At 28.0% G+C, this 64511-nt stretch overlaps 8 protein-coding genes across 13 annotated transcripts in view; 6 read left to right on the top strand and 2 right to left on the bottom strand.

Annotated features, from left to right (window-relative positions):
- The window catches only part of LOC101506803 (uncharacterized), a 7359-nt gene extending 4473 nt beyond the window's left edge, over window positions 1–2886 (top strand). The window contains exons 7-8 of the mRNA XM_073363689.1: window positions 31–1122; window positions 1226–2886. Coding sequence (XP_073219790.1) covers window positions 31–1122; window positions 1226–2886 — 2753 coding nt within the window. The remainder of the gene's footprint in view (window positions 1–30; window positions 1123–1225) is intronic.
- A 5564-nt stretch (window positions 2887–8450) lies between these two features.
- Window positions 8451–10361, top strand: LOC101501958 (malate dehydrogenase, cytoplasmic-like). Its single transcript, XM_012718533.3, has 7 exons — window positions 8451–8651; window positions 8822–8980; window positions 9062–9237; window positions 9306–9583; window positions 9678–9813; window positions 9906–10017; window positions 10095–10361. Exons 1-7 carry the CDS (start codon window positions 8492–8494, stop codon window positions 10184–10186), a joined length of 1113 nt encoding a protein of 370 aa, XP_012573987.1. The 5' UTR covers window positions 8451–8491; the 3' UTR covers window positions 10187–10361.
- An 884-nt stretch (window positions 10362–11245) lies between these two features.
- Window positions 11246–15539, top strand: LOC101502291 (3-hydroxyisobutyryl-CoA hydrolase-like protein 1, mitochondrial). Its single transcript, XM_004510055.4, has 12 exons — window positions 11246–11486; window positions 11565–11778; window positions 11951–12030; window positions 12159–12242; window positions 12868–12952; window positions 13807–13892; window positions 13989–14110; window positions 14382–14442; window positions 14575–14673; window positions 14788–14889; window positions 14971–15012; window positions 15151–15539. Exons 1-12 carry the CDS (start codon window positions 11382–11384, stop codon window positions 15268–15270), a joined length of 1200 nt encoding a protein of 399 aa, XP_004510112.1. The 5' UTR covers window positions 11246–11381; the 3' UTR covers window positions 15271–15539.
- Window positions 15540–25750: 10211 nt separating this feature from the next.
- On the top strand, window positions 25751–29232 carry LOC140921013 (WAT1-related protein At4g30420-like). Its single transcript, XM_073370678.1, has 6 exons — window positions 25751–25945; window positions 26042–26110; window positions 26848–26964; window positions 27056–27293; window positions 28447–28605; window positions 28685–29232. Exons 1-6 carry the CDS (start codon window positions 25761–25763, stop codon window positions 28844–28846), a joined length of 930 nt encoding a protein of 309 aa, XP_073226779.1. The 5' UTR covers window positions 25751–25760; the 3' UTR covers window positions 28847–29232.
- Window positions 29233–30222: 990 nt separating this feature from the next.
- Window positions 30223–33632, top strand: LOC101507140 (WAT1-related protein At4g30420-like). Of its 2 annotated transcripts, XM_004510068.3 has the most exons (7): window positions 30223–30451; window positions 30552–30623; window positions 32227–32343; window positions 32424–32667; window positions 32763–32921; window positions 33013–33164; window positions 33278–33630. In XM_004510068.3, exons 1-7 carry the CDS (start codon window positions 30267–30269, stop codon window positions 33471–33473), a joined length of 1125 nt encoding a protein of 374 aa, XP_004510125.3. In that variant the 5' UTR covers window positions 30223–30266; the 3' UTR covers window positions 33474–33630. The 2 variants fall into 2 exon arrangements, with proteins under 2 accessions (XP_004510125.3, XP_073220083.1); XM_073363982.1 differs by lacking the exon at window positions 32227–32343 and having other exon boundaries at window positions 33278–33632.
- A 2836-nt stretch (window positions 33633–36468) lies between these two features.
- On the top strand, window positions 36469–42327 carry LOC101502605 (uncharacterized). Of its 5 annotated transcripts, none has more exons than XM_027336932.2 (9): window positions 36469–36640; window positions 36768–36830; window positions 37259–37403; window positions 38258–38537; window positions 40452–40580; window positions 40657–40706; window positions 40896–40993; window positions 41105–41392; window positions 41650–42327. In XM_027336932.2, exons 2-9 carry the CDS (start codon window positions 36780–36782, stop codon window positions 42130–42132), a joined length of 1524 nt encoding a protein of 507 aa, XP_027192733.1. In that variant the 5' UTR covers window positions 36469–36640; window positions 36768–36779; the 3' UTR covers window positions 42133–42327. The 5 variants fall into 5 exon arrangements, with proteins under 5 accessions (XP_027192733.1, XP_027192734.1, XP_027192735.1 ...); XM_027336933.2 differs by having other exon boundaries at window positions 36470–36640; window positions 37265–37403; window positions 38255–38537; XM_027336934.2 differs by having other exon boundaries at window positions 36470–36651; window positions 37265–37403; window positions 38255–38537.
- Window positions 42328–47337: 5010 nt separating this feature from the next.
- LOC101502924 (ethylene-responsive transcription factor ERF039) lies at window positions 47338–48185 on the bottom strand. The gene has a single exon (XM_004510056.4). It carries the CDS (start codon window positions 48091–48093, stop codon window positions 47461–47463), a length of 633 nt encoding a protein of 210 aa, XP_004510113.1. The 5' UTR covers window positions 48094–48185; the 3' UTR covers window positions 47338–47460.
- A 5578-nt stretch (window positions 48186–53763) lies between these two features.
- LOC101503256 (dnaJ protein homolog 2-like) lies at window positions 53764–57805 on the bottom strand. The gene is made up of 8 exons (XM_004510057.4): window positions 57652–57805; window positions 56848–57008; window positions 56144–56309; window positions 55905–56046; window positions 54952–55085; window positions 54728–54870; window positions 54381–54579; window positions 53764–54286 (listed from the first exon to the last, which is right to left on the bottom strand). The coding sequence occupies exons 2-8, from the start codon at window positions 56995–56997 to the stop codon at window positions 53955–53957; spliced, it is 1266 nt and encodes a 421-aa protein (XP_004510114.1). The 5' UTR covers window positions 56998–57008; window positions 57652–57805; the 3' UTR covers window positions 53764–53954.
- Window positions 57806–64511: the final 6706 nt, after the last annotated feature.

The raw sequence follows: 64511 nt of genomic DNA, 5'->3' as shown, positions 1-64511 counted from the left end.
GTAATGACATCGACAAGTTCATTTCAGCAGAACTACCTGATTGTAATTTATATCCAAAACTTGCAAATGTTGTTTCAAGTTTCATGCTACATGGTCCATGTGGATCTTCCAATCCAAAATCTCCGTGCATGAAAGATGGCAAGTGCTCAAAGTATTTTCCAAAGGATTACCAATCTTCAACTATAGTTGACGATGAAGGTTATCCAAAGTACAAGCGACGAGATACTGGTTTGTCCGTTTTGAAAAAAGGAATCAGTTTGGACAATAGGTTTGTAGTTCCATACAATCCACATTTGTTGATGAAATATCAAGCACATGTCAATGTTGAGTATTGCAACAAGGGAAACTCAATAAAGTATTTGTTTAAGTATGTTAATAAAGGACCAGATAGAGCCACAATAGAGATTTCAAACCGAACAGAAAATGGCCAGGTACTTGATGAGATAAAACAATACTATGAGTGCAGGTATTTGGCCCCGTGTGAGGCTGTTTGGAGAACTTTTGAGTATGACATCCATCAAAGGTGGCCTCCTGTTATAAGGCTTTCATTTCACCTTGAAAATGAGCAATCTGTAATGTATTCAGAAAATTATTCAATTCAATCTGTTGTGGCGCGTAATGAAGAACTTGACACAATGTTTTTGGCTTGGTTTGAGGCAAACAAAAAGTATCCTGAAGGAAGAGAATTGACTTATGCTGAATTTCCTACAAGGTTTGTTTATATAAAAAATAGCAAAACATGGCAGCCCAGAAAGCAAGGTAATTCAATTGGAAGACTTACTTATATTCCCCCAGGAGGTGGGGATGTTTATTTTTTGAGACTCCTATTGACAATACAAAAAGGGTGCACAAGTTACAATGATATTAAGAGAGTGGATGGCACAACACATAAAACCTTTAAGGAAGCGTGTTTTGCACTTGGGTTGCTGCAAGATGACAATGAATTTGTGTATGCTATTACTGAAGCAAGTCAGTTGGCCTCTGGACATCAATTGAGGAGATTATTTGTTATATTATTGTTCATGAATTCAATGACAAATCCTTTTGTTGTTTGGGAAGCTACATGGAAACTTTTATGTGATGGAATTTTATACGAAAAAAGGAAAATGTTAAACAACCCAGGTATGCAATTAAATATTAAATACTATATATATTAATTTTGTGTTATTATTATTAATATTTTACAACACTAACTATATGATTAAAATCATTCTCTTTGATTCAGGCCTTCAAATAAGTGACGATGAGTTAAAAAATATTTGTTTGGTTGAGTTGGACAAACTACTTTTCATGAGTGGTAAATCTCTTAAAAGTTTTAAGACCATGCCATGCCCTACCCATTCAAATATGAATCAATTTGAAAATAGGTTCTTGGCTGATGAATTAAACTATGACAAAGATGAGTTAGCTGCAACCCACATCTCATTATTGTCATCCTTAACCGCAGAACAAAGGTCAGTGTATGATCAAATTATTGCTTCTGTGATGACTAATTCGGGAGGGTTTTACTTCTTATATGGATATGGAGGCACAGGAAAAACATTTATCTGGAGAACTTTATCAGCTGCATTGAGATCCCAAGGTTCAATTGTTTTAAATATTGCCTCCAGTGGGATTGCAGCTTTATTATTACCTGGAGGAAAAACAGCTCATTCCGCATTAAAGATTCCTTTGGTTACAACCGAAACATCTACATGTGACATCAAACAACGCACTGATAGAGCTAATCTTATCATACATTCTAAGCTTATTATATGGGATGAAGCTCCAATGCTAAATAAATTATGTGCTGAAGCTGTAGATCGTACTTTTAGAGATATCATGAGGACTGTAGATGAGGCTAACCTACATAAACCATTTGGTGGGAAGGTAGTTGTTTTTGGAGGTGATTTTAGACAAATATTACCTGTTGTTAGAAAAGGTTGTAGGCATGATATAGTGGCAGCTTCAATAAACTCATCTGAATTATGGAAATACTGCAAGGTTTTGACATTATCAAGAAACATGCGTTTAACATCTGCAGAACCCAATGCATATACTAATGACATTAAAGATTTTGCAGATTGGATGCTTGATATTGGAAACGGTAAACATGACTCAAATGAGTTAGGGGAGAGTATTATTAATATTCCTGAAGACTTATTGGTAACAAATTCCCAAAATCCTCTATTATCTCTGTTTGAATTGACATATCCACTGCTTTTACAGAACATAAACAATTTGAAATACTATGAAGAGAGGGCAATACTTGCTCCGACTCATGATACTGTAGATATCGTTAATGATTATATTTTATCATTAATTCCAGAAGAGGAAAAGGAATACATTAGTTCAGACTCAACTGTCCTTTCTGATGAAAATTGTGCTGTGCAGGGAGATTGGTTCACACCAGAATTTTTGAATGACATGAAATGTTCTGGAATTCCAAATCACCGATTAAGATTAAAGATTGGTGTTCCAGTCATGCTTTTGAGGAACATTGATCAAGCTAATGGACTATGTAATGGAACAAGGTTGCTCATAAATGAATTGTGTACAAATATTATTGGAGCAACTGTGATCACGGGAAAAAACATCGGTGATAAGATTTATATACCAAGGATGAATTTGGTTCCATCTGATCCAGCTTTCCCATTTAAATTCCAGAGAAGACAATTTCCATTGTCGTTGTGTTTTGCAATGACCATAAATAAGAGTCAAGGTCAATCTCTTTCTCAAGTTGGTTTGTATTTAAAGCGACCTGAATTTACTCATGGTCAATTCTATGTGGCTATTTCACGAGTAAAGTCTAGGGAAGGATTGAAGATTGTTATTTTAGATGAAGAAGGAAAACTATGTACCGATACCAAAAATGTTGTGTACAAAGAAATTTTCAATAATTTGTAAACATGTATACGACATTCTTTTTACGGTTATATTTGTTTATTGTAAGTTATTTTTTGTATGGAATTGAATTGATGATAAAATTCATATTATATCTTTAATGTCAATGTCAATAAAATTATGTCTTTAATGTCAATGTTAATTCAAATTTTTATATTATATAACTTTATTATAACAATATATTTATCAATATAGTAATTTGTATCCGTGCGACGCACGGGTTACTCACTAGTTTTAAAACAAGCAGTAGTAATACTGTAACATAATATAGGATAAGCCTCACCAATGAATTTGAGTCAATCTAAAGTTTAAATTAATTCACCTAAAGTGCAGCCAAAAAAAGAAGAAAACAAGATCAAATTAAAGGAAAAGGTTGAGTAAGTTGGTTTCCCTTTTGCCATTATACACAACTTCCCCTTTGCAATATTATATATTACGTCAATCATATTAATTCATTTCCAATCAACTTTCAACTTTTAATTTGTACTACCAATTTTAATGTTTGCTTGTCCATTTCTATACTTATAACTATTTATGATTAGTTATGAATATGCAAATAATTTTACATAATTAATAGTTGATATTACTTAATTTAAAGTTGTTAAATTCTAACCAGATTTTGGATGTCAAATCAGGGTAATTAATTGGTTTAGTTTAGGTTCAGACTTTCTGGTAATATTAATTAATTCTTTTAAATATACTAATTAAATTAATTAATGTGAGAGGGATATATACAAGTAAAATATTAATGGTTACTAAGTGAGGTTAATTAAAAGTATACTAGTTGGTTAAAATGGTGGAGCCAGAGTTAAGTGGTACTTTATAAACGTTTATGTGGAAAGTAGTTATAAAAGGAACCTTCCGTGGGCTGAATCACACGTTTCATCTTACAATATTGTTTGATCTCTTTGAGAAGACAGAAAATGACCCTTAACACAATGTGTGTAGTCTTGGTGTTGGACATAGATACTGTATTTAATTTTACATTCATATGGTAAGAAAATATATAACAGCTTCGACAAAAGGCTGGTAATCAGTAATCTTATTGATGTTAGGGAAAAGTATGTCTCACCTGAATTTTGTTTGCCAAATCTCTTTTAATAGAAACAATTCCTATTTTTTCACATCAATTTTCCTATTTTATCTTTTTTTCTTGCTGTTTTTCTTATTATTAAAACATTGAATTATAGATAAAATAAATTGTGTCTTTAATATTATTGTTAGGTGTTAAAAATGTTAAAATTATATACGTTTTAATATAAAAAGTGTTTTTTTTTTTTTGTTACGAACCAACAATTAACAAAACTCACCAATGCCAAAGTGTTAATTTTTTATATGATAAAAAAAAAATGCTCTTCATATTTGACGAACAAGGATGTTACAACACATATATGGGTCAAAAGTGAACTTTAATAGAAGACCTTTTAAAGTTTATAAAAATATATAACTTTTGTAGAATTACTAATTTTTTTTATCAAAAAATGTTTTTTAGACACTTAAAATACAAAATGATGTATTAAAATAATATAATTGATTCTATATAATATTTATTTTTAATTGATTTAATATTTATTGAGACAATATTAATTTTAAATAAAATTTTATTAATTTAAGTTATGAAAATATTAGAATCTGATGTATTTTTATTAAGTTTTATTTTTGAGACCTTTTTATTAAACAAATTTTTGTTGTTTAGAGGCATAAATGAATTGCTTTAGTCGCTTTATCCTTAGACCAACCTTGTTGATGAAAAAAAGGGGAGATAGACAAATGTAAACCTATTGTATTTCTTAGAAAGAAGTTGAACGACAACTATGAGAGAAGAACAATTAAAAAGAGAATAAATAAAAAATATATAAAAATTAACAAAAATAATTTATATATTTAATATCTTAATATTTTATGTAAAATATGGTGTCGATTTTTTTTTTAATCTAAATCATTAGTTTATTATTTCTATTGGACTATATTCACATGGAGTCTCCAAAATTACCACCAACGAATCTATTGATCACTCTCATATTTCTCAAGGAACCTATTTTTCCATATTAGTTAAAGCCTATATTACAAGGATTTATAATCAAATTTAACATTTTCGTCTTGCAATTGAAAAACTTTTAGTTAATTTATTTGAGCCATTCATTTTTAATATAATAGTATATCTTACGATGAGAGGACATTAAAGCAGCAGTGCATGATTGATTAACTTTTAACCATTTGCATGTTAGAAGGCTTAGCTATGAAAGTGCATGTAATTTTGGAAATGATCAAATGGGTGTATGGACGAAAGAGCATGAGAGTCCAAAATGAGTAGGGCAGTGGCAGCTGAAGAGAAGGAGAGAAAAATAATTCCAATGAAGAAAAGGCTGACATAGATGTTGACTTTCTATCTATATGATACTATGTCGATATGTGCATTTTTATATCAAATATTTTACACTATTTTGCTTTTTGAGTGAAAAGTTACTTTGGGTTTAAACAAAAGGTTGGGCTGAAACTTCATTACATTTACATGTCAGCCCAATGTGAAACCAAACATAAACTAACTCAGACTTGTTTTTTAATAGTCAACATGTGCTTGCTGCCAGTTCCTCTTTTTCATTTTTTTAATGAGTAAAAAGTAAATTTTTCAAAAACATAGATAAACTAACAAATAATTAGAAGAGTGAAAATTTCTTAGAGGTGTAAGAGAGAACATTGAGGAATGTCTTGATAACTCTTTTTTGTACATTTTAAAAATATAGCTAAATCATGTGACTTAATTTAATATTACAATTTAACATAATTTCACTTAAAATTATATCTTCATTTAATATGATTTTATCTATTAATTTCAATAATATGTGTCTCCGTCTTGATGAATCATTTGCAATCCATACACTACTTTTAAAATATCTTACTTATACTAATTTTTAATAGTAATATATTCAGACTAAAATAATATTGTGTTTTATTTATTATTTATCTGTAAAATATATTTGTAACTATTTTTACAAAAGATAACATTGAAAAAAATAATAAATAATATATTACTGTTATAAAGTTAATAAGTAATTTGATATAGAAAATGTTTTAAATGGGACAAATAATATAACGCGAGTAATTTATATATATAAAAGAAAACTTATATACAAATTTTAGAGTATGAAATTTATTTAATAGTAAATATATTATTACTTCCCGCAAGTTAAAATTTATATCCACCACTTATCATAAATATGTCCTTATATATTCGTTTTTATTAAAATCGTTATCAATTAATTTTCCAGTAGAAAAAAAATCATTATTAACTAACTTTGTATTTTATTTTTTTAGTTCATGACATCTCTTTTTCTTTTTTCTTTCCTTTTTATCTCTCTTTCCAATCTCATTACCACAGATGACATACACACAATCATTTTGACATAATAGGAAAAATCAATTGCACCGTAAAACATCATCTGCTTGATTGGTGATGAGTAGTCTTTCCATCAAGTGTTGGAATTATTCCAACACTATTTCCCCTACCTACATAGCTTGCTTTCAGGAAACATCTATCTTCGTTGAGAGTTCCATTATTTAAATTGCAATTTCTTCTAGACTTCAAGATTAGCAGTTTAATTAAATACCTATAGACTAAATGTTTATTGTGTTTGTTATATAAATGTTTATATATTAATTATTTTTATAATAATAAATAAAACAAACTCAAATTATTTTTATATTAACTATAAATTTTTTTATATGCTATTACAAACAATCTCATAAATATTTATGTCAGTAAATAATCTAAAATTAGTTAATTTAAATCGATCCAATATACATTAATAAATTTTAAAAATTAAAGAATAATTTATTTTTATAGAAACTAAAACTATTTATCTAATAATTTTGTAAAAATTAAGTTCTATTTTTTATAAAGATAAAAAACAAAATGATGATATTTTATAAAAAAAACTACCTTATTTAACCATTCTTTTTATTTTTTGAAAGTTTGTTATTGTTTGGTAGATTCCTTTTTAAAATATTTTTAGATGTTTTGAAAATAAAAAGTTGGCCCTATAAAACACCTATGATGGGTCGCATTCCATGGTAGACTTGTAAAGCTTAGTCCACTTGATCATCTCTACCTCTCTTACGAAAATTTTACTCTATATAATCTCTGTAAATATATTTTTATTTTACATTTTAATAAAAAATTATTTTTACTTTAATATTTAACTAACAAAAAAAATTATCATTAAAAAAAATTAAAAACAAATAGGTACATAATTTTTTCTTTTTTAAAAAACACAAATTGTTAAAGTGTATATCAAAAAACTTAATTTAAGATTTCCGATACATAAATATATTTTTAAAATTTAACTTTAAAAAAATTTAAACTCTAAATAATTTGAAATATATTTGTGTTCCAAAAAAAATTTAATTTTAATTTTAATTTTATTCGAGATACAGCCATTTAAAAAAAAAAAATTAACCGAAAAACTTATCAAAAAGTTTTTCACAAAAAAAAAATTACAAACAGAAAATTCTCACATATTGTACCGACAAATATATTTTAAGTTTTTTGAATCACAAAAGTTTTAAAAAATTTAAACTACAAATTTTTGGAACACTTATATGTTTCGAAAAATTTAAATTAAGATTTTGGGTACATATTTGTGTTTTGAAATATTCAAATTTCAAGTTTTTCAAAACACAATAAAAATGATGGAATGAAACAATTGTTTCATATTTTTGTGTTAATAAAATTGGTAGTTTATGTAAAATATGGAATAAGAGTATAATTGTTAGGTATAAAGTAAAATTATCCTCTTTTTCTCGCATTCCATAGTAAGCCTTCAAAACCTGCCCATTTTCATCTCTATCTTTCTTCCCCTTCTCCTATAATCGATCAATTACAAATGTACTATCCTCTTCTAAAATATAAAAATAAAAATAAAAATAATAGTAAAAAAATTAAATTTTATACCTCAATAATCTGAGATGGAGAGAGTATAGTTTTAAAAATTAAATATGTTATCAATAATTAAGACTTTTTTTCTTTTCGAAAAACACAAATTCTCAATAGATATTTTATTTACTAGTTTATCAGACTAGTTAGTTGGTTAAATTTAATTTGGTAGTTGGTTAGACTCAGTTAAGTAGTTGGTTAAGTTTGAAATGTGCTTTATAAATAGATATATTTATATTTTTTCAATCATCAATATATAATATTTTAATACATATATATCGCGTTCATTGTTTTATATTTTTTTAATCATTAATTAAAAATTTGTTAAGAATTTTTTTTATCAAATTTTCAAACTTACTTTTTAATATAAAATTCATTTTAAACAACATGATCATGTTATTTCTAACGAAAATATCGTGTGGTTTTATAGTTTATTAGCATGTTAATTTATTCGGTGACAAAATTTCACAAAAGTTGTTTTCTTTTTTGTCAAGTTACATGCGATTCTATCGTTCTTGCATTTCGTGCAACCTTGGTTGTGGTATATGCTTGCTTTGCTAAAGAGTAATGTGCATGCATGGATTCTTTAATTTCAAATTGATGTTAAAAAGTGCTTCTATAAGAAGATGGTGAAGTAGGTATTTTCCTTTGGATCCTAATTAACAAAGAGTGAACATGGAAATAACTGCTTGGGAAATTATGGACCATACGCTCCTTAAAAAAATTCTTCTTGTTTTATTTTGTACATTTTTGTTTTGGAAGATCATTAGATACATGTGTGGTCTTCTCAAAGTTGACAAGGAACCAGTCACAGTATTAGTCACCGGTGCTGCAGGCATGATTCATTTTTTTAATACATTTTTTGTATTCTTAGCTGAATTTTGTCTAACCTTATGAAATAGTATTGTGTTTTATATATATTTTGGGATATTAAAATTTGATTGAAGTATTAGAATTAAAGTTGAGTGACATGTGCATTTGAATTTTGATTTGATTGAATAACAGGACAAATTGGTTATGCTCTTGTTCCAATGATTGCAAGAGGGTTGATGCTAGGTTCAAATCAGCCTGTAATTTTGCATATGCTTGATATTGAACCAGCAGCAGAGTCCCTTAAAGGGGTGAAGATGGAACTGATTGATGCTGCTTTCCCACTTCTTAGAGGCATGTTTTTTAAAGTTAATGTTGAATTAAGCACGACATGATTTTCTTTAATAAATAAATGTGCATGTAAATGCAATATAGGTGTTGTTGCTACTACGGATGTTGTTGAAGCTTGTAAGGATGTAAACATTGCTGTTATGCTTGGTGGATTCCCAAGAAAGGAAGGAATGGAAAGAAAAGATGTAATGTCTAAAAATGTTTCAATTTACAAGGCTCAAGCTTCAGCTCTAGAGGAGCATGCTGCAGCAGATTGTAAAGTAAGAAACATTTAAAATCTTGATGAAAATAATTGGCACTCAAATAATGATATTATTTGTGAATGTAGGTGCTAGTGGTTGCAAATCCAGCAAACACAAATGCTCTAATATTGAAAGAATTTGCTCCTTCAATCCCTGAGAAAAATATCACATGTCTTACTAGACTTGATCATAATAGAGCATTAGGCCAAATCTCTGAGAAGCTAAATGTTCATGTTAGTGATGTTAAAAATGTCATCATATGGGGAAATCACTCTTCAACTCAATATCCAGACGTCAACCACGCAGTTGTCACAACAAGTAACGGCCACAAGCCTGTCAGAGAATTAGTTGCGGATGATAACTGGTACATGTTAGATAATGTTATTATATTCTCTTCTTCCTCTTTTCATTGTTAAATCACGGTTGAGTTGTGATACATGATGGACCTGTGTTATTAGGCTAAATACCGAGTTCATCACAACAGTTCAGGAGCGTGGGGGTGCCATTATCAAAGCGAGGAAATTGTCTAGTGCATTATCAGCAGCAAGTGCTGCTTGTGATCATATACGTGATTGGGTTTTAGGTACACCTAAGGTTGGTTTTTCTTTTATATATATTTCAACTACAATTTCACTTATGCTTTGTGCTATGAATACATTTATTTAATTGAATTTGTTGTATTTCAGGGAACATGGGTATCAATGGGAGTGTATTCTGATGGGTGTTATGGTATCCAATCTGGTCTCATTTATTCTTTTCCTGTTACTTGTGACAAAGGAGAATGGAATATTGTACAAGGTACTTTGTTTTATTCTTAATACAAGTACTTATGGACAAAAATAAAAATAAAAATATACTATTTGATACTTTGCCAGGTTTGAAGATTGATGAATTCTCAAGGGAAAAGATGGACAAAACGGCCCAAGAGCTCATTCAAGAGAAAAAATTGGCTATGTCATGCCTTTAATTGTCTACCCACTTTTACTTTCAATCCCTTTGCACATTAATTTGGTTGTTGGAACCAAAAAAGGAGACTTTCTTGAACCTAAATAACTGTGGCGTGGGGTACAATTTCAATATTAAAATTGTAATCATATTATTATTATTATTTTAATTGTATGTTTATGCAAAACTATTGTTCATGTATTGCTTCACTTTTAAGGTCGTTTGGGAGGAATATTATGTTCTTTATGAATTTAAACAAAAATGTGAAAAAGAGTTAGTTGTATGGAGGGAGACAAGATAAATTTTAATCAATTGGGGATGAGAGGAGATAATCTATATCCTTTTAATTAAATTTATATTTAATTTAATGGAAGTGAGATTTTAAATGGTTTATAAGTAATTTTGTTCTTATTCTCTTCATTTTTAAATCCTCTAATACGAAGGAGAAACAAAAAGAATTTTTGCTCATCTTTTTAAAAACATCCATCTAAACAAATATTATTTAAAATATTTTCTTTTTTCTCTATGCTTCGTTTCCTTTCCATGATACATAGGTATGGTATCACTACCGGATAATTAAACGAGTATGAAATATGATATTTAAAAAAATATGAAAATACAAATACTTCATTAAAAAACATGATTTTTTTATATGATTTAATTAAAAGAGTTACATTGTTCAATTCATAATACAAAATCACAAAAGTTTAAAAAATTATAAATTATATTCGATTACATCAATAAACAAATCCACGTACACACATAATACTTTACTAATATATAAAAAATGATGAAAAACATTACACCTATGAGTAGGTTACAAAGATCAGTACTAGATAAATACTTTATATGAGTAGTTCACTATTTTAACAGGATCCATACTTGATACTTTCCTTTCAACCAAAAGAATTATTAGGGTTTCAATGAAATGTTATGTTACAATGAGAGAAATTGATATATGTAGAAGTAAGGTTTTAAACTAATAATCTAGCCTTAATAGAATTGTAATAAGTTGTGGTAAAATGATGTGTGAATGTAGTAGAAAAAGAGGGAGCTTGTTAGTTGAATAAAAAAAGACATTATATTATATGAATTAAATTAAAAGCGACGTGTGTTGTGTAAAAATGAAAGAGGTATACGCAAATGCAATAGAGAGTGAAGCGGAGGAAAGCAGCAGAAGATTGGATCGATTGATAGATTGAATTCAGTTATTATTGATGATGATGATGATGGCGATGCAATGCAGAAGAAGAACAGCGACTTGGTTGCTACATCATCAGCTTAGCCGAACCCTTTCTCTCTCCTCCGTGGATCACGATTACGTCATTCTTCTATTCTATTCTATTCTATTCAATTCAATTCTATTCAATTCAATTCAATATCTCACACCCTCTTCACAGGTTTTGGTTGAAGGTAATGGATACTCAAGAATGTCCCTTCTCAACAGACCCTCCTCCCTCAATGCCATCAACACTCACATGGCTGCTAGACTTCATCAACTTTACACAAGTTGGGAGCATAACCCTCATATCGGTTTTCTCATGCTCAAGGGCACTGGCCGCTCTTTCGCTGCTGGTGGAGATATTGTCGCTCTTTACCGTTTTCTAAACAAAGGTCAAACCTTTTCCTTTTCCAAATTCGACCGGAGGTTGCATCCATAGATTAGGTTTCCGATTATTGTACCAATATGGTTTTAGCTCTTTTCTTCCGTCTATTTTAAATTTGTCATTTTCTGCTACATTTTTTTTATACAGTTCTGTTAATTTTTCCCTTTCAATTTATGCAGGGAACATAGAAGCCTGTAAAGAATTTTTTAGAACAATTTATAGTTTTATATACCTGCTAGGTACATATTTGAAGCCACATGTGAGTATAGTAGTTGGAGGCTTGTCAATTACTTGTGCTCATTTTATTAGACATATAAGTTTGATATACTCATTTCTGCTGTTTTCTATGAAAAATAATTTATACTTGTGAGTGGTATGTTTGTGCAGGTAGCTCTTCTGAATGGCATTACCATGGGTGGTGGGGCAGGAATTTCTATCCCTGGGACATTCAGAGTTGCAACAGACAAAACTGTATGTAGTATCAAACTTTATATATATGTACACACTAATCCTCTTGCTCATTATTCATCTATTTGCCATTGGGGGATTGTTATTTGTAAGTTAGGACATGGGATTTGTGATTTGGGAATATGTTAATGGGCCTTACATTGTGGCGCAAAATGCTTAAACCGACGTTACTTTTAGTACAATGGAAGCTTATATTATTGGCATTCACTTTGCCTTGCCGATGTAGGACTTTAGGATATATAGCTTATCACTAAGCAAATGCTATTGGTAGTTTATCCAAGGATAAATGTACAGTGCATATCAAAGTATTTGTTTGCATAATTGCATTGATTGTGAAAACTTCATGGTTTTGGTCTTAAAAGTTTAGCATTCTATTTCAGTGTGTAGAACTTTACTTGCCTTCATAAAGATGATTTATCCTTTCTGCACTATATTTAAATGGTGGATTAGCTCTGGTATTATATCAAATCATAAATGGGAAGTGGTGGAACAAACAATTAGTAAATTAGAGTTTGGAATTCTGTCCTCTCCTACTTTAACAAGTTTGTCTTCATTTTGGGATGATATGAATTTTAACACTTGGTTGCATATGCCGAGTTCATTATAACTACTAATCACTAATTTGCAGGTTTTTGCTACACCTGAAGTTCTTATTGGATTCCATCCTGATGCTGGAGCATCTTTTTACCTTTCACATCTACCTGGTCATATAGGTATTGTTATGTGTATACACTGTACATGCCTTGTCTTCTGCTTTAAGTTGAAGTTTCAATGCCTCTGCTTGGGAGATTTTATATAACTCATTTTAACAGAGATAGTCTTGAAGATATTTAATATTGTACTTGTGTCTGTGCACTTGGAGGGGATAGTAGCAAGTTTTGACAATTTTATATGGCCAAGTTGTTAGAAATTAGTCTTTGGTGCATTTTTCTGGAGCATATGCACACATCTTTAACAGGGTCTCACTTGGCCTTGAACTTTCTTTTAGGTAGAGCTAGATAAGGTTGTTTTCGGTCATCTTCGAAATGCAAAGGGATTGAACAGTCTTGCTACATTCCTAGGTTTTTTTTATTTTTTTTTGTTCATGAGGATACCTTATCCTTCCCATGTTCTAATTTTCTTCTTCGCGTTATACTTATTTTTTCTATACAAAATTTGGGTATAATCAAGGGTGGCTTAAGGTCAGTGTTAGTTATGGTGGAGTCTTGTTTGCTACTTAACATAGCTTGGAATAGTTGTGCAATAACCTGGTCCATCTTCAAATTTTCGTTTATGCCTCCCCTCTTTCTCTCTCATACACATTTTATAAGTTCTTAGAATTATTCAAATCCTAAACAATAATGAAATAAACAGTCATTCTTTGAACTGTTATTCTTACTTCCAAGAGTTAAAATGTTATGCACCAAATATAATTGAATAATGAAGGATTGGTTAAATAGGTTAATCCTCTTATCTTTAACATAAATGATTGATGGGAAATTCATGGGGGTTAAGGACTAGTCACCAATTGAATATATGATTGATGAACTTCCTCTTTCTTTGTTTCATTGGTTGTTATTGTATGCAGGAGAGTACTTGGCTCTGACAGGGGAAAAGCTCAACGGAGTAGAGATGGTTGCCTGTGGACTTGCTACACACTATTCACTAATTGCAGTTTAGTTTTGTTAAGCCTTTTTCTTCTTCTTTTTTTTCAATTGTAATAGACTATTCTTGCTATATGGTATTCAAATCCTTTGTTTTGTCCTGTAGAGGCTTCCACTAATTGAAGAACAGCTGAAGAAATTGGTTACGGATGACCCATCTGTCATAGAAGCCACTTTAGAACAGTATGGTGATCTTGTACACCCAGACAGCAGTAGTGTACTACAAAGGTTTGGTTTGTCTTCTCTTTCATTTTCTATGAGGGGAGTCTTCACCTTTCTTGGATAGGAAAAACAATACAAAGAACAAAGAAAATATGAATGAGAGAGAAGGGTAATAGATTAAAAAATCCAGTATCTCAAAGAGGCTTTCATTCCATCTTCAAATCAAAACAAAGCAACCCCATTAAAAGGGACCACTATTAGAAAAGTATGGTTGGTTACTTCTCTTATATGTTGACTTACAATATAAGATAGCACTTCTACTTTTCATTTTTTTCAGGCTTGAAATTCTAGATAAATGCTTTTGCCATGACACAGTTGAAGAGATTGTTGATGCATTGGTAAGATTTGCATTTCTCTGCATGTGCTTCTGTTTACAATCCAAGTCTGGCACGGCTTACTAGCTGTGTCTAAGTGATGTGGATGAATATTTACCTTTTTTTTTATTCTTATCATTTTTAAATTTTCACTAGGAAGCTGCAGCAAGTGAAACAAAAGATGCATGGTGCATTTCTACCCTAAATAGACTTAAAGAAGCTTCTCCATTGAGCTTGAAGGTTTCCTTGAGATCTGTGAGTTCCTTTTGCTTGTCTAATGTCTACACACTTTGATTGGATTCCTGTTTTCTTTCTCTTCTTTTCTTAGAACAATCTGGTTCTATAATGTAATCCATCTAATCTGCACAGATTCGAGAAGGTAGATTTCAGACCCTTGATCAGTGCTTGTTGCGTGAGTACCGTATGACTTTACAAGGAATATCTAAACATATATCTGGTGACTTCTGTGAGGTATAAACATTGTGAATTTCTGGAAACTTAAACAAACATCTTGTGTCTTTCTCAACATAAGCTGATTTGAATTCCTTTTAGGGAGTGAGGGCGCGTGTGGTGGACAAAGACATGTCACCAAAGGTACCATTTTGTTGAATTACAGTTTTTTAAAGATTTGAAATTCATTGGCTTAAACAATTTCTTGTTTACAAACTAATTTTCTTCCTATTTATATTAAAATCCAAATTCCTACTCTGGTTGTCAATTAAATATATGCAGTGGGATCCTCCAACCTTGGAAAAGGTGTCTCAAGATATGGTGGATCAGTACTTCTTACCTCTTAGTGAATTTGAACCTGATTTAGAGCTTCCCACAAAGTCCCGTGAAGCGTTTTTGTAGCTTACCTTTCTACGGAAGTGTTTATAGAATTGGACAAACACCATTGATATATTTTGTAGAACAAAGATCAAAGCATGAAGTTGTTAACAATATCATGGACATGGTAGCTAGTGGATTACCACATGTAGATTGTACCAGAGCTGGGTTGTGAAACAGCTTTAGTCTTTGTTTAGCATAGATGAACGTCTCCATCTTATTCTGGCCTGCATATATTAACTATTCATATGACATTCATAAAACAAATAAATTTATTGAAGATAAAATTTGGATGAAAATGTATGGCGTTGATTCTGGAATACCATCAGTACAGACGCATCCAATGCATTTTTTTTTTTGCTTATATATAATCCAAGCTGTTTAGACCCTTATGAGAGGATATAATGTAGTCTCTTTATTGCCTTTTTTTTTTCATTCACAATTCTCGATTTTGAAACATTGATTAAGAGGAATTAAGTTACTTGCCATTTGGACCAACAATTGTTTCTAAGCCAATGATATTTTTGCTACACATAAGTGTTTTTTTATAAAAAAAATCGAGTATCTTTCATGCATAATTGCGAAGACTATTCACTCGAGTTGTATGATATCTAAATGGATGGTAAATCCTCTCTAAGAGTTTTAATGCTGTTGCATGTGTAAGTTGCATAGATTTATTTAATTAATTTGACAAGCAGCATGGATAGGATTGCACATATATAATTGCTTTAATTTGACATATTAACATGGTATAATAAACCATATGGTCTTCATCTTCAAAAGTGGTTTTTCTGAATATTTAATACCATACCCCAACAAGTATGCATCTATCCCACATTTTCCTCAAACCATTGCTTTTACCCTTTTAAATTTTTTTATATATTTTTAAGTTATAACTCAACTGATAAATATTGATATTGTTAAGTTAGATGTCTCGGGTTCAAATTCAATACGTACAGTTGTGCATTAATTATGTAGTATTTACCATTGGTAAACTCAAATTGAATTTGCTTGTTATCCAACAAACTTAGTTTGTTTTTTGGAATACATTTAGACTTTTGGAGTTCGTGGATTTTCAATTTCTTTTTTTTAAAAAAGTTCAGGAACAACTCTGTATTTTTGGAGGATGGGGTATAATTTTAAGGGTAGGAGTAAATTTTTTTCATTTTTTCTTTGGTAGAACAAAAGCAATTTAAAATTGACATTAAAAAATTGAAGTGACCCTTTTATAGCAAAAAAACGTAGTTAAGTAATCAACTAAGCTAATGGACCACATAATAATTTCTGCAGACGTTTTAATAAATCGCTCTACATAAGATAGAAAGTTGCTCACCCCCCTCGGTTTACCTAATTTACTCCTTATAGAATTATAGCTTCCGATTTGGTAAATTTTCGTAAGTGTAATCCAGTAACTTAAAGTTCCTAGATTTATCAGATCCGGTAGACATCAATACATAATTTGTCAGCCTTCTTATCAAACAATTATTCTTCAACACGCAACCTCAAATCATTCACTTACTTTTACGTTTTTGAAGTTTAAAAATCACATTCTTCAATTCATTGGTATCATGAACTCTATTTTTCTTTATTGCAAAAGTAATGTAGCTTTAAAACATTCACAATTGTTATTTTGGTTTATATTTTTTTTTTTGAAGTTATGTAATGACTAGTACCAAATTCTAGGATCTAGTAGGTAATTTTTTAAAAAAACTTCATACTATCAGAGTCACGCATCCGGTAACTTGTTTTTAAGAAATGTAACACTACATGATTCACGCATCATGTAGATGTTAATGCAGTCCATAATAAGTTATTTTCTGCATAATTGAGTTTTAATTTGTGTTTAATGTTTGTAGTTAGTTATGGTTGAGTCTGAAGTTGAATCCAAATATTCGCCGACATCTAATTTGAAACTTGAGGCGGTAGCTGAACCAAAACTTGAGCCTGCAACTAAAGAAATATCAGAGCCCGTGCACGATTTGAAATCAAAGGAAGCAAGTGATTTGAAACTGGATATTGCAGAGAATGGTTATTGACATTGATGTTGGGATAAATTTTATTACTGATGATAAATATAGTTGCCAAGATGATTTGATTGTTTGGGTTCGTTGTTAGGCAACTTAGTTAGGGATTTTCAGTGGTAATTACAAAATCTAATCATATGGTTTTGATAGAAGAAAACAAGTTTTTATATTGGTGTGCAAAAGAGTTGGTGTGTATTAAGAAACCAATAAGAAGTTGAAACGCGAAAACACACTATCTAGCAAATGTGAATGTTCCTTCATGCTGTGTGGTTATTTCCTGACAACTAAAGAATGAAATCTTAGTGTTGTGTCAGGATCACACAACCATGAGATGGATAAAAAATTAGAAGTTCATCTCGTTGTTGGTCATTCAAATGAGGAAGAGAAGGAACCTGTTGGTGTGATGACAAGGAATATCTTTCCACCAAAAAATATTCTTATGACTTTGAAAGACAAAAGACATGAAAGTGTGACTACAATGAAGCAAATGTATAATGCACGTAAAAGTCCGGAATCAGAAATGCAACATTTTTTGAAATGCTTGGATGATTACAAATATGGATACAAATATAGAACGATTGATAAGTCTGAAACTGAAATTTAAGATATTTTTTGGACTCATCCTAAATCAGTTAAGTTGTTTTAACACTTTTTTGACTATGTTGCTGATGGATTTGAAAATTAGAGTGAAAAGAAAAAAGAGCGTTATGTTCTATAGGTTAGTAGCTACTATATGGATGAATCCGGTAACTTAAGTTATAGGATGCATAATTCAAGTAATTTATCGAACAGAATCCTGCAATCTGGAAAGAGGAAATTTGAATTTTTTATGGGGGGTTGGCAAACTTAGGGGCATAGTCATCTGGTTCACAATTCTCTTGGGTACGTGGTACGTGGTACGCGGTACGGGTTCGGGTACGCGGTACTCTTGTGTTAAGGCCAATAATCTTCAAAGTATTCGGTATGTGGGAGTATACATAATTGGTACGCTGTTTCGGTTTGTGGTACGTTTTAATATACAAATCGGTATGTTAAAATAAAAAAAAAAAATAAAAAAGTATTGGTCTTAACTCAAGAGTGAGAGTACCTGTTTCCGTAAAAAAAAATATTGACAGCACTAGTTTCTATACCGTTCTTAATAATGACAAAAAATACAAGTTTACAAATTTTTTTTTTTAAAAAAAAAACCTAGAAGAATTTGTGATATTAATTTTAGATTGGTTGTTTCTAAATTACTAGAAATTGAGTTATCTATATAAATAAACTATTCTAAATACAAAAATAATTATTTTTGTGTTTATACCATATGATTGTTTTTAAAATACTAAAAATTGAGTTATTTATATAAATACGACAATTCTAAGTATAAGAATAATTGTATTTGTGCTTTTAGCACATTGGTTGATGAGTAACTATCCTTAGGGGATAAAGAATTCTCAATTGGATAGTATGAATAAGCTAATGCTGGTGCCGAAAACAATGGCCGAGTGGTTAGTATTCTCTAACTCTTTCATATGTTTTTGTAAACATTGTAAGGTAATGGTTTTTACTTCTTTCAATTAAAGTTTCTAGGTTGTCCCAACATATCATTATTTTTTGTTTCTTTCAATTATCATTTTTGTACCGACAAAGTTAGATCTAGTCAAAGAGATTAGTCTCCTACAAGTGACGAACCACAACTACAATGATTGTTAAAAAAACATTCCACTGTCAAATGGTTCCAATAAAATGATTTTCTGCAATAGAAGGAGACATTCATCTAAGAATAACTGATTTTTTAAATTATAAAATATTGGGATGAGTTGTTTGAGAAAACATTTTGTTTGAAATTTGTATTACAAAATCTAACTATTACTTTATTTATTTATTTTTATTGTTAAAACTATTACTTAATTTCTACTAATATGTGGACTCTAGAGGAAAGTAATATGATTTCGAAAATAATTAGATCAAATTATCAAGTGGTGTTGAATGGAATCCGGCGTACGATATATTTCCTATATAATAAATAGCGCAAGTAACCTATATCAAACGCATATATGTTTTTACTCATAAAAATATATATAGATCGTTTTAGATAATGATGTAAATATATTTTCATATAAATTATTTTATTACTTTTATATTACCATTTGGAAATTAGAAATAAACAATTTTAATATTATTCTAATAAATGTTCAAAAAAATATATAGTATTTAAGAATGATATATTGAGAATATGTTATACGAATTCATGTGAATTTTAAATAAAAAATCCTTCTCCATTTTTCTAAAAAAATTATGTGAAATTTATTAAAGTTGTGTAAATCTCTAATTTAATCAATCCTTCAAATGTGATGCTCTTCTCTCCTACAGGATGCAAACTTGAGTGATTAAATTCAATACTTATTGTCAAAACTTTTGCGAGATTAAATTCAAAGTTTACTCTACTTAATTATAACATGTGGGTGGTAATTTTTTTTTTAAAATCAGGTAATGGGTGATACATTTGAGAATGATGTTTACTGTTCAAAATCATGGGAGTACAGTTCATATATTAATATGTATATGTATATTAAATTATATTATTTGGATTTGTACACCATCGATCTGGTTGTCGGTAAATTATTTTAATTCTTTGATTTTAATCACGATTATTTAAAAAAAATAAAAAAATAGATAAGTGTGATTTGTTAATAGTATAATTTTTTTTATACTAACATCGTATATAAAAATCCATCTTTTTTATAATGATCAAAGTGAAATTTTCGCAATTAATAAATTTTTTGGATCACCAAATAAAAAATTTAGCAAAAGCTATGATTAAATAAAGTAACTAAATTAAAACAAGTCAATAAAACACGTTGTTTTTACAAATTAAAGAAGGTTTTAATTAGGTGTGAATTGACTTCAAAATGTATTATCAAAATATACACGCACAACCTGTGATATTAAAACAATTTTCAGATTGTTTTTATTAGTGAGAAGCTGATGATGACACTCATGTTTTGACAAAAGTGTTTATCTTTTGTGCTCCTTGTAATGATTTTCATTACCCACGGAATATATATGAACATTGCGAGAAAATAAAATGAGTTAACTTATTTTGAGTAAAAAAAATGTATGACATTAATTGTTGATTGTCCTTAATTATTTCTACCTTTCATAACTATGATATATCATTCGTGTAAAGAAAGGTAATGCGTTCTGTTTAAGACTTTAAATTTTATAATAAATTATTTTATTAATTAAATAAAATTTTAAATAATTAATTTGATGTTAAAATTAATTTAAAATATATGTTGATAAATTAAGTGATTAATTTTGTTATATGAGTGTTTCCTATGATGTGCTAGTTTATATATATTAGATTACATGAATAATATAAATAATAAATATTATATTTTATTATTTTATATATTTTTCTAAAAATAATAGTATTTTAATAAAATATGTTAAAGAGTAAAATTTTAGACGATTTTTCGTGTATGTGCGCATGAGTAATTAATGTGATATTTTCATGTGTGTTTGACTGATGTTAAGTGTGTACATAGTTATATTTTAATTATTTAAAATTATTTTCTATTTTTAGTTATTAATTTTATAAATAATTATCTTGAGATAGTAGTAATATTGTATTTGATTTCTTTGATTTTTATATATTTGCTATGACATTGTGATTTTATATATCTTTATTATGATTTAATTAATATAAAGGGTTGATGATATATTTATTTATTTTATAATTTCAAATATTTTCTAATGATGGTAGTAATTTAATTTGAGTATTTGAAAAAATAAGTATAATTATAGTGATTATTTTAAATATGAGAGTTCTGATTATTAATGTATTTTAAAAAAATAATTATTTTATTTCATAAAATATTATTTTTGAAATACTAATAATATTTTAGAAATTAAATCATGTTTAAAAAAATATTAATAAAAAAAGTTAGTTTTAGTAATTGTTGGTTTTATTTTAAAAAAAAAAAAATGAATAAAATGTACTTTAAAAAATTAATTGAAAAGAATAGAAAATTGTGAGAAAGAGAGAGGACGAGACACGCTTCATAGCAGGAGCAGGAGCAGCAACTCCCCATTCAGAAAAAAGGAACAAAATTGATATCGGTCATGTTTTGGAATTTTTTTTTCGTTTTCATTCAAATTTCAGTAAGTTGTTTCACTTATCTAGTTAGTCACTTAAATACACTTTCTAATATTTTTAAACTTCTCAATTTTCTTCTAATATACCCGACTACTCTGTTTATGAGATTTCTTATTTTGCACCGTTTTTTTTTTACCGTAAGTTCGATTTGAGTGAAATCAACGCCAAAATGACGGTGTAAACAAAGACTATATTGTCCACTATTATTTTCCAATTTGGAATAAGTTTATTCGACTCAATTTTGAAACTGACCATTCTAGGGTGTGTTATCTTAATTTGTTTGTGACGTTTACCCATAAACTGTTGAGTTAAATCGATTGAAGAATAAAGAGTCAAAGAACAAAGACTTTTGCTTGTAGACTTGTATTCGCGTGTGAAAGCGTTGAAATTAAGTAAAGGGTGAGACAACATTTGAACTCATGAATATTATATATTGGGAGATGAACAGGAAAACCCAATTTTCCAACGATTCATTCAAAGCTCGCTACGTACGGCAGTAGCCCTTTGAGTGATAAATTAATTAATGTGAAATAGAAATATTTGTAAGGTGTTGATTGATATGATTTCTATAAATGTGTGGCATTTGATATTATTATGATATTCAGTGTCGAATGAATTTTATGTGTATGTTGGATTAGATGAGTTTATGTGACGTGATAATAAAAGATGGATGCATTGTGATCATTTTATGTGATGATGATGATGATGATGTATTATGACTAATAATTGTGATGTTATAAATTTATTACAAGTTTATGTGATAATATGATATATGATTATTGATAGTGATGTTATAAATTTGCGATGCATTTATGTGATGATGATGATAATGATAATGATATATGATTAACGATAGTGATGTTATAAATTTGTAATGAAAATATTGAAGTAAAAGTAACCTCATAGGTGATTCCAATTTGTGCTCTAGATCACGGTCTTAATGGAGTATCATAGGTCAACAAAAGGAGAAAATAGGTGTTGAAATTTTTTAATGTGGAGATTATTTTATCATCATATAGGTAGTGTCTGACAAGTCTAGTGATTTTGGGAAAGTACAACTAAAAGGGTCTGATCGTTGTGGTCTACTTTTGAGCCTTAAGGCAAGATTGTTAGATATTGAAGGTATTCGAGTGGGGAATTTTTAGGTGACTTGGAGATAATACTCTAAATGTTGAGACCTACCATGCAACACACGTTTACCTCGACTATCGCGTATATGTGTCTCAAGTTGAGTTTAGGGAATATATGAGGACATGACCAATTTGAATTGTCCGTCCACTCTGGTGGTAGCATGATATCAAACCTCATAACCAAGTACTTTAGAGTTAGAATAGCATCACATTGTGAAGTAAAGTCTAAGCTCATGCATAACATTGCATTTCTTTGTGATTCTTTCGTTGTGATTAATGTGTTTTAAAAGTAATAATAGTTTCTCTTATATGATTTGATGCATATCATAATGAGATAATTATTTTACTTGAGTGACTTTGAAGTTATAATATGGTACTTTTGCTTGAACATTTTGATATATCGTAATGTGATTATGATAGATCTATTATGATTGTTTGCGTGTTCTTCATACTTATATTATACTATCAATATGATTTCAAAACTCACATCTTTCGTTGTTTGTGTTTGACTAAGTTAGTCATACGTTTGCAAAATCATAGTTATTACATGTTAATGAGTCTTGAAGATCAAGTTTAGTAGAAACTCTGCTATGATATGTGATATCAAGAATAAGAGTTGTAATTTATATTTTACTTTTATTTATTTAATTAGAAACGACTTTTTGTATGAAAACCTTATAAGTACTAGTAAGTTTTGTGAATTAAATTGAAAAATGTGATATCCTAAATAACTTGTAAAAGTTTATTTTCTCTATAAATTTTTTTTTATCTATCTGTTGCAAAAGTTTTATAAAATATAGCATACATTATTATATATTATTGATATTTAAGGTGTCACACTTTAGTCCTAAATCATATGGGAGATTTAAAAAATAATAATACCAATAAAGAAATCATACGTTTGAAATGCATTTGTGACATTTCTATGTAAATAAGCTATTTGTTTGATATTAAATTTACATAGTAATTTATTATGAATTGTTATAATATTAATAATTTGATTCACTCACTTTATTAACTAATTACTTTTGGGACATTGAAATGCATTCATGTTCATTTAAAATAATATATTTGTTAGAAAATATTTGTGACATTTTGTGTAAATCTATATCATGGGAGAATATCAATTTACTACTGAAGTAACTCTTGTTCAAATATAATTTTCTATATATATAACTAAATAATCATTCAACCACTCATCTCTCATATGATTACACATTCAATTCTTCACAAAATTCACGTCAGAGACATTTTATAACAATGGCAGTTGACACAAGTAAAATCAAAGCTAACTTCAAAAGTAAATATATCATTAGATACAAAATATATTCTAATTTTCACTAATATTTTAAAAAGATAAATTATCGTATTTAACTTTGAAAATTGATCAAATAAAAGCTTCAAGTTGGCTTTCAAACTCCATTAATTGAACCAAAGAAAATTATGATGGATAAATTTTTTTCAAACGAATAATTCCTTATCAAATGTAAAAAAATAATATCTTGTATATAAACTTGCGCTAAAGAAGCAACTTAGTAATTGTTAAGGTCTTGAAGATGTATATCAATCACCTGATAAAATAACTCAACTTAAAAAAATATGTAAATTTTAAACTATGTTCTATCTTGGTTTTTGCAAAATAACGATGCTTCATTTAATAAAGTATGTCAACATCATATCTCATATTTTACATTCTTTCTTTGCACGCGCTAACTAATGATATGGAATTTACTATATTTTGATCACTTTTTTTTGTAATGTTTGACAAGACTCGTTAGTAATTGTCAATATATTTTACGTCACATTTTAATTAAAAATAAATTAAAAAAATTGCATATATTTCAATAAATGTCAATCTTCAATTTATTACTTTTATATTAAGCCATTTTGCTAAATAAATTCATGAATATCAATAAATAAAATATACAAAAATATCTCTATGGTTCTATACAGAAATTTAATATTTACAAAAAGTTATTAAATAAAATAATTGTAAAAAATGTTATTCGTGAAATAAGTTCATCCTCGTATATGTTCCGCAGGGGGAAATATTTTAATGGTATTAAACACTTCAGTATCTTTTATTTTAATTATAATTAAAATTATTTGATTCATAAGTCATATTCTTTAATATTACACTGAGTAACATATATACTCTACTTCAATTATAGTTAAAATTATTTAACTTTACATTTAATAAAAAAGCTTTAGTATATTATTTATTTTTTTTATCAATAAAATGTAGAATAAGAGGATGGTGCCTCAGTCCAATTCATATTCTTGATCTCATGATAAAATATTTTTGTCACTATTATAAGCAAAAATTAATTTCTTTTGACTCATTGAATATTATTATTTTCAATACACTTTTCATTTAATTCAAAACATTTACTTACTTTTGACTCATTTAATATTATTATTTTCAATACACTCTACATTTAATCCAAAATATTTACCGTTGATAGTTAAATATTTGACATTAAAAATAAACAATTTAATAAATTTAAATTTTGTTTTATAAGAAATTCAAAAATTAATTAAACATAACTACATTTGTTATTACTTGTAAAAGTAGGTTTTTTTTTTTAATTTATAATAGTGATTGGAGGGACTATATGTGTATTCTCACCTATATTAATTTCGGAGTATTTTGAGAAGGTTTAATTGATATTTTGGTCCTTTAATTTTCACTAATTCTTAGAATTGGTCCCCTTATTTTAATATCCGACAATATCGGCTCCTTCTTCAAAAAAATTAATTAAAAATTATGATTTAACATATCTTTAATCAATTTTATTATGTAAAAGCATCTAGATAGATTAATTATTTATATGTTATTAATATAATTACAAAAACGAATCATTTTTGAAATCGAAATTAAAATTTTTGGAGTGAATATTTATATGTTATGAATATTAATCAGTCAATATCGTTGTATCATATGACGCGTTGTTTAAAATATATCACATCATCATTTTTTAATTGAAATACTTTAAGAATACACTAAAATAGTTGAATTTTAAAATAGAAAAATTAATTCAAATAATTGATAAAATCAGAGGAAACAAATTTGCAATTAAGCCTTTTGAGAATGATATCATTAAATATAAATTTACTAATATTTAAAAGTATCAAATGTCAGCACAATTTTCTTATATATATGTTTCCCCATCTCTTCATTTATAACATATAAACAACGTGTATTTGTAAAACAAAATGGGAGGTTTAGACATAGAGTACTGCATGTCAATAATGACTATGGTGTTTATACAAATTATATATGCAGGTATGAGTCTTGGAAGTAGAGTTGTTTTTTTGCAGGGTATGAGTCCAAGAGTATTTGTAGTCTACCGTCATGCTTTTGCAACTATTCTTCTTGCTCCCATTGCTTATTTTTCAGGGTACTTAATTTGCTACCTATAACTACAATTATTTCTTAATTGTTGTCATGTATATTAATTAATTAATTGATTGATTGTTTCTTTCTTTTTTGACAGGAGAAGCTCTGGCTCATATACCTTAAATTTAAGGAGTTTTTCCTTGATATTTTTTAACTCAATAATTGGGTTTGTTTCCATTCTCTCTATCAATACATATAAATGCATATTTACAATCATGTAAACTACAAAATTCGTTTGAAGTAAGTTTTATAATTAACCTTTAATATTTTGTCATATGTAATACTTGTTGTAGTAATATATATTGATAACAACGCTAGAGTAGAGATTAATTAAACATATACTATTAAATTAATTATAAATTTAGTCTCTTTATTTTTATCAATTCATGAAATCGATCCATCTATTTTTTTAAAATTTGATAGTCTTGGTTACTCATTCTAAGTTTTTAACTAAAATTATGATGTTGTGACATGTTTTAAATAATGTTATATATGATACGATGATTTACAATGATTAACATCCATGAAATTGCACTAAAAATCTTTAAAAACTTAACTTTAAACTTCAAAAATATTTCATTTTTATAATTTAATTAATGACATATAAATAGTTAATGCATATGATAATTATATATCACAAAATCATATACATAATCATTTAAAATATGTTAAATTGTTATTTTTTTTTTAATTTAAAAATTAGAAAAATGATCAAAATTATCGATTTTTAAAATATAAGAACTAATTTCTTAAATTAATAAAAATAGAAAAATCAAAACTTAAATTAAGTATATAATATTAATTTTTATTTGATGTAGCTAGTAGAAGAAATAAAATATCTGATAAGATTGATTAATCTTTTCACTCTTAATTTTATGTTGTTGCTATTGGGATATGTTGCAGCGTTACGTTGAGTCAGAATTTATATTTTGAGGGCCTATACCTAACATCAGCTTCAATTGCAAGTGCCATGTCCAATCTTATTCCAGCAGTCACATTTTTAATAACAGCTTTTATAGGGTAGTTACTAATATCTAAAGTCAACAAGTTTTTGTTACTCAATCATTTATTTCAAATTGAATTTGAATATATAATTAATTATATATTACAGAATGGAGAGAGTGAATATTAAAAGTTTGAGAAGTATAGCCAAAATAATTGGGACAATAATATGTGTAAGTGGAGCAGTGTGTATAGCATTGTTGAAGGGTCCAAAGCTACTCAATTCAGAAAATCTTCATTCAAAATCAATCATAGGCACAACTTCCGGAAGTGATGAGAATTGGCTGCTTGGATGTATGTTTCTCATTGGAAATAGTGTATTTTGGTCAATTTGGATCATTTTGCAGGTATTTGATATTATGTCAATATGCATCACTTCAGTTTCTTTTTTTCCTCTTTAAATAGTGTAACCATGTGTTTTTATTATGATTTTTTTTAAATGAAGAAATATTATATTAATAAATAATAAAATAATAAATTATATTAATAAAATCAAATAATATATATTAAATAAAAAAATAATTTAATGCGGTTAAGTAAATATATTAAAAAAAAATATCTAACATCTGTAACTAAATTCGTTTAGAACGAGTTGAGGTTCGATCTTCATTTTGGTGACAACTTCAATTGGTTCAATTATGACATTCTAATTGTAGAATTGAGAGACATTTAAGTGGGTATGGTTAATTAAAATTTGATTTTTTTTTCATGTAAAGTATTTTTTTCCCTTCATATTTATTGGATTTTGTTTAATTTTTTTAGTTTCTTTTTATTAGGCGGAGAAAAAGGGGAAAATAGGAGAGAGTTGTTAACAAAATATGACGAAGTTGTTAATTTATTTGCAATAGATTACAAAATTAGAAGAAATTGTTAAAATATTATAACACATTATTTTCTTAAGCATATCTACTCAACCGCTCTAACTTTAATGTAATTTTATTTAATGTATTTTTTTGATTTTATTAATATAATTTAGTTTTTTATTTTATTTTTATTAATTTAACATTTTTTCTTTTGTTAAAAAATTAAGTGTAATCACATCTCCAACTTGCAAAAAGTTTTTTTTCTTCAAGATATAGTGTAAAACTACCCTAGTATGAATACTTATGTATAACTTAGTTCTATAGCAAAATTAGAATCAAATCATATTAATATGAGCTATTTTCATAAATTATTTTGGAGAATTGTTGTAACTAATAAGGTGAAAATAGTTAACAAATATGTTGTAAGTTGTGTTGTAGTAAGTTTTCTCTAACAATCTCAGATATATTAGTGTTAATTAATAGATAAGTTGATTGAAACAAATTTGTTGTCAAAAAAATAAAAGCATATTAAATTACTATTGAGTGTTGGAATAACTTATTCATATTATCAAGGGTTGGACTTGTTGCTCGTGTGTATAAAAATTCACTATTTAAGAAAAACAATCTTTGAAGGTATATTTGAGTCTAATTAGTCTTAGATATAATCTTACCACCCTTTAATTTATATCTTCCTCAGGTTCCAGTATATGCAAGTCATCCTAATTACATATCAGTTTCAGCTTGGACATGTTTCTTGTCAACAATACATTCATCATTAGTGACATTATTCTTGGAGCCAGACCTAAATGCATGGAAGATCAATTCTATATTTCAATTTAGTTGCACTTTATATTCAGTATGTGAATTAATTTCCATGATGATAAATAAAATATAAAAATACTTGTACATATAGTAGTAATTAATATATTTTGCAGGGAATTATGGGATCTGGTTTAGTATTATGTCTCCAAGCATGGTGCATTAAAAACAGAGGACCTCTCTTCTCTGCAATGTTTAATCCCCTCTTCACATTGATTGTTACTATTTTTGCTGCCCTGTTACTTCATGAGGAAATATACATTGGAAAGTACTACTAATTAATATTTAACTACTTATAATGAAGATTATGGACATATATAACTAATTAATTAAATTATTATTTTGCTTTATGTGTGTCAGCTTGATAGGTGCAATTGGAGTCATCATTGGCTTGTATGTGGTGCTTTGGGGTAAAGCTCAAGATGTAGTTAGTGGAAAATATAAGATAGATCCAAAATCAATGGTTAATGAGACAGAGGAAGTGAGATTGTCTATAAATCAATCTCGTGAAAAATCACATTGTAAAAATGATTTACAAGAACATCTTTTAGCTTGAATCTACTTTACACTATTAATATTAAATAAAAAGAATTTGTGTTAGAAGAGAAATGCTATTAGTATAACAAAAAAGTGTGGAATATAAAGGATATTGATTTTGCATCTATTAATTTTGCACCGTAAATGACCTTTGAAAAATACTAATATTGTTTCTTAATTTGATGTCTGGTTGTCGCCCTCTGTCGTATTAAGTCATCATCTCCCATCGTTTACTACATTTTATATAAATAATCAAACTACAAATTGTTACAAAATGGACATAAACAGTTATAAATCCCACAAGGATTCACATGGGATTTCTCCATTCACACCAATACTAACAATGTGTATTGATTCCGAATCACGTGAGAGATAAACGAAACTTTAGTTAATATTAATGCACACGCTCACATTATCTCGAATCTTATAAAAATAAAATGTGCATTCTCGCCTACATTATTTAGGACTACTTTTAAAAATAATTATAAAATATAATGAAAATATTAAAATTTACTTATTTTTAAAATATTTTTTTAAAAAAATATATCTCACAATTTAAAGTTACGCGAAAATAACATATTAGTCTTTTTTTAATAACAAATTAATCATTTATCTTTCTTTTGGTGTCAAGTTCGTCTTTTGTATTGGTAAATGTTTACATGAATTATCCTAATCTCAAACCAATAAATTAAAACTCAAACTTCTCTCAATTTTTTCAACTAACATCTATAATTCTGAATGGATTATGATTGCAATAATCATAAGAACATAATTTATCAATCAAATTATAGAAAAATAATTAAATAAATATTTTCTAAAGGAGATACATTTTAAGATTCTTGAAATTAAACACAAAATTATCTCAATCTATGTCGTGAAATCATATGAAATTTATTACCATTGTTATTTTTACGATTAATAACAAAACTCACATTACCATTTTAAATATCTCAAATTAAAAATGATTGAAATGACATTAGAATTAAAAATATTTTAACATTATAATTTTTCAAACATAATGGACTACCTTAAACATAATGACGTAATCTACATATTTTTTTATATATATTAAAAACTTGAGAAAGTGAACATGTATATAATAAGCTTCTTCCTTCTCTTCATACTTAACATCAGCATCCTGTTTTTGGAAATTAAGCAAAGATGGGAAGTATAGACATAGAGTACTACCTACCAATAATGGTTATGGTGTTGATAGAGTTTACATATGCAGGTGTGAATCTTGGCACAAGAATTGCTCTTTTGCAGGGTATGAGTCCAAGAGTATTTGTAGTCTACCGTCATGCTTTTGCAACTATTCTTCTTGCTCCCATTGCTTATTTTTCAGGGTATATATTTTGTTATACTATTCATTAATTATTACTCTATCCTACCCTCTCATGTCAAGTGTATTAATTAATCAATTATTGTTTATTTCTTTTTTGACAGGAGATCAAACTCTGCCTCGTGCTCCTTAAATTTAAAGAGTTCTTGCTTGATATTCTTCACCTCACTAATTGGGTTTGTTTTTGTTATTACTTATTTGAAATTGGATAATTCTAAAACCACGTTGAATTGATACGTAGAAATTTAGAACTGCTATAACTATAGAAAAATGTATAATATATTTAGAAGTGTGCATTAATTAAGAAGTTCTTAAAAATGTGTCTAAAATTATCTATTTGTACATATAAACATCATCTTGTATGTGATATTAAGCAACGTGCGAATTGTGAGTTTTTCTCTTATAAATATTTTCGTTTCTCTTACAAAGTGGTATCTAAAATTTGATTGTTAGAGTTGAGAAATAACGACTTGTGACTACACTACTTTCCTCTACTTAAAAAAGAAAAATATGAAAAATGATGTCTTTGCATGAAAGTGATGACTTAAGCCTTAAGTCCCGAGTTCGATTCTACGGAAAGTAATTCTTGCTAATTTTCAATTCTAGAAAAGGAGATGAGAAAACCGTGAATAACAGTGTCGGTCAGAGGAGTTGGGTTGTTACACTCTCAACATACTACCGAATTAGCTAGAAGTATATGTGTGTATATACTACCTCCGTCAAAAAATATAAATAAAAATTAGTTAAAGAAAATTGATATAATTGATTTAAAATTTAGACTAAATACATCTATTTTATTTGACTTGTTTTTGTTTATATATTGAGACGAATTAGCTACACTATTAAAAATTATTTATGCATATTCAAAATACAAAATTCAATATTTGATTGAAAATTATTATTAGATAGATCATGCATATAAAATTTAATAATAATTTATAATCAATTAATATGTCAATAAATTTTTATACATAAAAAAATTATCAAATGTATCGTAACTTTAAGTTGACTATATATATCCATTTATTTTTTTTAGTTGGTGTAACAACCTACTTCTTACGGTATATTTGACAATTTTTAGTTATAATTTATGAATTTCCACTCACTAAAAAACGAGAGGAAGTAAGTTAACAATTCCCAGTATTTCACAAATATGTAATTATGGTTTGCAAATTTAGATCGGTTAAATAAATATAAGTTCTACGATACAATTAAAAGTAGAGTTTGTATCAATAATTTTTTTTAATTTGTTTACATACGTACTATTGTAATATCTATTAAAATTTATTGAAATATGCTAATTTTTTAATATACCATATAAGCCCTTTAAATAAATAAGTGGGAGGAAGTAAGTAAACTCGTCTATTTTTAGAATAAGCATCAAGGGTTATTTTGCATTGGTTATCTCATTAACAACATAAATTACTACATAAACTACTCAAATGCAAATTATTAAATTACTTATTTAAATTATTATCAATGAAGTAGTATCATATCTCATTAACTATACAGAGGTATTTGATTAAGAGTACTTCATTAGCCACAATGAATTGATTTAACCAATTTTTTTTAGGTTTGTTAGCCACTTAACATGAACAATACACATAATAATCGACAATCCACTAAGCATTTAGCAAACAGGAATAGTCAATACGGTGTCACGTATATATGTGTTTAAATAACATTTATGTTAACTTTATTGGATGAAGTAGAGAAAAAGTTTAGTTTAGAGATACAATGGTTTGTTTAATCCAAATTAAATATGTTGTTATGTGGCAGCATTACATTGAATCAAAATTTATATTTGGAGGGTCTATATCTAGCTTCATCTTCAATTGCAAGTGCCATGTCCAATGTTGTTCCAGCACTCACATTTGTAATAGCAGCTTTTGCAGGGTATTTTATGTCTAAAGTCAACATGTTTTTGTTACTCAATCATTTATTTCAACTTCAATTTGAATTATTATATATTACAGAATGGAGAGATTGAATGTTAAGAGTTTGAGAAGTATAGCCAAAATAGTTGGTTCAATGATATGTGTAAGTGGAGCAGTGTGTATAGCATTTTTGAAGGGTCCAAAGCTACTCAATTTACAAAATCTTCCTTCAAAATCAATCATAATAGGCACAACAACCTCTGGAAGTGATGATAATTGGTTGCTTGGATGTTTGTGTCTTATTGGAAATTGTGTTGCCTGGTCAATGTGGCTCATTTTGCAGGTATTTCACTTACTTTATGCCAATAAACATCACTTATATATATTAATTATTATATATAAAACCTTACCACCCTTTAAATTGTATCTTCCTAACAGGTTCCAGCTTATGCAAGCCATCCTAATTATTTATCATTTACAGCTTGGATGTGTTTCATATCAACATTACAATCATCAGTACTGACATTTCTCTTGGAGCCAGACCTAAATGCATGGAAGATTAATTCTCTTTTTCAATTTGGTTGCATTTTATATTCGGTATGTGGAATCATGATACAAGAATGCTTGTATATATAAATGAAAATACATTACTTGTGGCCTAAGTAATTATAATAAATGCATTTTGAAGGGAATAATAGGATCTGCATTAGCATTCTCTCTGCAAGCTTGGTGCATTTCAAAGAGAGGGCCTCTCTTCTGTGCTATGTTTAATCCTCTTTTCACATTCATTGTCACTCTATTGGCTGCTTTGTTGCTTCATGAGGAAATATACATTGGAAGGTAGTAACATTTGTGTTCTGCTAATGAAAATTTTGATCATAACTTGAATTATAGGAGATTTCAATCATTAATATTAATCTAATTAAATGATGATTTTACTTCATGTTTGTTAGCTTGATAGGTGCAATTGGAGTGATCATTGGCTTGTATGTACTGCTTTGGGGTAAAGCTGAAGATGAAGTTGGTTTGAAAGATAAGATAGATCCAAAATCAATGGTTAATGAGACAGAGGAAGTGAGATTGTCTATAAATGAATCTCGTGAAAAAACACATTATAAAAATGATTTAGAAAAACATCTTTTAGCTTGATTAATCTAAATTACATTATTAATATTGAATGAAAGGAATTTATGTTAGAATTAATTAATGTTACAATTTTTTTTTCTTTTCTAGATTCAATATCTTAATCTTAATATATATTTTCTCTATCGCAAATTTTACTTTTATTAAAAGAGTTTGTAGTAATAATGTATTAATTTTGTATAGAAAATAGACTAAAATGTCTTTTATATATTGATATATTCAATAATGAATTTTCATATTTCAAGATAAATTAATAGTATTATTAATGAGGATTATGTTTGAAAAAATATAATAAATGTATCTAGTAAATTGAAAATGGACTTATATTTAAGGATAATTTTTTGGGTCAATGGATGCTTATAATTAGAAATTAAGTATAAATTAATGTGACCTCGAACCACCAAATTATTAATCTTTTGATTTAAAAAATTGAAAATTTGATAAAATAAATAATAATTATTCATTAATAATACTATTTAATTGATTAAAATTAATAATATAATACATAAACAAATATAAAGCTTGATCAGACGTGTCATTATCATTCAAATAATATTATTTTTTAAAAGTCAATGTTAATAATTAATATTATTAATATTTTTGTTGAGAAAATAGATCGAACATACGATTTTCTTATCACTCAACCTCTTTCACTATAATTATTAAATCAACCTTATATGTCATTACAATATTTTCTTATTATAATTGAGTACTAAACATGATCCTCATTTTGTTAGAGTTTTTTAATATAGGAATATTTTTTAAATATATCAAATTGGTGGTGAAATTTTTATACACATGGTAGTGGTACCGATATATATAGTAATGTAAGAAAATTTCAATATTTGCTTAGAGTTCAAATAGGTGGGTTTGATTTATTTATTTATTGAAGGTTTAATATGTCATAAGTTCTCCTATTAAAGCCTCCCTCCAATTTCTAGAGGCAAAATAATATTGGGCAAATTTTCTCTAATCAAGTCATTTAATAGTCACTTGATTTATTTCGAGTTTTCTCACTCTTTATTTATATTTTTTTTAAAGAAAAGGATCAAGCTCCAAAAAATAGAAAGCAGAACTAAAATCTTTAGGAAAGATAATCAAATTCATGTCGGCCAACATGATGAGGGAAGAGAAATAAAAAATCACATAAAAACACAATTGATTGTAAAATAATAAATACTGAAATTAACAAATGTACATGTTATTTGATTGGTTTTACGGTGAATATGAGATAACTTAAAATGATTCAACTTCACAAATATCTCCTTTATATGAGTGACAAATCCATAACATAAATATTTGTTATAATAATTTTTCATGATTAAAGACACTCTGAGTCTAATTTATATCAATCTTTTTGAACCCTTTGAAAAAGGTCAACTCTAAACCATTATATATAACCCAAATTTTTACCATTTAGATCGGACACACCTCCAAAATATAAGAGTAGCCAAAACCTCCAAAATATAAGAGTAGCCAAAAATAAAAAATTCATGTGATCACCAACCACTCCTCTACAAATTCTATTTACTTTGTCCTCTTATAAAATATGAAAATAATTCATTGCTATCGTTTTATTTGTAATTTTTAAAGTTTTGTCCAATACACCAATTAATCCTTTGGATAATATGTAACACTACAAGTAACGGCATAAATTTGACAAAATGTCAGAGACTACTGGTAATTTGTTTTTTTTATAAAAAAAAAATAGTATTCATGCATTCAAATTAATAGAAATTATATCAATTAACAATATAATTTAGAGTCACTAAAAATTAAAATAATGAAACTGCGAGCAAACTCACAGCATCTAGATTAATAACATAAAACAATAAAATATCTATAAATATGTTAAAGCCTACAAATATGACAAAATTAAAGTGTCTGAAATATTCATTCATCTGGAGAATTGATTGAAAATGTTAAAATCGTTGATTGAATTTGCAACCAAATGAACACCACAACAAAGTGAAAAATCAAAACAACACCGCAAAAAGGCGGGATATCAAAACAATGTCGCATTAATACAACGAAATCACACAAAAACATGACAAACAATTTAAATATGTGTGAAAATAACTTATTTCAATAATAGAGAATGAAAAATTGATTTAGATGAGTAATTTTAAACCAAAAATTGGCTCGTAATTACCTAGGTGAAGAAAAGAGAAATAAAACTAAAGAGAGGATCGAAGGAGTCTTCTATTAGGTTTTAGGGTTTAGGCATGTTGATATATGTTGTTAAGTAAACATACCTTTTCCAATGAATATGCAAACATTTTTACAACAATATAAAAATTTACTTGACAAAATATGAGTTTAAATTTCGATTTCTACTTCCATATTATTTTTATCTTGAGTTTTTTATATTTTAAAAAATTCATATAAAGTTAAAAAATTCTAAATTTTGTAGATTAACTTTTTATAATGTTCTAAACATACTTGCAAAAAATCATATAAAAATTTTAAAATTGAAGAATTATTAAATATATCTTGTTTTAGCAGGAGATTAAAACTATTTGTTGGATAGTTTTGTAGGAACCAAAAGTTGTATTTTTATTTTACAAGGACTAAAAGGAAAAGATGTCCATAACATAAACATTGGTGTAAACTATTTATAATTATAGTATGAGATGAATCTTCATCTTTTTAATCATTTCATTTTTAGCACACATTTAATTTCTTAATTTTGAGGCTTTTTTGCATTGCCAAAAATACTTAATAAAAATTAAAGATCAATATTTCAACTCTATTAAAAAAAGTGAGATATAAATTCTCTTTGAAAAATTATAGATGATTTATCAAGACGATAGGTAAATTACATACAATTTTTAAAGGTAACGTAAAAAACCTTAAAAAAATCAACATTATAATTAAAAAAATACAGGGGATTAAAATTTTAAAAGAATAATATATGTAGGGATCTTGTGAAAAACAAAATATATGTAGGGACCAAATTGACAATTTGAAAGTTACAATGAAAACCGAAAGACACGAAACGACGTAGTGCTAGATCGAGCAATCATTTTCCTTGTACTTACCGCATCGTTAAGAAACGAAGAAAAGAAACATTAATTCAATTCCATCATTGCTTGGTGCTTCTTTCTCTAATTCTCAATTCAAATCCATTTCTTCAAATTCGAATCAATTTGATTCTCATCACAATCTACAAGGTATAAACAATGTAATGTAACTGTACTTCCAATTTTCTCTTTTTTTTTTATTCTTTTATTATTTTTCGGCCGAATTATATCGCATTTTGATTTAATCAACATGAACTTCATTTCTCGTGTTTGGCAGAAACTAGTTTCGATGGTGCAAACTCCGAATCCGCAGCCTGATGAATCAACCACACCCTTAATTGTGAGTCACATATTTTCCGAATTTGGAATATAAGCAAATTATTTAAAGTCAAAACTTTTGTTAGCCAGGATTTCTTGTTAATCCAATATATTTTAGCGTATTTAATTTAAATGAGCAAATTTTGGTTTAACATATGCATTTATATTTTATAAAGAAATAATTTTGGTATGTAGCAAACATTCAAGACATGGAGACAATTAAAACAAAATAGTGTTCAGGATGAACCAAATATTTAGTATGAATTTGTCGTAGTTGTGTAATATTTGTAGAACATATTAATGGTGGTTTTGGTTCAAATATTTATTGGTATTTCGCTACTGAATTTTGTTTTACTTATTTTTAGTATTTCCACCTTCTTTCATGATTGTGCTGATTGAAACTAATTTTATTGGTTTTTCATAATAAATAATTAAGCTTATCTTCTACAGGAACAGGCACAACCACAGGAAAATGGTTTGACAAATGATGGGCTGATTCCTAATATATTTTCATCTGTGCCGGCCCTCAGTGAAGCTGCTTCTTATCTCTCACAAACAACATCATTCTTAACTGGTTGTTTCTCCGACTATTCAGGCAAGCTTCTTTGTGGTTTCCCTAGTTCTTCTGGGGGTTATTATGAGTAATCTCCTTTCAGAAGTTTAAAGAACTTCGCAGCCAGTCCCTATAATTTTCCATAAACATGAAGGAACCTATGAAGCTGAATTATTATGTGGCCTGTAAAAATAATTATGTGGTTTATCTGCAAGAAAAATTGCATGGGGTACTTTGCTCATCTACCTTTAGGTTCAATAGAAATTATGCATTTAAGTTGTGTCACTTCAAATGTTGTATTTTACAATGGAATTGAAGTTGAAGATTGTAGAACATAATAAGATTGCTTTGATATTACGGTCACCTTTCAGGAAAAATAAAATTTCTTTTAATGGACAAGCAAAGGATGCAAAGCCACGAAGAATGGAATTATTGTTTTAGAACTTTGACGTGCTCTAGTTAAATCTTACAAAAACTTAGCTCTAGCAAAATCCATGTAAAATATTTGATTGTGGTTTTCACTTCAGATTTTATTGTAGTTCTAATGGGGTTCTGGAAATCCGCTATTCCTTTTGTTTTCAAGTATTCAAAACAGCTGTAGTCTGTGGGCATAAATTAGTGACTTCTCTATTCATGAAATTTCCCCTATACATTATTTTAAATTTGTCGAGTCCAAATGCCTCTCATGTATTGACTTCATGCTTTTTCCTTACACAATTCTCTGATGCATCAAATTTCCCCGTGTTTTCTTATTTAATTTTTGTTAAAACTTATGCAATTGATTTATAATTACTTTGTTTCACATATTTTTTTAATTATATTAATTGTACTAACTACAAGGCCTTTGACGTTAGCACTTTTAGACATTAAAAATTTTGTTTGTTTTTTTTCAGTAGAAAATTCTCCAAAGTACTCTGGTGCTTCTGATATTCGTGCACAAGAACTAGTGGCTTTTTCTTCCAAAGAAACTGAGCCATCTTCATCTACGGAAATTGATCCTATTTCTTCAAACAGAGACAATTTAACAAGTGTTGAATCATCTACCACTTCAACTTCTGTACCTCTGCCTATGCATGAAGAAATCACAAGGATTACTATTGGAGATCCTTTACAAAATAGCAGTGCACTTGTTGAATCAAATAATACAGGACAAAGTGGCATTTCCATTTTCCAAGGGTATTTCTTTGTCATCCCAATCTGAATTTGATTTTTCTGATAGGTCCTTAAAAATTTCTTCTTTCAAATTATGAAACTAAGCTGTTATAATATGACATTGTTGGATATTAAAATATTTTGTTTTACTCTCCAATTTGTATCTTTGTGAAATTTCCAATGAAATAAGAGTTTAACAGGCATACATGGTTAGTGCAAATCAATTTTACACTGATATTCGATGAGAGGTCTCCATTTCTCCAAGCCGTATCGTCAATTTTAAAATGCAGTTACAAAAGAGGGATAATGTGGAAAATAGTGAATTTTCATTGGATGTCAGTGTAAAACCATGCATATATCCTTCAAATCCATGAAATAATTCCATCACAATATATTAGGCTAAAAGTATATGAAGGTGGTTGTGTACAGTTTCTTTCCCTTCCCCACCCCCCTTTTTAAGTCAGTTTGATTTTCGATTTTTATTTTTTTGGCATGAAGTATGAATGAAGAAGGTTTAGCAAAAAATTGTGAAAGGAAAAAGTAACAAAGGTTACATCAAATGTTGCTAACATTTTGTAGAAAGTGATGTAATAGTACTTTCTTATTATTATTGCAACAGTCATGGACTATATTTATAGAAAAAGCAATTACACGAGTAGCTCTCACTTTAATTAGGATTAATAGTAACAAAATAAAATAAATCCACATAGAATCAAATCAAAATTTTCCCGATTCTCCTACAGCCCGTCAAGTTGGTGCATGGATATTTGTCATGCCCAACTTATATATTAATCGCATGAAATTGGATCTTACCAAGCTCTTTGTGAAGATATCAACAATTTGTTGATTAAAAGTTACAAAAGGTAGGCATATATTCCCAACATCATTTTGCTCATTTATGAAGTGGCGGTCACAATATGCCTAGTTCTGTCGTGTTGAACAAATGTGAGCAATACTTATTACAGACTTGATGTCACAGAACAATTTTAATGGCAAATCAGCTATCATTTTTAGGACTTTCAATACTCTATGAATCCACTTAAGTTCATTTGATTTCCTTGAGACATTGCTCTTAATTCAGCTTTTGCACTACTCCGACCAACATCTTGTTTCATACTTCTCCATGTAACCAGATTTCCCTAGACATAGGCACAATATCTAGTAGTGGATTTTTTGTCAGTAATGGATCCGGTCCAATCTGCATCTGTAAAGATAGAGACATCCCTCTCATTGGCTTTCTTAAAGTACCATCCGTTGCCAGGATTTGTTTGTAAGTTCCTTAAGATTCAATAAACTGCCTCCAAGTGTTCATCATAGGGAGAATGCATAAATTGACTTACAACTCTCCTAGAGCAATATCAGACCTAGTGTGTGCTAGATAAATAAGTTTTTCATCTAACCTTTGGTATCTCCAAATATCAACAGGAACATAACCTCATGAACATTTGTTTTTAAGAACCATTATCTTAGTAGTCCCACTTTTAAGAGTTTTGAAATTTATCTTCTACACTAATAATTGGTGCATTTTTTCAAGATGATAAACACAGCAATATGCTCTGTATCTTAACTGCATTAGGGTCACTTCTTTGATATTTGATCTTGGTGTATTTGATATGGAATCGTTCTCAATTTATATGATATAGATATATCATTTTCTCCCTTTCTAAATATTATTAAATGTATCCTAGGTTAAATACTGTACCCAAAGGATTGAAAGATGTGAAATGGAAGCTCTGCCATATTATCTACTTACTTCTTAGGCCACCAATCCATGAGATTAAACTCTACTATTACTCTGTTCTACTTGTCGTATAAATTCATGATGTTGCTTTCTCCATTTAAGCTACGATTCTGTTTTTCTAGGACAACCATACTCCAATTTTTAAAGCTCTTTTGACTACTGACTTGGCGATGATAAACTTCTTTTTATAACTTCAGTTTGATTGACCGTGCTCGAAGAACTGTTCGTGGATCTGCAGATGATATAGGGTGGCTTCAACATGCTCAAGGAATGCCCCCAGTTGAAGAAGGAACAGAGAGGTTCTTGGAAATTCTTGACAGCATCAAGTACGTACTGTATCGATTTTATTTTTCTCAAATCTTCTTGTTAGTGTTTTTTTAACTCAGTTTTTCTTACTCTCAGGCACGGTGTTCACAGGTTACCAAATTCAATGGTTTATTTGTTAATTCCAGGTAAAGTGGCGGATTGTGCTCATGGTAAAGTAATGACCATGATTCGCACACACACAGCATAGCTCTGAAATCCAGTGACGAATCCTTCATGAGATATTTTGAGTTCACATCATTTACACTGCAAATAGTAGAATTGCAAGGCCAATATTTTTTATGTGCTATTAACGGTTGTGCTTCTTAAATTTGCAGGTCTTTTCAGTAACCATGGTCCGCTTTACTTTGTGAGTACGAAAATCAGTTTTTCAAAAATGGGTTTGACCTGTCATATTGCAAAGATTCATAGTGAGGTATATTGTAGTAGTAGTTCTTATGGAAAATGCTAACTCTAATTTTTATTTAGATTGTATTGGTGTTCCTTTTCTTACATTCTCTTACTGAATTTCAAGCTAATTAATTAGGCTTCAGTTGAAAAAAATGCCAGAGAGCTAAAAGAGTATATTGAGGAAATTTATTGGGGTTCAAAGAAACGTGTTTTGCTTCTTGGACATAGCAAGGGAGGAGTAGATGCAGCAGCTGCTTTATCATTGTACTGGTCTGATTTGAAAGATAAAGTTGCTGGATTGGTATTAGCACAAAGTCCCTATGGTGGTACTCCTATAGCTTCAGATCTTCTGCGAGAAGGACAACTTGGTGATTATGTGAATTTACGGAAAGTCACTGAGATTCTTATCTGTAAAGTAATTAAAGTATGTTGAATTCTTGTATTATCGCCTATTCGATCCTTGTTTTCACTTGAAATGTGTATCTTTTCTTTGCCATCTTGTTCTTATCTAGCATTTCCTTCTTACTTATTTTCTGTAGTAACTCTTAAATTATGTTTTGCTAGGTTTTGTATCGTATCTATTTATTTTCATGTAAGCTACATAATATGTGAATGTATCGTATCTAGTTATGTGAATGTCTGACATTATATAACTTACCATTTATCATTTATTAATACAAGGGCGACATGCGGGCCTTGGAAGACTTGACATATGAAAGGCGGAAAGAGTTTTTAGAGAAGCATCATCTGCCAGAAGAAGTCCCTGTTGTTTCTTTTCGCACTGAAGCTAGCGTTTCGCCTGCTGTTTTAGCCACATTATCTCATGTTGCTCACGCTGAACTACCCCTGGTTGCTTCAGCTGGTGAAAGTACGAAGCTCCCTGTGGTGATGCCCTTAGGTGCGGCTATGGCTGCTTCTGCACAGTTACTGCAGGTGAGGTATGGTGAGAAGAGTGATGGGCTAGTGACTTGCCGAGATGCAGAAGTTCCTGGATCTGTTGTGGTGCGACCTAAACGAAAATTAGACCACGCATGGATGGTGTATTCATCGCTAAATGATGACCTTTCTGAAGGAGATGCGTCACAGGTTTGTGAAGCTCTCTTAACTCTACTTGTGGAAGTTGGGCAGAAAAAGAGGCACGAGCTTGCAATGAAAGATGAATGAAAAGCATACAAGTTTTTTCTTCTACCTGTTCATATTTATCTCCAAAACTCTATATTCAATTTATTTTTTATAGTCTAGCTGATAAAAAAGTTGAATTAGGACAGGATAAGAATGCACGTTCTCATAGATATATCAAATCTTGTAGTGGACAAGGATTATTTTCAATTTGATGATAGTATAATTTTAGATGCAAAAGTCTTGAGTCAAACAATCCAAAGGTAACAAAAAAACACATGCTCCTATTTTGCATTTTATTCTTGATTACCCCTGAAATTGATGGAAATTGAATCAGGCAACGAGAAATGTCAATCATAACATCATATTCATAGTATGGAATCTCACCCAAACTAGAATTGAGCTTATTGATTTGAAAGGAAATGTTTCACCTCCTCTTTATCAAATTAAGGTAATAACTGGTCAATAAACTGAAACTAACAAACTAACTTCGTTTATTTGCCAAACTAACTTCTAATCACAAAAAACAATTTAAAAGCTGAATGGTATCCGTTAAAACAGTAACAATGGGTCAACAGAGATCAATTTAGAAACTTTAACAGGTTTTTGCCTTTTGGGACACAAATACAGATTATGGAAGCTTCTTCTCCCACCTCTCATGTTCTCAAAACCTCCCAATTAATGCGTCCAGATTAACCAATCTGGATGTGTTTTTTTGGTGTCAAAATACACATTCAGATTGGCTAACCCGAAGGACATTGGAGGGTGTGAAAAGAAAGTTCCACACATTATTCACCCAACATTTTAGACTGCATAGTAAAGGCTTTAGTTATTTTGGATCCTTCAAAAACAATAAATCCTTTAATTTTGATTCTTCATGTGAACTTCTATGATCAGTTCAAAGAATAAGCCTTAATTATAAGTTATAAGCTTTGAGTTCAAAATAAAAATTGTTTTTAGAATGTGGCAATTGACATTATTATAATGAATTAAAGAGAAAACTTGCATCAAAAGCATAAAACAATTCATCATTTTAAATAAAAGCATCAGATGCATTTCTTTACAACGTGAAAGAAAAAATGAAACTGAATCTTGTCCTCCTTTTCCAATCCAAAGTCCTTGTTCAAAGAGTACCCTTTGTCCTTTATATTTATGATGATAATAATAATAATAATTATAAGACTTATAAATTCATTAAAGCCTCAGACTCCTTATTATTTGATTCTGTAGTGGAATCTTTGTTTTTTAAGATCTCAAATTATTGTAATTGTAATCTTTCACGGGCATGGTGCTACTGCATGTGTTTAATTACTCTCTGTCCGTTTAGGAGTATTGTATTATTGATTAATTGTTATACAAATCTTGGGCTACACTTATATTAAGCGTCGTTATTTTAATTTTTATTTACGCATAAATAGTGTGGATCGATTGGCCCGCTAACTAGTAATTTAACACATTTTTGATAAATTCTAATATTATCTTATAATTTAAATTTATTTATCTACTACATGACTACTGCGATTGATGTTATATTTTGAAGTTTAGCCTTTAGAATAAAATATTAATGTATTTTCATCATTTTAATATACTAATTTATTGTTTGTTAGTAGAAAAATATGTAAAACAATATAAGTGATAATTTGATAAAAAAAAAAAAGTTATTTGATATAATTAAAAATTTGAAGAAAAAACACATAAATTTTGAAAAATAAAAATCATAAAATGGAAATAAAAAAATAAAAAAGAAATTCTCAACCGACCAAAAAAAAAGAAATTTCTCAAAAAAATAATATATTTAGTGAACGTTAGTATAATATTCTTGTTGTTTTCGATACTTTATTCTTATATTGAAAGTGGGTGTAGGTGAGGTTTATTAGCATAGTTGTTTGTGTATGCATAATTATGTGATGAAAAGTGAAAATTATAATCATTGTAGTTACTATAAAATGCATTGGCGCATTACAAGTGGTGTTCAATTAAATGAATTTATTTTTTGAAAAGGTATATATATATTATGTAATGTCAAAAGAGATATATTACTTCATAGTGAGGTCTGTTTCTCTCACTATTTTCTCATAGTGAGTGTGAAGTCATTTTGCACTTACTATTTTGTTGCTTTAAATAATTCTAATAGAAAAACAGTATATTTTGGGTCAGCTAATTTATACATCTTCATATATTTTTTCTTTAGTTAGATTATACTGTCGCCTTCTTTGGGTACCTACATGTGTGTCTATTCAGACTAAGAATAACATATTTTCTTATGATTAATCATGATGCAAAAAGTGGTGCTTAATTCATTAGATGCAAAATAATTAGTTGATCTCGATCCTTCTGGGTATTAATATTCCCACAACATATTTGATAATGTAATTTATAAGTAAAGGCATGATTACTACATCATACATTTAATCTTACAGGTATACCTCTCCAACCAAAACCATATTTTTATTTTATTTTGAAAAAAGAGGGGCTGCTTCTCATGTGTAGCTTTATTGGAAAAATAGAATATATGTCGAATGCATATCCCTTTATCAAAGGGCATCAAAATTATGTGACACGTTTCTTTACAATCTAGTTTCACCTCTTATATTAGTATATTTTAAATAGGGAGATTCAAAAGTACAACAAAATTTAATAGCAATTATAATATAGACGACTATGTCCGGTATTGAGATTTAAAGTAAAATCTTCATAAAAGAAATTAAAATAGAGACATTTTTAATATAAACAATAATATTTTAATGTAGTTTTATTTAAATTTATAATGTTTGTTTTTTTAAATGAAAAATATTTTTAATTTAATATGTCAATGATTGTACTTTTTTTCTATAATTGTGAGGTCTTTTACCTATTGTATTACTTAAATATTTTATTTTTTTAGATTTAAATAAACATGAAAAAGGAATATTTTTTTGGCATAAAACTCTTGTTTTACTAGCTTGGGCTTTGGACTGCCGCGGGAGGGAATATAAGGTCGGAAGTGAAATAGTTAACAAGTAGAGTGATAAGAAAATAACAATAATATAATATGTTAAAAGTAGATCATATATAGAGATGTAATGAGTCGGTTTAATTTAATATTTAAGAAAAAATAAATTTGAGTCCATAAAAAATAATTAGTTTGGTTTTATTTTGATAATTTTTATTCGTGAAATCAGAAACAAACTAAATCGATAAAAAAACGAGATGGTTTAATTTGGTTCAATAGAATTAATATTAAAAAATTTAAGATAAATTAACTTTTAATCAAACACTGTAGACCTTTTACACATTTAAAATAAATATATAAGTTACAATGAGAAATATAATATATAATTATAAAAAACTACATGAATATAACATATTTTTTAAAATATAAATATATTAATATAATATAAAATAAAAGATATAATAATTTGATTTAAATTTTAAGTAATCAGTTTTGAATAATGTAAAACCGATAATCAAACTTATAGATATTGAATTTGATTGGTTTGGTTTAGTTTACACTTAAATAAGAAAATAAAAAAATAAAATAAAAACTGAACTAATTTCTTTTATTTGATTTAGATTTTCAAATTTATGAGATCATTGATTTAATTTTTATACCTCTAATCACATATATTAAACATACATGTTTAACATTTCTTTACATTAGTTACAAGAGTATTATAGGATGTCAATTCTATCTTATGATATGCAATTGCATTCTAAATTCTGTATAAAAAAATTACTACAATATTAAGCAATCATTAGGATAAATCTATGTGTGAAGATTAGAATGATGAGAGGTATATGAATGACTGCACATTTGTTATATACTTGGAGTCATGCTTACGCAATGCTTTAATATTTCAATTATTGGACTTAGAAAAAATAACTAATCGTTATTTAAACGTGCATTTTTTATTCTGATCAATAAATTATATAATATTAGAAAGAAAGAAAGAAAGAAAAGTTCAAGGGGCAGGGAGAATTTTTTTGGTGCTGTAAGGCGCATGCAGGGATATTGTTATGCTTTTATAAATTATTTTTCTAAAACAAAGTTTTAATAAAAGTCTATTTTTAATACTTTCTTACACTTTCATTACTATGACAAGAAACAAATGTTATTGCTATATATCAATGTCATATTCAATGTTCTATTGACTTGTTATCTACAAATATTACCTAACACCAACTTTTTGAAAAAATATCTTTAAAATCTCTTGTACGTCCATTTTGATAAAAAGAATTTATATTCTTTTACAATTTCATCTACATATTTTGAAACTTTTATTAATTTATAACCTCTTCTAGAGAATGGTGAATTCATATTGAAAGATATAAAAAAAAAAATTATTTTTATTTTATAATTAAAAATATTATATTTAAATATGAATTGTCTTATACTAATCAAATAGTTATCAATGTTAGGACTTCATAGATTGTTAACCATAGACATATGAGATTTATAAATTTTGAAGTGGTAATGTTTTCAAATACTTTATATACTTCTTTTCTAGTTTTTTTTTTTTTTTTTTTTGTATTTTTTCCATCTCATATTTCTTTACATCAATATAACATAAAAATAATGTGTAACAATCAGATGAAACTTTCAAAAGTGATTACTTTTTTAAAAAAAGGCTTAATTGCAGTTTTGGTCTCCTTATTTTAACTGAATCGCGAAAGTAGTCCCCCCATTTTGTTTCTCCCCAATTTTGGTCCCCCAAGCAGAATTTTGGTCTAAAACTTATGAAATTTCACTTTTTTTGCATTTATTTAAGTCATACAATGGCTCAAGATCTCATTTGCAACAATTATACTTGAAATATATGACCACAAATGGTGTAGTACGGCTTTAAAAAAAAAAAATTCATTAAGTTTTGGACTAAAATTCTGCTTGAGGACCAAAACTGGGGAGAAACAAAATGGAGGGACTACTTTCGCGATTCAGCTAAAATAGGGGGACCAAAACTGCAATTAAACCTAAAAAAAAAAAAGTGATTACTTTTCAACTAAAAAAAAAAATATTAAAAGCACACCCATAATACCCCTAATAGATGACACATTTTAACCGAAAAGTAAAAAAAAGATATGGTTATTATTCTATATAATCCAATTTTAAGGATGGTGTTTAAGTCAACTCAATGAGAATGAGAAAGCATATTGGAAAGAATCAAAAAGAATCAAATCCGGTAAATAACCTTTAATTTTAGCTTAAAAACAATTACTTTAGCATGTAAAACAAAATGACAGTGTTATCTTTGGGAATATTAAATAGCTAGAGACAAGAAACAAAAATGTAAATTAATTCTCTGTTTACATACATTCTGCAGAATGAAGTTTTACTGTAAATAAAAAGACAAACTTTGAATCTTACTTTTATTTAAATTGAAAGAAAAACAAGTCCTAATTATAATTCTCCCAAAAAGATGGTTCCTGATCAAGCCTAATTAATCCAGTATCAACTGCACATAAATTCCAAGAAGAGTAAGAAGAAGAAAGTCCATTGTTTCCATCAGGAAAAAGATCTGGTAAATCAAACAATGTAGAATCATCATGTTGTTGAGAATCAAATGAAGTATTGTTTGCTGCTTTTGCAGCTGCAAATTGAATGTCTTTTGGAGAAGTGCTTATTGGCTTTGGAAGTTGTTTTGCCAATTGAGGGAAATTAAGGTATGCTGAATTACCCTTTATAGCTAAAGCAGCAACATCATGTGCTCTTGCTGCCATTTCAGCTGTAGGGTATGTTCCAAGCCATATTCTTGATTTTTTTCTTGGCTCTCTAATCTCACACACCCATTTTCCCCAATTCCTCATCCTTACTCCTCTATATGTTGGATGTTTCATATTTTCATCACTTTCACTTCTCTGCCTTTTCTTCCTCTCTTTTATCATCTTTTTTGATCCCTTTGGAGACTCTTTACTGTATTGTTTTCTACATGTATCTGAATTTGAACTTGATGTTGTTGTTGTTGTTGTTGTTGAAGAGGAGAATGAGAGTGTGCTTGTACTGTTGCAATCACCACCATCACTTTCCATTATTCTAGAGAGACTTTGATAATTATTTGTTTTAGTACTACAAAATGAGTGTGAACTCTCTTTAATAATAAATAGACTTGCCTTATGCTTCTCTCTCAATAAATTAATTTCATTTTTTTATGTAAAAGAGGAAAGAAAAAGTAAAGAATAAAAGTACAAATATTAAAAAAAATATATAAAAATAAAGGAGGCATGGGTTGCACAAGGCACATAATTGCTAATTTGTTTTCCATGTGGGAATTTAATAACATCCTAATTTTAAATTTTAACTCTATATACTATTATCACTTGCCTTTAATAGTATACTACATGTCAATTTAATGTTAGAAATCTTGACTTTGTAATTTCAATAGAGATAATTGTAAAATATTTGTCGACATCACTTTAATTAACGATAGTTTTCCCTACCCTTATTTAAAAATAAAAATAAAACACTTGCCTCTAGTCTAGTCTAGTGTTTATATTCTATATGCTCATAATTTTTCATTCTCTTCTATATTTTTACATGTGTTAGTACAGTGTATTCTCCTTTAAAAAACAACTACTACTCTTTCCATTCTTGTGTTATGTAATTGGTAGGCCCTTAAATTTTAGTTTGTCAAAGATGATTTCTAGATGAATGCTTCATATCATGATACTTGTAATTAATTTGTCTATGATTCTAACTATTGAATATTGAATATTGAATATTGAATTGTGGCTGGCCAGCTATGCCTTCATATAAAACAAAGACCGTGTAAATTCTTTAACTTAATATCTTAACCTTATACATAACTTGGTCTTTATTTTCTCTTGGTGACGTATAGAAATTTATAATAAAATAATTATATCCTAACTTAGCATATAGTATCAATGCTTCTAAAAATCAACAACTTGTTAATATGTCCTCTTCAACTTGACCCATATGTCTTGCTTAAGCTGATCTGTCCTTCAGCTATAGAGATTAATGTTCCAATTCAATAATTGTTAATACATAAAAAAAAAAATGTATAAATTAAATTTCTCTCCAGTTGTGATTACTTGTCACACAACCAATCGTATCAGGACTATTGTCTTAGAATTGCTGGTGGAAATTCTATAACCAAACAGGACTTTAGAAATAAAATCAATTTTTGTGTAATTCAACACCATTTAAGGATCCCCACGTGGGTTTTGGTCATAAAGAAAGAGACAAATGACTCAACACACAAAACGTAGGACTGTTCCATTTTTTTTCTTATAAAAATCACACTGTGCTAATCACAGGACACTAACATGTATTTATGCATATTGCTAACTATCAATTGTTATGTTATGACTATATTTAACTATTTATGAAACCTATTAATATTGACATAGTAAAGGTTGAGAATTGAGATGATCATTTACTTAAACACATGGTGCACATGCTTGTGGGCCATTGTTGGGTCCAACTAATGCCAGTTTTCAACTATGCAAAATCAATTTGTCAAAAAAAAAAAACAACAATGCAAAATTAACAACCAAACCATTATGAGCATTTGAGTCAAGTTCATCTAAATGAAATTCTAAAGAAACAAATGTTACTGGCAAAGATTTACATAAAATTAAGTAGTTAGGAAAAGAAGTGAGAGAATTTTATGAACCACCAGAAGTTAAGTAACTAGGAAACGAGGGGTAGGTTCAACAATTACTCATTCCATGAACAGTTTATTAGATGAGTATCATATAATATAATCTATGGTACTAAGAAAAGAATAATGATATATCACTATACAATTTTATTTATGTATAATAATGTGATTTTAGAACATGGAGGAAGATTTGGCATTGATTATGTACTTTATGTTGACATTATTAAGCGTAATTAACGTAGTTAACATAAGTCAGTTATATGAGTAAATTTATTTTTACATAGGCAAAAGGATTTTTATTAATTGCTATGTATAGTCTTTTTTGACAAATATCCAATATTTGTAATCATATCTTAGCTATATAGAAGGCATAAGAATCTATATAAGATTGGTCTAGAGGATCACTCTTAGATAAACATGTAAATTGTTTCATAATATTAAAATATGATGACAAATGGATTTGGTAAAAAAAAAAAAAAAACTTGGTCATGCAAGCATGTGGTTAATCTCAAAGCTTATGAAACATGAATTGATTAAATGAAGGAGGTTCCCTTTTATTCTCACAAAGGGTCGTTTGGGTAGAGTGGAAGGTAGTAAAACATAACAAACAAACGGGATTTTGAGTCCTTCCATACACTAAAATCCTGTTTTGGTAGGTATTCCTTTAACTATACATCCATTCATTACTTGCAAACTATTTTCAATTACTTTATAGATACAACTAATGAAAAACTTAAGATATATTAAAATAATAATAAGTAGCGGAATATATATAATATATTTTTGAAAAATGTTATTTGAAAACAAATTATTGTTACATCTTTGGTGACACTTATATAATTTTATACTATTAACACTTTTAATATTTTATTAACTATTAGAATATAAAATTATTAAATGTTTATTTAAAATATATTTTATTAATATTAAAATGTAAGATATTTATTTTATTGGCTTTAGAGTAATGTGATTTAGTGGTTAAATAAGTTATTTAAAATGGCTAATATTAAATATTTTAATGATTAATGAAATGTTTAAAAATAGTTAATAACATATATTTTAATAATTAATAAAGTGTTCACAGTGATTCTTTCAATATAACATATATTCACTTTACTGGTTATAAATGATTAATAATATATATATATATATATATTCTTTCAAAGGTTATGATTCAAAACAAGTGAATTTTTCAGATTTATAACATCAATGTTTTTTTTTATTTCTCTATATTTCAGTATTTTGTTGTATATTTTTTAATTTTTGAAAAGATTGAGTTGTTTAAAAGTCCATATAATTATGACATTGATTTAAATTTAAATATAAAAAAGAATTATTGAAGATAGATTTGGTTAAAAAATGTTGGACCATAGTTACATATAATTATGAAGATTGTTCTGGATTAGACTACAGGCCGAAACACATGGTAGCAATTGAGTGGTACAGGACTCTTGAAATTGAATCACCTTTTCAACAAACAATACTGGTACCCCATATGAGTTTGGCACTTATCCTTGGAGTGCTGGTTCGGTTGGAACCATTTTGGTTAACTTTGATATTCAAATCCATCAAATTGATTTGAATTATATTAAAATTTAATGTTGTTTAATATAATATTATAATTGACTAGTCAATCTTCACAATGATTTTCTTCCTACTGTATATGGTTGAATTTGACATGTCAAGTCCGTCAAATTATCTTTCTAATTCTACGAACTAAGATCGAAAAAATATGATCATTCACTTCCTTGACGAAGCATATCTATCAAGACTTTAGAGTCACTCTCGACTACTGAGTTTGTAATCTTCTCTTACAAAGTTAACTCCAACACATGCATCATTGTCCACATCTCAACGGTGAGAGCATTACACATACCAATTTTCTGAGCATATTCAAAATCCAATTTCCAAAAGAATCTCAAAAAATATCTCAACATCCAACAATGGATGTAGAATCTCATAAGTACCATCACAATTGAATTTCATCCAATTGATATCTGGTTGACTCCAGTGAACATGATAATCTCTGGTCTCGGTAGATGTACATTTTTATTCACACAGTTTCCATTCTCGATCCCCTTCACTAATTATTGTTTTAGTTGGATTATTAAGTCGTAGAAAGCCTTCTTCGAAAATTATTTTGTTCTTTCGTTTTCATAGATACCAACACGATATCATACACATTTACTACCACTAAACTCTTTGATACTCTGCAATTTTCTATTTAAGATTGTTAGATATCCTATTAATACTCCTAAAACAATATTTAACCTAACAAACAAACAACCACTTTTCTTATTTGCATATAATATAATTTTAAAGCTCATGGGAATTATGATTAATATCTATAAAAAAAAAAATCAGATTTGCATACAATTTAAAACTTATTAGCGAAACTATAAACTGGTTTAATTTTAGTAGTTGGGAAAGGCATAAGTTTTTTCTTCGCTAGATTCAATTTTCATACTAGTTTTTCTTGTTATAATTACTAAAAAAAGGGCACATTAATATCTATTTATCCTTTTTTCTATTATGTTTGGTTGCATATTATATTCATTATATTTCAGTAATATTTGCCTTAATTAATTCGTTTGTTTAAATTTTATAATATTTATATTATTTATGAACTCAAGATTGCATGGATGAATGGTTTGGATTTTTTCCATCATAACAAAGGGTCTAGAGTTCAAATCATGTCTTTCGAATTCAGGAGCAATAAAACACTTGAAAGAGAGATTTGTCACTCAATTTGATCCTAACCCAACTCAGATAGATCATTCTCTACAATTGTGTGTATAAGCAGAGACGGAATAAGGGGGGTGCCTTGGCCCCTCCCTCTTCAGTTCGTCTTTGTTCGACTTTAATACATATATAAAATCAATAATAGGACTCAATAGAGTGATAGTATAATCATAAGTCTAAATAAATGCTAATAAAACTTAGTTTGTTTTTATGCTTATATTAAAATAAAAAATGTTCTTAAAGTTTAATTCAATTGACAAATATAAATATTTATATATTGAATATACTATATTCGAATTTATGATCTTGTAATTATGTGAATTTTAAGTGGTATTTACTACTTCGTCGGACAATAAATGTCTAGGATTTTCTTTATTTCATATTTGATTTTGATTTTAAAAAAATATATATTTTGTTTTATTACTATTTTATCATACAATTGTTTATTTGGATTTAATGAATAGGTAAAAAAAGACAATAATAGATTAATTATTCCTTATCAATTTTAATTTTGTGATTTTTAATAATTATTTAATATTTAATTACATCTAAAAAATTTGGCCCCTCCTCAATTAAATTTCTAGATCTATTTCTGCTTACAAGATATTACAGTTCACACCAAATATGTGAGAAAATTTGCCGTACAACTTTAAGTTGTTAGGACATATTTGATGAGAAAATTCAAGATACAACAAAACAATGGTCGTGTTTGTATGAGCTAGAATAAAAATGATTTTAAATTTAAAATTTTAAATATTATTTTATAAAGATTTGTTTAAAAATATTTTTTTTTTATTTTCATTTATTTACTATTATAAAAAAAATTTAAATAATTTTTAATCTATTTGTATATAATTTTATAAAATAATTTTCTAAACTACAAATTTATATATATCGTAATCTCATGGAAGAACTGCCACAATCGAATGTAAACGCACCCAATAAGTGCCTACCGAATATCATAATCTCATGACCTATGCCGGTCGTCTCTGTAACTTGTTCTGATATGTTAGACAAAGCCACGCTCTCATAAAGTAGTAGCTATTGCTTTAAAAAGTTGTATCATTTCTCACGATTTCAATAAAAGTTTCTATGTTTGTGAAACCTTCGTATGGTGAATCCAACGAACTACATTTTCAAATAATTCCTTCCCAAAACAACAGTAATTTTTTTTAAGAAATGGTGAAACTACGCCTTAGGAGTGGTATCTAAAACGCAAGTTATCAAAATAATATTTTCAAATTCATTACTCTTGTGAAAATAATTTAATTTGTATAGCATAAGAAGCATGCAACTAGGATTCTGCAATAATTATTGCACACCTTGTGCCAAGAAGTATTTAACAATTTTCATATACTAATAAATATAAATATTACAGCAGAATTCAAAACAGACAGCAACTGTAAATAAATTAACATTACCTGATAAAACCTAAGGTAAACTAAGATGCAGTTATAACTGCATTATGCAAACAGAAGATAACCATAGAAAACATTTTAGTTGTGAATACTTTCAGCATAAATTGCACTACTGTTGAGCACACTGTACCCGAGGCATCGATGACTCACCGTCCTCATCGTCATCGTCATCATATGCCTCACTGTATTGTTGCTTCTTTCGACTCATCTCCTCCGCAATATTGACATCATGCAAGGTGGTCTCCTCACAATTATCTAGCTCTTTTTGCGACAATTTCTTGCTGGTCTTTTGAGGTAATATCTTTTCTAATGCCTGGCTTTGGCTAGGGGGAAGAAAACCTGAGTCTGGGAAATCAACACTAAACTTTATGTAAAGACGTCCCCTCATGAAAGGCCTATTGTGTTGTGGCATCCCCTCATCATTTATAGCTTTATGTTGACCTACACAGTAACATTAATATTCATAAATTCGAGATTTAAATACAATGATTGAATTGAATTCCATTGTAACGTAGTACTCTTAAAAAAATAGTACCTGGCTTGATGACTTCCCCAGGGTTTGATTTGACCAATAGTTGCCTCCCATCAAGATGTGTGACAGTAAACTGGAAGCCACATAGAGCCTCAGTTAAGCTCAGATTGTGATCAATATAGAGGTCATCATGCTCCCTCCTGAACTTCGGATGCCCTTTTACTTGTAAGACAAAAACTATGTCTCCTGTGATTGTGTCAGGCTGCAACATGTACAATTAAATATCAACTTACGAAACACCAGTGAAGAATAAAACAAGCACCCATCTTTACTAAGTATTGACATAGTTAATAGTATACTAAATTATAAACAACAATGCCAAGCACAAAAAAGTAATAATTTCTACTTACAGCTTCATCAGCTTGTCCTTCAAATACAATCTTTTGACCCTGCTGCATACCCTTCTCCACATGCACCTCAAGCACCTTCTTTTCTTGGGTAATCTTGTTTCCCTTGCATTGAGGGCATCTATCTCTCTCACTAATGACCTCACCTGCGTCAACGATGGATGAGCTATGGGACAAAACAACACAGAAGCAACCTAACAAATATGAAAAAATGAAATTTCCATTACCAGTTCCTTTGCATTCAGGACAGACGTGTTGCATTTGCTGAATCATGCCCAGTCCAATTTGCCTTCTGGTAATCTTCATACCTGTGCCCTGGCATCCAAAACACCTTCCAGCTGTTCCACTTTTCGAACCCTTCCTGATAAATAAAAATTGGCAAGCAAACTATTCTTATTAATGACTAGTGGTCAAATTTTGACATTAATCCTATAAAGCTATATGTTTACTAAATCTAAATAATAAACTATGCAATACATGAAATAACCAAACAGTTAAAAAAGACTGCAGGATGCTTCACCGCAAGCCACTGGTAGTAGACCACCCATAATTTCACATTTCACCAATTATTGACCATTGGAGGACATAAAAAAAATTAAAGCAAGAGGACTTGAACACCATTGATTTGAGTTCAACATAAGACCTTTTTACATAGATAGGACAAACAATAGAAGCTCAATCATGGACTGAACAAATATATCTTAGGAGAAATCTACATCAATAACAAAAGGAAAAGTGATGCACAAATTAATCAATAAACCAAGTTAAATAAAAACATAGTACATTAGTTCTAATGAGCAATAAACACTATAATTTTAGCCATCTCGTAATAACCATATGCAGTCCATCGCATATACTGGTTAGGTAAGCGCGTTCACATTACGATTTTTTGTGTAACCACGTCCTTAACATCAGTCCAGACTTCTAATTGGGATTTCACACACCATTACAGCAAAATGAATATTGAATGTGGTTAATTCAAGTAAAATAAAAACATCAAAATGATACAAAGCTTTCTTCGAGAAGCAAAGTGAGAAAATATATTAACCAAGCAGCAAAATCCGAACATGCATATCCTAAAATTAAACTTGAAACAGAACAAGGCACAATACATTCCAAAGCAGTATGTGGATTGGATGTTAAAATGTAAGAGCATATAAATATGGAAGTAAGTTCATACCCTTTACATTTTGGGCACAGCACATTTCTAGAAAGAGATAGTTTCTTTGTAGTGCCATTGTAAACATCCTCCAAGGAAACCTTCAAAGAATGCACCACATCTTCTCCTTGCTTCTGTCTTCTTCCCCGTGAAGGACCGCCACCTAATAGATATTAGTAGCAATAGTGCAATGGTCAATAATGCAAGAATTAAATATGATTCACAAGTGAAAATTATAAATATAAAAATAAGAGTCTCACCACCAAAGCCTGCTCCACCAAAGAATGATTCAAATATATCAAATGGATTATGAAATGAACTTCCTCCTCCCATTCCTTCTTTAAGGGCATCTTCACCATATTGATCATACATTTCTTTCTTTTCAGGATCACTTAACACTTCATATGCTTGACCCAACTCCTTGAACTGATATAGAAATGAGATATTTAGATAGAAAGGTCATCAACAAAAGGCACATTTTACAGTATTTCAACCACAGAAGTTTGCATAAGAACCTCAATTTAATAACATATATTTCATATAAACGAAAAGTCGCAAACAAACACATATTTCATATAATTGAAAAGTCGCAAACAAACGCATATATTACATAAATGAAAAGTCACAAACAAACGCATATATTTAATATAAACAAAAAGTCACAAACAAACACATAGCACGCTCAAGTCATCAGCATGCAACAGTAATACTAATTTTCATTGCACACGGAGTCCACCATGCAGCACAATCGCATCCGCTACAGCCACAAATGACTAAATATAATTATCTTCATAATTTACACTACATTCTAACTTTATTGATAGAGCTAACTGCAAAGTAACAAATATAAAATGTGTATAATCAAATTATATAGACCAATCAAGGACCTTAATAGCAGAGCAGGGTTTCCGTATGGCATGGTATAATGAAAATGCAACAAAGTAGTAGTAACCATGAGGCTTACCTTCTCAGGATCCCCACCCTTGTCCGGATGGTTCTTCATTGCTGCCTTTCTATAGGCTTTCTTGATTTCATCTTCACTGGCATTTTTTGCAACACCGAGAATATCATAATATTTAGTGTTATCACTCTTCCTTGGTCCACGCCCAAACATGACTGATGCACCTTAAAAAACACAAGACAAAAAAAGGAAATTATAAATTATCAAATAAAACACGATAAAATAAGGAATCACAAATTTTCAAATATATGAAAATCTATATATTGGGAATCTATGTGCAGCAAGCACAGAACATCTCATTTACTTCCCTTAGAATGGACACCCCAAACCCATAAACTTCTTAGCATCCATCACAACAACTAAGTTACAGTCTAGACAAGCAAAATAATGCACAGCATACTACATGGTTAACAATTTTCATACAACAAAATCTACCAACGTTAAATTCATGACCATCATCACAGCCTCTCCTTATCATCTACAGTTGCATATGTTAATTCAATCCACAAAAAACTTTTAACACATAAACTGAACACCATGTCACAAACCTAAACAAAATTTTGATACTAAAAGTACAAAAATTAAAACCAAAAGAAAAAATCGATCGTAAACCCAGCGCCCCAACTGAAGAGAAAACAGACATTAGAAATTAGCAAAAAGTAAAATAAAAAATCAATGATAAATTTAGGATCGAAGAAACTCGAAGATTGAAAACCCCAATCCAATTGAAAAAAACAGAGGGAACAGATCTGAACACTATAAATCGAAATCAAAGAGAAAGTATTATGTAAGAGAGTAAGAGCATACCCTTTTGTTGACGGTGGTGTTGTTGTTGTTGTTTCTTCTTCTTCTTCAAGGGAGAAAGCGAAACCCTCGAAGAAAGAAAAAGAAATGAAAGAAGAGAAAGTTGAAGTGAGAATGAATTAATTTTGTAGGTAGCGAAATTGCTATTTCCACTCCCCTATTTGTTTTAATACCAAACAGTGATAAGTTTCCTTAGTAGAGAAGGACTTGTTTGGGATTCGCAGTTAGCGTTACTGTAGTAATTAAGGATTGCGCTTTCATTCATTCTAGGGATGTGTACTGTTTGGTGACGCTTAGTGCTTACCAAACAACGTATTTACGTTTGGCGGCGTTCCTTCAAATTTTCTGTTCCTATTTTTTATTTTATTTTAAGCAGATTAGTCTGTAAAATATATTTTTTAAATAATATTTAAAAAAATTATGATTATATTAATCTGAAAATAAAATATTGAAGGGTACCGAGAGTAACTCAAATTGTATCACATATATAGGAAAAATGAAGTCAATCCTTGTAATTTGAAAGGAAAAATAATATATATACGGTTAAATTACATTCGCAGTCTTTTAATTTAATTTTAGTTAACGTTTTTATCTTTTATTTTTTATTTTTTATTTAGTTATTTATTTTAATTTTAAGTGAAAATTTGATATTTTATATTTTAAAATATCAACAATGTTATCTTTTTTTTTACAAAAATTCGAAAAAAATCATCAAAATTTTTAAACAAAACTCATAAAATTAATAATCAACTTCAATATAATACAAATTTCATTAAATACATCACTCAAATATTCAAATAAATTCATATTTTTATCTCCAACAACATCAAATAAATAATACAAATATGAGTTTTTTAAAAGATTTAAATTATAAATTTGCATTTTTATTAAATATGATAATGAATATTATGGGTTTTGTTTGATGATTTTTTTGAATTTTTGTAAAAAAAAAATACAACATTGTTGATATTTTAAAACATAAAATATCAAATTGTCACTTAAAATTAAAATAAATGACCAACTCAGACAAAAAAAATAAATAAAATAAAATAAAAAATAAAGGACTAAATCGTTAATTGAAATTAAGTTAAGGGATCGCAAGTGTAATTTAGCTTATAAAATAAAAAATTTAGTTAAAATTTTTACAAAATATAAATATTTTTGTTTTAATTATTAATATATATCTTGTTATTTTTTTTAACCGAACGATAAAAATAACTTCAAGTTTACATATACAATTATTTTTTATAAATTGAATGAAATTTGTAAAGACTAAATTTGAATTTCTTACATTTTACATATACTAATTATATATGTAAGTTAAGATGCATTATTTACTATTATGTTAAAAAAAAACAATAAACTAAAACTAAAACTACTAAACATTAAAAATTAAAAATTAAAACAAAAATGTTAACATTTTACGAGGACAAAAACTAATGATGTATTTTTATAGAGACTAAAATTATATATTTTTTTCTTTTGCATATATTAATTGCATATTTAAGTCTTTTAAAGGAATAATAACTTCTAATTTGACTATTTTCGTATTTTATATATATATATATGACATTGTTTAGTAATGTTAATAAGCTAATTTATAGTTTATATATAAACAAGTATTTGAACTTATAACTTATATTTTCTTTAATTTATAACTTTATTATTTTATTTTTAGGTTTAAATATATTTTTTATCTTTACAAATATTTGTTTTTTTAATTAAAAAATGCTAATGTAGCTCATTTTTACTAACATGGCACTGTAAATAGAAAATGACATGGCTTATTTTATGGTGACTCATTATTTGTCATTGATAAAAATAACGAACTAATTAATTAAAATATAAAACATATATTTTAATAAAGCGTAATAAATTGGCTTATTTCGGGCAATTTCCAATTTTCGACACAAGGCTTACCAATGAACTACCAAATGTAGGCCTTTCTCATTTCTATACAAACACTTTTTCATCTGTTTTACCCAAACCTCAAAATATTTTTCATGATTATGAACATCATTCAATTCCTCTATTCCATCTCCACTGCTCCAATTCTCTCATCGATACAAAAGGCAACTTCTCCCATCGTGCGCGGTTCCATTCAAGTGAACTCCTTTGAGTTTACCATTTCTTTAGAGCGTTCTTAGGAGCATCATATTTGTTCCGTTCTTTAGTCAAATTTTAATGAACAAAATCGATTTAGGAGAGTAATGTGGAATCATCTTCTTCATAATAACCACCAAGGACTTTTTTTTGGATCATCATTTTTCTTTTTGCATCAAAATATCCACTCTCAATTTTATATATCAGATTGTCCTATTTTTGAGTTCAATAAAAAGTTGCTGGTCCAGGGTGCGACTAGCTGAAGACAACTCTAAAATGAACCTAGTTGGAGGTCACTAACCCAGGGAGCGACCTCTTAGTAGGATTTAATTTTATTTTTTTAATCATTTTATGCATTATTATATTAATTTAATATATTAATAAATAACTATAATAAAATAATACATTAATAAATAGTAATAATAATAATAAATAATAATAATAATACATTAATAAATAACAATAATAATAAATAATAATAATATTAAAAATAATTATAATTAAAAATAGTAAATTATATTATAAATTTAAAAGAAAATACATTAAAAATACTAATTGAATGATTGTTTATTTAATAAATTAAAACTAATTATAATATTTAAAAAATACTAATAAATAATAATAATAATAATAATAATAATAATAATAATAATAATTTTCTACTTACCAAATTGTATAATTTGTGATTAATTAATTTGCTACTTACCAAATTGTACAATTACCAAATTGTACAATTTGTGATTAATTAATTTAGTAAAATTAATTTGATACTTACTAAATTTGCTACTTACTAAATTGAATAATTTGCGATTAATCAATTTGTTACCAAATTGTACAATTGATTAATTTTTTTCATTAGTTTTCTGATTTAATGGTAAAATTAAAGATTAATCACAAATTGCTAAAATTAATTTTCTCATTAAATATGATTTTGTACAATTTATAATTATTTCACTAATTTACAAATTAATTTAATATAAAAAAAAATTGATTTATTAATGTATGATTTAATAAAAATAATTTATTAATTTTTTTGATATTAAAGTAATTTTAGCATTAATTTGTGATTAATCATTAATTTTACCATTAAATGAGAAAATTAATGAAAAAATTAATCAATTATACAATTTTTGGTAACAAATTGATTAATTGCAAATTGTTCAATTTGGTAAGTAGCAAATTTGATAATTATCAAATTCATTTTAGCAAATTAATTAATCACAAATTGTACAATTTAGTAAATAGCAAATTTGGTAAGTAGCAAATTAATTTTAGAAATTTAATTAATCACAAATTGTACAATTTGGTAAGTAACAAAATATTATTATTATTATTATTATTATTATTATTATTATTATTTGTATTTACTTTTTTAAATATTATAATTAGTTTTAATTTATTAAATAAATAATCGTCCAATTAGTATTTTTAATGTATTTTCTTTTAAATTTATAATATAATTTACTATAATTTTAATTATTTTTAATTATAATTATTTTTAATACTAATAATAATATTATAATTATTATTGATTATTATTATTATTTATTATAATTATTTATTAATTTTTTGTTTATTATAATTATTTATTAATGTTTTGTTTATTATAATTATTTATTAATTTAATTTTTTATTAATATATCAAATTAATATAATAATGCATAAAACGAACAAAAAATATTTTTAATCCTAGTAAGAGGTCGCCCCCTAGGCTAGTGACCTCCAACTAGGTCCATTTTAGAGTAGTCATCAGATGGTTGCATCATGGACCAGCAACATTCTATTGGGCCCAAAAAGTAAGGCAAATATGATATATAAATATGAGAGTGAAGTATTTTGGTGTTAAAAAAAAAAAAGATATTCCAAAAAAAAAAATCCACCACCATCATCATAATTGGTTTTTTTCATATTCAAAATTTGGAGAATTAGAGTTAGAATTATTTTTTTTAATTTATTTTCAAATATCAAGATCTAATTTGTGAAACATCAATGTAACTATTTTAAAATTATTAATGCGATATTTTGTTGTTGATACTATCAAAATGTGTTGTGTTTTATTTTACTATATGATTTTTATTGTTTTTTTTGTATTTTTAATGTGTAAATTAGTTTTAAATGAACACACACAAAAGGAGTTTGAGGTTTTGGTGTGGTGATTGTTGTTGTTGTGTTAGAAGTTTTGGCGTTTGTTGGGATGATGAAGAAAAATATAGTTATTTTGTGGATGAAAATCTGGTCTTTTGTTGAAGGTGTGTTTTGAGACAATGGGTGAAGATACATTTTTTGATTTTTAGTTGAAGATGGTTTATGTTTGTTATTTGTAATTAAAATAATTATTTTATTAGATGTTTAATATTTTTAATAATGATAAATAACGAGTCAACATAAAATATAGCATATCATCATTTATTTATAGTGCCACATAAGCAAAAATTAGACATGTCCCAGTTTTTTAATTAAAAAAAATACAATAAGGATTTTTTCTAAAAAAATTGAAAATTGCAAGGGTATAAATAAAATAAAAAAATTTATGATGATTAAAATCAAAATCAGATATATTTGTAGGGTCTATAAACATATTTAAACTTTATTTTTATTTTATTATTTTTGTATCCTAATGTAATATAAAATAACTATCTCACTCACTCACAATTCTTTCGTTCCCCAGTTCACAGTTTCACATCTATACATTATAATAAAGCAAACATGATAATTTGGCAAGTATGACACGTGTCAGCTAAATAGAGTTTTAAGAAAATATTAAGTTTCTATAAATAGAAATAATATTTCATTGTGCAGATTTATTTATTTTTTTTTTCAATAAAATTAAAGTTCCATTACATCACGATGCGTCGGTTTAGAAGCAAACTTCACCGTTGAGAATTTAGTGGCCAATTAAAAAATAAAAATAAAATACAATACACCACGACTTGACAGCGTTTAGAAGTTAATGGCCAATTAAAAAAATAAGAAGAATGAATTCAAAATAAAATAAAATACATCACACGACTTAAAATTTCACAGTTGAGAATTTAGTGGCCAATTAAAAAATAAAAATAAAATACAATACACCACGACTTGACAGTTTATTTTTTTTATGTGAAAGGTAATTGTTTTTTAAACACTACTTTATCAATCAAAAATTTATTTTATTTTACTAATTCTTTTAGTGTCTCCAGATTTCCTTCTTAATTCGACGTCCTCAGTTAATAGTCTTTTTCAGTGTTCTCTCATTTTTTCCTCAATAATCTCTCATTTTTTGTGCCTCCCTAATAGATATCATTCATATTATCTCATCTATACACAATTCCCTTTTAATTTTTTCTATTCCAAAGATTCGTTATTTAATTTTGTGTTTATCGTTCTTCGATGTCTGGAAAAATATCAGATTTTGTTTTCAATTTCTCCAAAAAAGGAGTTATGGAATTTGGTTATTAGAGTTGTGTTGATCATAAATATTCAAAGTTTTAAATTATACAAAAACTTATTTGTTATGATATTAATTACACAAATTTGTGTTTCGTATTGTTATGGTCATAAAATTCAAGCAACGATACAAAAAGCTCTTATTTCTCGACTTGAGACTACTATTCGTGAGAGAGTTGTGTACAACTTTCGTTCTCTTGGTGTTGCATCTAACTCTGGAGCATCTGCAAATTGGTCACAACCTCTCCCGTACGATTTCATTCCTAGACGTTCGAAAGGTTGACAGTTTTTTAAGGTAATTATTTTTTAAATACTACTTTAGCAACCGCTTTAAATAATTTAATTAAAATTTTATTTTATTTTTACGAATTCGTTTAGTGCATCAGACTTTCCTTTTTAATTCGTCGTTCGATAATCTCTTGGTTGTTAAAGTTGTTCGAGTGTGGTTTAAACATAGATTTTATGCGATGGAAATTTATACATTATAATAAAGCAAACATGATAATGTGGCAAGTTTGACACGTGTCAGCTAAATAGAGTTTTAGAAAAATATTAAGTTTCTATAAATAGAAATAATATTTCATTGTGCAGATTTATTTTATTTTTTTACAATAAAATTAAAGTTTCATTACATCACGACTCTATATGATGGATCCGTTTAGAAGTTAATGGCCAATTAAAAAAAATAAGAAGAATGAATTCAAAATAAAATACAATACACCACACGACTTGAAATTTCACCGTTGAGAATTCAATTAAAAAATAAAAATAAAATACAATACACCACGACTTGACAATTTTTTTTGTGTGGAAGGTAATTGTTTTTTAAACATTACTTTAATAATCAAAAATTTATTTTATTTTACTAATTCTTTTAGTGTCTCCAGATTTCCTTCTTAATTCGCCGTCCTCAATTAATCATATTCTCTCATTTTTTTCCTCAATAATCTCTCATTTTTCTATTCCAAATATTAGTTATTTAATTTATGTCTGGAAAAATATCTGTTTTCAATTTCTCCAAAAAAGGAGTTATGGAATTTGGTTTAGAGTTGTGCTTATAAATTCAAAATTTTAAATTATACAAAAACTTATGTGTTATGATATTAATTTAACAAATTTGTGTTTCATATTGTTAGGGTCATAAAATTCAAGCAATGATAAAAAAGCTCTTATTTCTCGACTTGAGACTACTATTCGTGAGAGAGTTGTGTACAACTTTCGTTCTCTGTTTCGTCTAGAGCATTTGCAAAACAGTACATTGGTCTGATAATTAGAAACCAGATTGGTCTCTGCCTCCAGTATATGGAACAATGGGATACCACTTTATATTGAAT

The sequence above is a fragment of the Cicer arietinum genome, chromosome 7 (assembly GCF_000331145.2).
Source record: "Cicer arietinum cultivar CDC Frontier isolate Library 1 chromosome 7, Cicar.CDCFrontier_v2.0, whole genome shotgun sequence".
Taxonomy (NCBI): Eukaryota; Viridiplantae; Streptophyta; class Magnoliopsida; order Fabales; family Fabaceae; genus Cicer; species Cicer arietinum.
The sequence above is the reverse complement of the archived record's forward strand: the minus strand, read 5'-3'. Positions and strand labels throughout refer to the sequence as shown.

What these genes read in the sequence shown, in the direction of transcription:
- LOC101507140 (XM_004510068.3), top strand. Translation starts at nt 30,267, where the DNA reads ATGGGAAGTATAGACATAGAGTACTACCTACCAATAATGGTTATGGTG. An exon ending in TTCTTCACCTCACTAATTGG is followed by an intron (nt 30,624 to 32,226) that starts GTTTGTTTTTGT and finishes GTTATGTGGCAG; the next exon opens with CATTACATTGAATCAAAATT. An exon ending in CAATGTGGCTCATTTTGCAG is followed by an intron (nt 32,668 to 32,762) that starts GTATTTCACTTA and finishes TCTTCCTAACAG; the next exon opens with GTTCCAGCTTATGCAAGCCA.
- LOC140921013 (XM_073370678.1), top strand. Translation starts at nt 25,761, where the DNA reads ATGGGAGGTTTAGACATAGAGTACTGCATGTCAATAATGACTATGGTG. An exon ending in TTTTTTAACTCAATAATTGG is followed by an intron (nt 26,111 to 26,847) that starts GTTTGTTTCCAT and finishes GATATGTTGCAG; the next exon opens with CGTTACGTTGAGTCAGAATT. An exon ending in TTAGTTGCACTTTATATTCA is followed by an intron (nt 28,606 to 28,684) that starts GTATGTGAATTA and finishes TATATTTTGCAG; the next exon opens with GGAATTATGGGATCTGGTTT.
- LOC101503256 (XM_004510057.4), bottom strand. Translation starts at nt 56,997, where the DNA reads ATGTTTGGGCGTGGACCAAGGAAGAGTGATAACACTAAATATTATGAT. An exon ending in CTGTGCCCAAAATGTAAAGG is followed by an intron (nt 55,086 to 55,904) that starts GTATGAACTTAC and finishes TTTATTTATCAG; the next exon opens with GAAGGGTTCGAAAAGTGGAA. An exon ending in TGGGGAAGTCATCAAGCCAG is followed by an intron (nt 54,287 to 54,380) that starts GTACTATTTTTT and finishes GTTACTGTGTAG; the next exon opens with GTCAACATAAAGCTATAAAT.
- LOC101501958 (XM_012718533.3), top strand. Translation starts at nt 8,492, where the DNA reads ATGGAAATAACTGCTTGGGAAATTATGGACCATACGCTCCTTAAAAAA. An exon ending in ATTAGTCACCGGTGCTGCAG is followed by an intron (nt 8,652 to 8,821) that starts GCATGATTCATT and finishes ATTGAATAACAG; the next exon opens with GACAAATTGGTTATGCTCTT. An exon ending in TGCTTTCCCACTTCTTAGAG is followed by an intron (nt 8,981 to 9,061) that starts GCATGTTTTTTA and finishes AATGCAATATAG; the next exon opens with GTGTTGTTGCTACTACGGAT.
- LOC101502924 (XM_004510056.4), bottom strand. Translation starts at nt 48,093, where the DNA reads ATGGAAAGTGATGGTGGTGATTGCAACAGTACAAGCACACTCTCATTC.
- LOC101502605 (XM_012718548.3), top strand. Translation starts at nt 36,780, where the DNA reads ATGGTGCAAACTCCGAATCCGCAGCCTGATGAATCAACCACACCCTTA. An exon ending in GAAATTCTTGACAGCATCAA is followed by an intron (nt 40,581 to 40,656) that starts GTACGTACTGTA and finishes TCTTACTCTCAG; the next exon opens with GCACGGTGTTCACAGGTTAC. An exon ending in TTGCAAAGATTCATAGTGAG is followed by an intron (nt 40,994 to 41,104) that starts GTATATTGTAGT and finishes CTAATTAATTAG; the next exon opens with GCTTCAGTTGAAAAAAATGC.
- LOC101502291 (XM_004510055.4), top strand. Translation starts at nt 11,382, where the DNA reads ATGATGATGATGATGGCGATGCAATGCAGAAGAAGAACAGCGACTTGG. An exon ending in ACATCTACCTGGTCATATAG is followed by an intron (nt 12,953 to 13,806) that starts GTATTGTTATGT and finishes TATTGTATGCAG; the next exon opens with GAGAGTACTTGGCTCTGACA. An exon ending in TGAAGGTTTCCTTGAGATCT is followed by an intron (nt 14,674 to 14,787) that starts GTGAGTTCCTTT and finishes TAATCTGCACAG; the next exon opens with ATTCGAGAAGGTAGATTTCA.